Raw genomic sequence first — 72,089 nt, 5'->3', positions numbered from 1 at the left:
CCTTTGAAATCTCATATATGAGCTATCATCCCTGTTTTTAGATGGGAATAAAACAAACACTGTCCAGTATCAAAGACTCATTTAACTCCATGGTGATAGCAGGACACCCCATCTAGTCACTGAGAAAAAATCAGGACATTCTGATGTACAGTTTCAAAATAAAATACCTTTGAAGTCTCATATATGAGCTATCATCCTTGTTTTTAGATGAGAATAAAACAATAACTGTCCAATATCAAAGACTCATCAAACTCCAGGGTGATAACAGGACACCCCACCTAGTCACTCAGAAAAAATCAGGACATTCTGATGTAGAGTTTCAAAATAAAAGACCTTTGAAAATCTCTATTGTATGAGCTATCATCCCTGTGTTTAGATGAGAATAAAACAAAAACTGTCCAGTATCAAAGACTCATCTCACTCCAGGGTGATAGCAGCACACCCCATCTAGTCACTCAGAAAAAATCAGGACATTCTGATGTAGAGTTTCAAAATAAAATACCTTTGAAATCTCATATATGAGCTATAATCCCTCTCTGTTTAGATGAGAATAAAACAAAAACTCTCAAGTATCAAAGACTGATCTCACTCCAGGGTGATAGCAGGACACGCCACATAGTCACTCAGAAAAAATCAGGACATTCTGATGTAGAGTTTCAAAATAAAATACCTTTGAAATCTCTATTGTATGAGCTATCATCCCTATTTTTAGATGATAATAAAACAAAGACTGTCCAGTATCAAAGACGCATCTCACTCCAGGGTGATAGCAGGACACCCCACCTAGTCACTCAGGGAGAATCAGGACATTCTGATGTAGAGTTTCAAAATAAAAGACCTTTGAAATATCATATATGAGCTATAATCCCTCTCTGTTTAGATGAGAATAAAACAAAAACTCTCAAGTATCAAAGACTGATCCCACTCCAGGGTTATAGCAGGACACGCCACATAGTCACTCAGAAAAAATCAGGACATTCTGATGTACAGTTTCAAAATAAAAGACCTTTGAAATCTCATATATGAGCTATCATCCCTCTCTGTTTAGATGAGAATAAAACAAAACTGTCCAGTATCAAAGACTCATCTCACTCCAGGGTGATAGCAGGACACCCCACCTAGTCACTCAGAAAAAATCAGGACATTCTGATGTAGAGTTTCAAAATAAAAATACCTTTGAAATCTCTATTGTATGAGCTATCATCCCTATTTTTAGATGAGAATAAAACAAAGACTGTCCAGTATCAAAGACAAATCTCACTCCAGGGTGATAGCAGGTAACCCCACCTAGTTACTCAGAAAAAATTAGGACATTCTGATTTAGAGTTTCAAAATAAAATACCTTTGAAATCTCATATATGAGCTATCATCCCTGTTTTTAGATGGGAATAAAACAAACACTGTCCAGTATCAAAGACTCATCTAACTCCATGGTGATAGCAGGACACCCCATCAAGTCACTCAGAAAAAATCAGGACATTGTGATGTAGATTTTCAAAATAAAAGACCTTTGAAATCTCATATATGAGCTATCATCCCTCTCTGTTTAGATGAGAATAAAACAAAATCTCTCCAGTATCAAAGACTCATCTCACTCCAGGGTGATAGCAGGACACCCCATCTAGTCACTGAGAAAAAATCAGGACATTCTGATGTAGAGTTTCAAAATAAAATATTTTTGAAATCTCTATTGTATGAGCTATCATCCCTGTTTTTAGATGAGAATAAAACAAAAACTGTCCAGTATCAAAGACTCATCTCACTCCAGGGTGATAGCAGCACACCCCATCTAGTCACTCAGGGAGAATCAGGACATTCTGATGTAGAGTTTAAAAATAAAAGACCTTTGAAATCTCTATTGCATGAGCTATCATCCCTGTTTTTAGATGAGAATAAAACAAAAACTGTCCAGTATCAAAGACTCATCTCACTCCAGGGTGATAGCAGGACACCCCACCTAGTCACTCAGGGAGAATCAGGACATTCTGATGTAGAGTTTCAAAATAAAAGACCTTTGAAATATCATATATGAGCTATAATCCCTCTCTGTTTAGATGAGAATAAAACAAAAACTCTCAAGTATCAAAGACTGATCCCACTCCAGGGTTATAGCAGGACACGCCACATAGTCACTCAGAAAAAATCAGGACATTCTGATGTACAGTTTCAAAATAAAAGACCTTTGAAATCTCATATATGAGCTATCATCCCTCTCTGTTTAGATGAGAATAAAACAAAACTGTCCAGTATCAAAGACTCATCTCACTCCAGGGTGATAGCAGGACACCCCACCTAGTCACTCAGAAAAACTCAGGACATTCTGATGTAGAGTTTCAAAATAAAAGACCTTTGAAATCTCATATATGAGCTATCATCCCTCTCTGTTTAGATGAGAATAAAACAAAATCTCTCCAGTATCAAAGACTCATCTCACTCCAGGGTGATAGCAGGACACCCCATCTAGTCACTGAGAAAAAATCAGGACATTCTGATGTAGAGTTTCAAAATAAAATATTTTTGAAATCTCTATTGTATTAGCTATCATCCCTGTTTTTAGATGAGAATAAAACAAAAACTGTCCAGTATCAAAGACGCATCTCACTCCAGGGTGATTGCAGGACACCCTTTCTAGTCACTCCGAAAAAATCAGGACATTCTGATGTAGAGTTTCAAAATAAAATACCTTTGAAGTCTCATATATGAGCTATCATGCCTGTTTTTAGATGAGAATAAAACAAATACTGTCCAATATCAAAAACTCATCTCACTCCAGGGTGATAGCAGGAAACCCCACCTAGTCACTCAGGGAGAATCAGGACATTCTGATGTACAGTTTCAAAATAAAAGACCTTTGAAATCTCTATTGCATGAGCTATCATCCCTGTTTTTAGATGAGAATAAAACAAAAACTGTCCAGTATCAAAGACTCATCTCACTCCAGGGTGATAGCAGCACACCCCATCTAGTCACTCAGGGAGAATCAGGACATTCTGATGTAGAGTTTCAAAATAAAAGACCTTTGAAATCTCTATTGCATGAGCTATCATCCCTGTTTTTAGATGAGAATAAAACAAAAACTGTCCAGTATCAAAGACTCATCTCACTCCAGGGTGATAGCAGGACACCCCACCTAGTCACTCAGGGAGAATCAGGACATTCTGATGTAGAGTTTCAAAATAAAAGACCTTTGAAATATCATATATGAGCTATAATCCCTCTCTGTTTAGATGAGAATAAAACAAAAACTCTCAAGTATCAAAGACTGATCCCACTCCAGGGTTATAGCAGGACACGCCACATAGTCACTCAGAAAAAATCAGGACATTCTGATGTAGAGTTTCAAAATAAAAATACCTTTGAAATCTCTATTGTATGAGCTATCATCCCTATTTTTAGATGAGAATAAAACAAAGACTGTCCAGTATCAAAGACAAATCTCACTCCAGGGTGATAGCAGGTAACCCCACCTAGTTACTCAGAAAAAATTAGGACATTCTGATTTAGAGTTTCAAAATAAAATACCTTTGAAATCTCATATATGAGCTATCATCCCTGTTTTTAGATGGGAATAAAACAAACACTGTCCAGTATCAAAGACTCATCTAACTCCATGGTGATAGCAGGACACCCCATCAAGTCACTCAGAAAAAATCAGGACATTGTGATGTAGAGTTTCAAAATAAAAGACCTTTGAAATCTCATATATGAGCTATCATCCCTCTCTGTTTAGATGAGAATAAAACAAAATCTCTCCAGTATCAAAGACTCATCTCACTCCAGGGTGATAGCAGGACACCCCACCTAGTCACTGAGAAAAAATCAGGACATTCTGATGTAGAGTTTCAAAATAAAATATTTTTGAAATCTCTATTGTATTAGCTATCATCCCTGTTTTTAGATGAGAATACAACAAAAACTGTCCAGTATCAAAGACGCATCTCACTCCAGGGTGATACCAGGACACCCCACCTAGTCACTCAGGGAGAATCAGGACATTCTGATGTAGAGTTTCAAAATAAAAGACCTTTGAAATCTCATATATGAGCTATAATCCCTCTCTGTTTAGATTAGAATAAAACAAAAACTCTCAAGTATCAAAGACTGATCTCACCCCAGGGTGATAGCAGGACACGCCACATAGTCACTCAGAAAAAATCAGGACATTCTGATGTACTGTTTCAAAATAAAAGACCTTTGAAATCTCTATTGTATGAGCTATCATCCCTATTTTTAGATGAGAATAAAACAAAGACTGTCCAGTATCAAAGACACATCTCACTCCAGGGTGATAGCAGGACACCCCACCTAGTCACTCAGAAAAAATCAGGACATTCTGATGTAGAGTTTCAAAATAAAATACCTTTGAAATCTCTATTGTATGAGCTATCATCCCTGTTTTTAGATGAGAATAAAACAAAAACTGTCCAGTATCAAAGACTCATCTAATTCCATGGTGATAGCAGGACACGCCACATAGTCACTCAGAAAAAATCAGGACATTCTGATGTACAGTTTCAAAATAAAATACCTTTGAAATCTCATATATGAGCTATCATCCCTGTTTTTAGATGGGAATAAAACAAACACTGTCCAGTATCAAAGACTCATCTAACTCCATGGTGATAGCAGGACACCCCATCAAGTCACTCAGAAAAAATCAGGACATTGTGATGTAGAGTTTCAAAATAAAATACCTTTGAAATCTCATATATGAGCTATCATCCCTGTTTTTAGATGGGAATAAAACAAACACTGTCCAGTATAAAAGACTCATTTAACTCCATGGTGATAGCAGGAAACCCCATCTAGTCACTGAGAAAAAATCAGGACATTCTGATGTACAGTTTCAAAATAAAATACCTTTGAAGTCTCATATATGAGCTATCATCCTTGTTTTTAGATGAGAATAAAACAATAACTGTCCAATATCAAAGACTCATCAAACTCCAGGGTGATAACAGGACACCCCACCTAGTCACTCAGAAAAAATCAGGACATTCTGATGTAGAGTTTCAAAATAAAAGACCTTTGAAAATCTCTATTGTATGAGCTATCATCCCTGTTTTTAGATGAGAATAAAACAAAAACTGTCCAGTATCAAAGACTCATCTCACTCCAGGGTGATAGCAGGACACCCCACCTAGTCACTCAGGGAGAATCAGGACATTCTGATGTACAGTTTCAAAATAAAAGACCTTTGAAATCTCTATTACATGAGCTATCATCCCTGTGTTTAGATGAGAATAAAACAAAAACTGTCCAGTATCAAAGACTCATCTCACTCCAGGGTGATAGCAGCACACCCCATCTAGTCACTCAGAAAAAATCAGGACATTCTGATGTAGAGTTTCAAAATAAAATACCTTTGAAATCTCTATTGTATGAGCTATCATCCCTGTTTGTAGATGAGAATAAAACAAAAACTGTCCAGTATCAAAGACGCATCTCACTCCAGGGTGATAGCAGGACACCCCACCTAGTCACTCAGGGAGAATCAGGACATTCTGATGTAGAGTTTCAAAATAAAATACCTTTGAAATCTCATATATGAGCTATAATCCCTCTCTGTTTAGATGAGAATAAAACAAAAACTCTCAAGTATCAAAGACTGATCTCACTCCAGGGTGATAGCAGGACACGCCACATAGTCACTCAGAAAAAATCAGGACATTCTGATGTAGAGTTTCAAAATAAAATACCTTTGAAATCTCTATTGTATGAGCTATCATCCCTATTTTTAGATGATAATAAAACAAAGACTGTCCAGTATCAAAGACGCATCTCACTCCAGGGTGATAGCAGGTAACCCCAGCTAGTTACTCAGAAAAATTTAGGACATTCTGATTTAGAGTTTCAAAATAAAATACCTTTGAAATCTCATATATGAGCTATCATCCCTGTTTTTAGATGGGAATAAAACAAACACTGTCCAGTATCAAAGACTCATCTAACTCCATGGTGATAGCAGGACACCCCATCAAGTCACTCAGAAAAAATCAGGACATTGTGATGTAGAGTTTCAAAATAAAAGACCTTTGAAATCTCATATATGAGCTATCATCCCTCTCTGTTTAGATGAGAATAAAACAAAATCTCTCCAGTATCAAAGACTCATCTCACTCCAGGGTGATAGCAGGACACCCCATCTAGTCACTGAGAAAAAATCAGGACATTCTGATGTAGAGTTTCAAAATAAAATATTTTTGAAATCTCTATTGTATTTGCTATCATCCCTGTATTTAGATGAGAATAAAACAAAAACTGTCCAGTATCAAAGACTCATCTCACTCCAGGGTGATAACAGGACACCCCATCTAGTCACTGAGAAAAAATCAGGACATTCTGATGTTGAGTTTCAAAATAAAATACCTTTGAAGTCTCATATATGAGCTATCATCCCTGTTTTTAGATGAGAATAAAACAAATACTGTCCAATATCAAAAACTCATCTCACTCCAGGGTGATAGCAGGAAACCCCACCTAGTCACTCAGGGAGAATCAGGACATTCTAATGTAACGTTTCAAAATAAAAGACCTTTGAAATCTCTATTGCATGAGCTATCATCCCTGTTTTTAGATGAGAATAAAACAAAAACTGTCCATTATCAAAGACTCATCTCACTCCAGGGTGATAGCAGGACACCCATCTAGTCACTCAGGGAGAATCAGGACATTCTGATGTAGAATTTCAAAATAAAAGACCTTTGAAATCTCTATTGTATGAGCTATCATCCCTATTTTTAGATGAGAATAAAACAAAGACTGTCCAGTATCAAAGACGCATCTCACTCCAGGGTGATAGCAGGACACCCCACCTAGTCACTCAGAAAAAATCAGGACATTCTGATTTAGAGTTTCAAAATAAAATACCTTTGAAATCTCATATATGAGCTATCATCCCTGTTTTTGGATGGGAATAAAACAAACACTGTCCAGTATCAAAGACTCATCTAACTCCATGGTGATAGCAGGACACCCCATCAAGTCACGCAGGGAGAATCAGGACATTCTGATGTACAGTTTCAAAATAAAAGACCTTTGAAATCTCATATATGAGCTATCATCCCTCTCTGTTTAGATGAGAATAAAACAAAACTGTCTAGTATCAAATACTCATTTCCCTTCAGGGTTATAACAGGACACCCCACCTAGTCACTCAGGGAGAATCAGGACTTTCTGATGTAGAGTTTCAAAATAAAAGACCTTTGAAATCTCTATTGTATGAGCTATCATCCCTGTTTTTAGATGAGAATAAAACAAAGACTGTCCAGTATCAAAGACTCATCTCACTCCATGGTGATAGCAGGACACCCTTTCTAGTCACTCCGAAAAAATCAGGACATTCTGATGTAGAGTTTCAAAATAAAATACCTTTGAAGTCTCATATATGAGCTATCATGCCTGTTTTTAGATGAGAATAAAACAAATACTGTCCAATATCAAAAACTCATCTCACTCCAGGTTGATAGCAGGAAACCCCACCTAGTCACTCAGGTAGAATCAGGACATTCTGATGTACAGTTTCAAAATAAAAGACCTTTGAAATCTCTATTGCATTAGCTATCATCCCTGTTTTTAGATGAGAATAAAAGAAAAACTGTCCAGTATCAAAGACTCATCTCACTCCAGGGTGATAGCAGGAAACCCCATCTAGTCACTCAGAAAAAATCAGGACATTCTGATGTACAGTTTCAAAATAAAATACCTTTGAAATCTCTATTGTATGAGCTATCATCCCTGTTTTTAGATGAGAATAAAACAAAAACTGTCCAGTATCAAATACTCATTTCCCTTCAGGGTGATAACAGGACACCCCACCTAGTCACTCAGGGAGAATCAGGACTTTCTGATGTAGAGTTTCAAAATAAAAGACCTTTGAAATCTCTATTGCATGAGCTATCATCCCTCTCTGTTTAGATGAGAATAAAACAAAATCTCTCCAGTATCAAAGACTCATCTCACTCCAGGGTGATAGCAGGACACCCCATCTAGTCACTCAGAAAAAATCAGGACATTCTGATGTACAGTTTCAAAATAAAATACCTTTGAAATCTCTATTGCATGAGCTATCATCCCTGTTTTTATATGAGAATAAAACAAAAACTGTCCATTATCAAAGACTCATCTCACTCCAGGGTGATAGTAGGACACCCATCTAGTCACTCAGGGAGAATCAGGACATTCTGATGTAGAATTTCAAAATAAAAGACCTTTGAAATCTCTATTGCATGAGCTATCATTCCTTTATTTAGATGAGAATAAAACAAAAACTGTCCAGTATCAAAGACGCATCTCACTCCAGGGTGATAACAGGACACCCCACCTAGTCACTCAGGGAGAATCAGGACATTCTGATGTAGAGTTTCAAAATAAAAGACCTTTGAAATTTCATATATGAGCTATAATCCCTCTCTGTTTAGATGAGAATAAAACAAAAACTCTCAAGTATCAAAGACTGATCTAACTCCAGGGTGATAGCAGGACACGCCACATAGTCACTCAGAAAAAATCAGGACATTCTGATGTACAGTTTCAAAATAAAAGACCTTTGAAATCTCATATATGAGCTATCATCCCTCTCTGTTTAGATGAGAATAAAACAAAACTGTCCAGTATCAAAGACTCATCTCACTCCAGGGTGATAGCAGGACACCCCACCTAGTCACTCAGAAAAAATCAGGACATTCTGATGTAGAGTTTCAAAATAAAATACCTTTGAAATCTCTATTGTATGAGCTATCATCCCTATTTTTAGATGAGAATAAAACAAAGACTGTCCAGTATCAAAGACGCATCTCACTCCAGGGTGATAGCAGGTAACCCCACCTAGTTACTCAGAAAAAATTAGGACATTCTGATTTAGAGTTTCAAAATAAAATACCTTTGAAATCTCATATATGAGCTATCATCCCTGTTTTTAGATGGGAATAAAACAAACACTGTCCAGTATCAAAGACTCATCTAACTCCATGGTGATAGCAGGACACCCCATCAAGTCACTCAGAAAAAATCAGGACATTGTGATGTAGATTTTCAAAATAAAAGACCTTTGAAATCTCATATATGAGCTATCATCCCTCTCTGTTTAGATGAGAATAAAACAAAATCTCTCCAGTATCAAAGACTCATCTCACTCCAGGGTGATAGCAGGACACCCCATCTAGTCACTGAGAAAAAATCAGGACATTCTGATGTAGAGTTTCAAAATAAAATATTTTTGAAATCTCTATTGTATGAGCTATCATCCCTGTTTTTAGATGAGAATAAAACAAAAACTGTCCAGTATCAAAGACTCATCTCACTCCAGGGTGATAGCAGCACACCCCATCTAGTCACTCAGGGAGAATCAGGACATTCTGATGTAGAGTTTCAAAATAAAAGACCTTTGAAATATCATATATGAGCTATAATCCCTCTCTGTTTAGATGAGAATAAAACAAAAACTCTCAAGTATCAAAGACTGATCCCACTCCAGGGTTATAGCAGGACACGCCACATAGTCACTCAGAAAAAATCAGGACATTCTGATGTACAGTTTCAAAATAAAAGACCTTTGAAATCTCATATATGAGCTATCATCCCTCTCTGTTTAGATGAGAATAAAACAAAACTGTCCAGTATCAAAGACTCATCTCACTCCAGGGTGATAGCAGGACACCCCACCTAGTCACTCAGAAAAAATCAGGACATTCTGATGTAGAGTTTCAAAATAAAAATACCTTTGAAATCTCTATTGTATGAGCTATCATCCCTATTTTTAGATGAGAATAAAACAAAGACTGTCCAGTATCAAAGACAAATCTCACTCCAGGGTGATAGCAGGTAACCCCACCTAGTTACTCAGAAAAAATTAGGACATTCTGATTTAGAGTTTCAAAATAAAATACCTTTGAAATCTCATATATGAGCTATCATCCCTGTTTTTAGATGGGAATAAAACAAACACTGTCCAGTATCAAAGACTCATCTAACTCCATGGTGATAGCAGGACACCCCATCAAGTCACTCAGAAAAAATCAGGACATTGTGATGTAGAGTTTCAAAATAAAAGACCTTTGAAATCTCATATATGAGCTATCATCCCTCTCTGTTTAGATGAGAATAAAACAAAATCTCTCCAGTATCAAAGACTCATCTCACTCCAGGGTGATAGCAGGACACCCCACCTAGTCACTGAGAAAAAATCAGGACATTCTGATGTAGAGTTTCAAAATAAAATATTTTTGAAATCTCTATTGTATTAGCTATCATCCCTGTTTTTAGATGAGAATACAACAAAAACTGTCCAGTATCAAAGACGCATCTCACTCCAGGGTGATACCAGGACACCCCACCTAGTCACTCAGGGAGAATCAGGACATTCTGATGTAGAGTTTCAAAATAAAAGACCTTTGAAATCTCATATATGAGCTATAATCCCTCTCTGTTTAGATTAGAATAAAACAAAAACTCTCAAGTATCAAAGACTGATCTCACCCCAGGGTGATAGCAGGACACGCCACATAGTCACTCAGAAAAAATCAGGACATTCTGATGTACTGTTTCAAAATAAAAGACCTTTGAAATCTCTATTGTATGAGCTATCATCCCTATTTTTAGATGAGAATAAAACAAAGACTGTCCAGTATCAAAGACACATCTCACTCCAGGGTGATAGCAGGACACCCCACCTAGTCACTCAGAAAAAATCAGGACATTCTGATGTAGAGTTTCAAAATAAAATACCTTTGAAATCTCTATTGTATGAGCTATCATCCCTGTTTTTAGATGAGAATAAAACAAAAGCTGTCCAGTATCAAAGACTCATCTAATTCCATGGTGATAGCAGGACACGCCACATAGTCACTCAGAAAAAATCAGGACATTCTGATGTACAGTTTCAAAATAAAAGACCTTTGAAATCTCATATATGAGCTATCATCCCTCTCTGTTTAGATGAGAATAAAAAAAAACTGTCCAGTATCAAAGACTCATCTCACTCCAGGGTGATAGCAGGACACCCCACCTAGTCACTCAGAAAAAATCAGGACATTCTGATGTAGAGTTTCAAAATAAAATACCTTTGAAATCTCTATTGTATGAGCTATCATCCCTATTTTTAGATGAGAATAAAACAAAGACTGTCCAGTATCAAAGACTTATCTAACTCCAGGGTGATAGCAGGTAACCCCACCTAGTTACTCAGAAAAAATTAGGACATTCTGATTTAGAGTTTCAAAATAAAATACCTTTGAAATCTCATATATGAGCTATCATCCCTGTTTTTAGATGGGAATAAAACAAACACTGTCCAGTATCAAAGACTCATCTAACTCCATGGTGATAGCAGGACACCCCATCAAGTCACTCAGAAAAAATCAGGACATTGTGATGTAGAGTTTCAAAATAAAATACCTTTGAAATCTCATATATGAGCTATCATCCCTGTTTTTAGATGGGAATAAAACAAACACTGTCCAGTATCAAAGACTCATTTAACTCCATGGTGATAGCAGGACACCCCATCTAGTCACTGAGAAAAAATCAGGACATTCTGATGTACAGTTTCAAAATAAAATACCTTTGAAGTCTCATATATGAGCTATCATCCTTGTTTTTAGATGAGAATAAAACAATAACTGTCCAATATCAAAGACTCATCAAACTCCAGGGTGATAACAGGACACCCCACCTAGTCACTCAGAAAAAATCAGGACATTCTGATGTAGAGTTTCAAAATAAAAGACCTTTGAAAATCTCTATTGTATGAGCTATCATCCCTGTTTTTAGATGAGAATAAAACAAAAACTGTCCAGTATCAAAGACTCATCTCACTCCAGGGTGATAGCAGGACACCCCACCTAGTCACTCAGGGAGAATCAGGACATTCTGATGTACAGTTTCAAAATAAAAGACCTTTGAAATCTCTATTGCATGAGCTATCATCCCTGTGTTTAGATGAGAATAAAACAAAAACTGTCCAGTATCAAAGACTCATCTCACTCCAGGGTGATAGCAGGAAACCCCATCTAGTCACTCAGAAAAAATCAGGACATTCTGATGTACAGTTTCAAAATAAAAGACCTTTGAAATCTCTATTGCATTAGCTATCATCCCTGTTTTTAGATGAGAATAAAAGAAAAACTGTCCAGTATCAAAGACTCATCTCACTCCAGGGTGATAGCAGGAAACCCCATCTAGTCACTCAGAAAAAATCAGGACATTCTGATGTACAGTTTCAAAATAAAATACCTTTGAAGTCTCATATATGAGCTATCATCCCTGTTTTTAGATGAGAATAAAACAAAAACTGTCCAGTATCAAAGACGCATCTCACTCCAGGGTGATAACAGGACACCCCACCTAGTCACTCAGGGAGAATCAGGACATTCTGATGTACAGTTTCAAAATAAAAGACCTTTGAAATCTCTATTGCATGAGCTATCATCCCTGTGTTTAGATGAGAATAAAACAAAAACTGTCCAGTATCAAAGACTCATCTCACTCCAGGGTGATAGCAGCACACCCCATCTAGTCACTCAGAAAAAATCAGGACATTCTGATGTAGAGTTTCAAAATAAAATACCTTTGAAATCTCATATATGAGCTATAATCCCTCTCTGTTTAGATGAGAATAAAACAAAAACTCTCAAGTATCAAAGACTGATCTCACTCCAGGGTGATAGCAGGACACGCCACATAGTCACTCAGAAAAAATCAGGACATTCTGATGTAGAGTTTCAAAATAAAATACCTTTGAAATCTCTATTGTATGAGCTATCATCCCTATTTTTAGATGATAATAAAACAAAGACTGTCCAGTATCAAAGACGCATCTCACTCCAGGGTGATAGCAGGTAACCCCACCTAGTTACTCAGAAAAAATTAGGACATTCTGATTTAGAGTTTCAAAATAAAATACCTTTGAAATCTCATATATGAGCTATCATCCCTGTTTTTAGATGGGAATAAAACAAACACTGTCCAGTATCAAAGACTCATCTAACTCCATGGTGATAGCAGGACACCCCATCAAGTCACGCAGGGAGAATCAGGACATTCTGATGTACAGTTTCAAAATAAAAGACCTTTGAAATCTCATATATGAGCTATCATCCCTCTCTGTTTAGATGAGAATAAAACAAAACTGTCTAGTATCAAATTCTCATTTCCCTTCAGGGTTATAACAGGACACCCCACCTAGTCACTCAGGGAGAATCAGGACATTCTGATGTACAGTTTCAAAATAAAAGACCTTTGAAATCTCTATTGCATTAGCTATCATCCCTGTTTTTAGATGAGAATAAAAGAAAAACTGTCCAGTATCAAAGACTCATCTCACTCCAGGGTGATAGCAGGAAACCCCATCTAGTCACTCAGAAAAAATCAGGACATTCTGATGTACAGTTTCAAAATAAAATACCTTTGAAGTCTCATATATGAGCTATCATCCCTGTTTTTAGATGAGAATAAAACAAAAACTGTCCAGTATCAAAGACGCATCTCACTCCAGGGTGATAACAGGACACCCCACCTAGTCACTCAGGGAGAATCAGGACATTCTGATGTAGAGTTTCAAAATAAAAGACCTTTGAAATTTCATATATGAGCTATAATCCCTCTCTGTTTAGATGAGAATAAAACAAAAACTCTCAAGTATCAAAGACTGATCTAACTCCAGGGTGATAGCAGGACACGCCACATAGTCACTCAGAAAAAATCAGGACATTCTGATGTACAGTTTCAAAATAAAAGACCTTTGAAATCTCATATATGAGCTATCATCCCTCTCTGTTTAGATGAGAATAAAACAAAACTGTCCAGTATCAAAGACTCATCTCACTCCAGGGTGATAGCAGGACACCCCACCTAGTCACTCAGAAAAAATCAGGACATTCTGATGTAGAGTTTCAAAATAAAATACCTTTGAAATCTCTATTGTATGAGCTATCATCCCTATTTTTAGATGAGAATAAAACAAAGACTGTCCAGTATCAAAGACGCATCTCACTCCAGGGTGATAGCAGGTAACCCCACCTAGTTACTCAGAAAAAATTAGGACATTCTGATTTAGAGTTTCAAAATAAAATACCTTTGAAATCTCATATATGAGCTATCATCCCTGTTTTTAGATGGGAATAAAACAAACACTGTCCAGTATCAAAGACTCATCTAACTCCATGGTGATAGCAGGACACCCCATCAAGTCACTCAGAAAAAATCAGGACATTGTGATGTAGATTTTCAAAATAAAAGACCTTTGAAGTCTCATATATGAGCTATCATCCCTGTTTTTAGATGAGAATAAAACAATAACTGTCCAATATCAAAGACTCATCAAACTCCAGGGTGATAGCAGGACTCCCCATCTAGTCACTCAGAAAAAATCAGGACATTCTGATGTAGAGTTTCAAAATAAAATACCTTTGAAATCTCTATTGTATGAGCTATCATCCCTGTTTTTAGATGAGAATAAAACAAAAACTGTCCAGTATCAAAGACACATCTCACTCCAGGGTGATAGCAGGACACCCCACCTAGTCACTCAGGGAGAATCAGGACATTCTGATATAGAGTTCAAAATAAAATACCTTTGAAGTCTCATATATGAGCTATCATCCCTGTTTTTAGATGGGAATAAAACAAACACTGTCCAGTATCAAAGACTCATCTAACTCCATGGTGATAGCAGGACACCCCATCTAGTCACTCAGAAAAAATCAGGACATTCTGATGTAGAGTTTCAAAATAAAAGACCTTTGAAATCTCATATATGAGCTATCATCCCTCTCTGTTTAGATGATAATTAAACAAAAACTCTCCAGTATTAAAGACTCATCTCACTCCAGGGTGATAGCAGGACTCCCCATCTAGTCACTCAGAAAAAATCAGGACATTCTGAAGTAGAGTTTCAAAATAAAATACCTTTGAATTCTCATATATGAGATATCATCCGATTTTTTAGATGAGAATAAAAAAATAACTGTCGAGTATCAAAAACTCATCTCACTCCAGGGTGATAGCATGACACCCCACCTACTCACTCCGGGAGAATCAGGACATTCTGATGTAGGGATTCAAAATAAAAGACCTTTGAAATCTCTATTGCATGAGCTATCATCCCTCTCTGTTTAGATGAGAATAAAACAAAATCTCTCCAGTATCAAAGACTCATCTCACTCCAGGGTGATAGCAGGACACCCCATCTAGTCACTCAGAAAAAATCAGGACATTCTGATGTACAGTTTCAAAATAAAATACCTTGGAAATCTCTATTGCATGAGCTATCGTCCCTGTTTTTATATGAGAATAAAACAAAAACCGTCCATTATCAAAGACTCATCTCACTCCAGGGTGATAGCAGGACACCCCACCTAGTCACTCAGAAAAAATCAGGACATTCTGATTTAGAGTTTCAAAATAAAATGCCTTTGAAATCTCATATATGAGCTATCATCCCTGTTTTTAGATGGGAATAAAACAAACACTGTCCAGTCTCAAAGACTCATCTAACTCCATGGTGATAGCAGGACACCCCATCAAGTCACTCAGGGAGAATCAGGACATTCTGATGTACAGTTTCAAAATGAAAGACCTTTGAAATCTCATATATGAGCTATCATCCCTCTCTGTTTAGATGAGAATAAAACAAAACTGTCCAGTATCAAATACTCATTTCCCTTCAGGGTTATAACAGGACACCCCACCTAGTCACTCAGGGAGAATCAGGACTTTCTGATGTAGAGTTTCAAAATAAAAGACCTTTGAAATCTCTATTGTATGAGCTATCATCCCTGTTTTTAGATGAGAATAAAACAAAACTGTCCAGTATCAAAGACTCATCTCACTCCATGGTGATAGCAGGACACCCTTTCTAGTCACTCCGAAAAAATCAGGACATTCTGATGTAGAGTTTCAAAATAAAATACCTTTGAAGTCTCATATATGAGCTATCATGCCTGTTTTTAGATGAGAATAAAACAAACACTGTCCAGTATCAAAGACGCATCTCACTCCAGGGTGATAGCAGGTAACCCCACCTAGTTACTCAGAAAAAATTAGGACATTCTGATTTAGAGTTTCAAAATAAAATACCTTTGAAATCTCATATATGAGCTATCATCCCTGTTTTTAGATGGGAATAAAACAAACACTGTCCAGTATCAAAGACTCATCTAACTCCATGGTGATAGCAGGACACCCCATCAAGTCACTCAGAAAAAATCAGGACATTGTGATGTAGAGTTTCAAAATAAAAGACCTTTGAAATCTCATATATGAGCTATCATCCCTCTATGTTTAGATGAGAATAAAACAAAATCTCTCCAGTATCAAAGACTCATCTCACTCCAGGGTGATAGCAGGACACCCCATCTAGTCACTGAGAAAAAATCAGGACATTCTGATGTAGAGTTTCAAAATAAAATATTTTTGAAATCTCTATTGTATTAGCTATCATCCCTGTATTTAGATGAGAATAAAACAAAATCTCTCCAGTATCAAAGACTCATCTCACTCCAGGGTGATAGCAGGACACCCCATCTAGTCACTGAGAAAAAATCAGGACATTCTGATTTACAGTTTCAAAATAAAATACCTTTGAAGTCTCATATATGAGCTATCATCCCTGTTTTTAGATGAGAATAAAACAATAACTGTCCAATATCAAAGACTCATCAAACTCCAGGGTGATAACAGGACACCCCACCTAGTCACTCAGGGAGAATCAGGACATTCTGATGTAGAGTTTCAAAATAAAAGACCTTTGAAAATCTCTATTGTATGAGCTATCATCCCTGTTTTTAGATGAGAATAAAACAAAAACTGTACAGTATCAAAGACTCATCTCACTGCAGGGTGATATCAGGACACCCCACCTAGTCACTCAGGGAGAATCAGGACATTCTGATGTACAGTTTCAAAATAAAATACCTTTGAATTCTCATATATGAGCTATCATCCCATTTTTTAGATGAGATTAAAAAAATAACTGTCCAGTATCAAAGACTCATCAAACTCCAGGGTGATAACAGGACACCCCACCTAGTCACTCAGAAAAAATCAGGACATTCTGATGTAGAGTTTCAAAATAAAAGACCTTTGAAATCTCTATTGTATGAGCTATCATCCCTGTTTTTAGATGAGAATAAAACAAAAACTGTCCAGTATTAAAGACTCATCTCACTCCAGGGTGATAGCAGGACACCCCATCTAGTCACTCAGAAAAAATCAGGACATTCTGATGTAGAGTTTCAAAATAAAATACCCTTGAAGTCTCATATATGAGCTATCATCCCTGTTTTTAGATGAGAATAAAACAATAACTGTCCAATATCAAAGACTCATCAAACTCCAGGGTGATAACAGGACACCCCACCTAGTCACTCAGAAAAAATCAGGACATTCTGATGTAGAGTTTCAAAATAAAATACCTTTGAAATCTCTATTGTATGAGCTATCATCCCTGTTTTTAGATGAGAATAAAACAAAAACTGTCCAGTATCAAAGACACATCTCACTCCAGGGTGATAGCAGGACACCCCACCTAGTTACTCAGAAAAAATCAGGACATTCTGATGTAGAGTTTCAAAATAAAATACCTTTGAAGTCTCATATATGAGCTATCATCCCTGTTTTTAGATGGGAATAAAACAAACACTGTCCAGTATCAAAGACTCATCTAACTCCATGGTGATAGCAGGACACCCCATCTAGTCACTCAGAAAAAATCAGGACATTCTGATGTAGAGTTTCAAAATAAAAGACCTTTGAAATCTCATATATGAGCTATCATCCCTCTCTGTTTAGATGATAATTAAACAAAAACTCTCCAGTATTAAAGACTCATCTCACTCCAGGGTGATAGCAGGACTCCCCATCTAGTCACTCAGAAAAAATCAGGACATTCTGATGTAGAGTTTCAAAATAAAATACCTTTGAATTCTCATATATGAGATATCATCCGATTTTTTAGATGAGAATAAAAAAATAACTGTCGAGTATCAAAAACTCATCTCACTCCAGGGTGATAGCATGACACCCCACCTACTCACTCCGGGAGAATCAGGACATTCTGATGTAGGGATTCAAAATAAAAGACCTTTGAAATCTCATATATGAGCTATCATCCCTCTGTATTTAGATACGAATAAAACAAACACTGTCCAGTATCAAATACTCATTTCCCTTCAGGGTGATAACAGGACACCCCACCTAGTCACTCAGGGAGAATCAGGACTTTCTGATGTAGAGTTTCAAAATAAAAGACCTTTGAAATCTCTATTGCATGAGCTATCATCCCTCTCTGTTTAGATGAGAATAAAACAAAATCTCTCCAGTATCAAAGACTCATCTCACTCCAGGGTGATAGCAGGACACCCCATCTAGTCACTCAGAAAAAATCAGGACATTCTGATGTACAGTTTCAAAATAAAATACCTTGGAAATCTCTATTGCATGAGCTATCGTCCCTGTTTTTATATGAGAATAAAACAAAAACTGTCCATTATCAAAGACTCATCTCACTCCAGGGTGATAGCAGGACACCCATCTAGTCACTCAGGGAGAATCAGGACATTCTGATGTAGAATTTCAAAATAAAAGACCTTTGAAATCTCTATTGTATGAGCTATCATCCCTATTTTTAGATGAGAATAAAACAAAGACTGTCCAGTATCAAAGACGCATCTCACTCCAGGGTGATAGCAGGACACGCCACATAGTCACTCAGAAAAAATCAGGACATTCTGATGTACAGTTTCAAAATAAAAGACCTTTGAAATCTCATATATGAGCTATCATCCCTCTCTGTTTAGATGAGAATAAAACAAAACTGTCCAGTATCAAAGACTCATCTCACTCCAGGGTGATAGCAGGACACCCCACCTAGTCACTCAGAAAAAATCAGGACATTCTGATGTAGAGTTTCAAAATAAAATACCTTTGAAATCTCTATTGTATGAGCTATCATCCCTATTTTTAGATGAGAATAAAACAAAGACTGTCCAGTATCAAAGACGCATCTCACTCCAGGGTGATAGCAGGTAACCCCACCTAGTTACTCAGAAAAAATTAGGACATTCTGATTTAGAGTTTCAAAATAAAATACCTTTGAAATCTCATATATGAGCTATCATCCCTGTTTTTAGATGGGAATAAAACAAAATCTCTCCAGTATCAAAGACTCATCTCACTCCAGGGTGATAGCAGGACACCCCATCTAGTCACTGAGAAAAAATCAGGACATTCTGATGTAGAGTTTCAAAATAAAATATTTTTGAAATCTCTATTGTATGAGCTATCATCCCTGTTTTTAGATGAGAATAAAACAAAAACTGTCCAGTATCAAAGACTCATCTCACTCCAGGGTGATAGCAGGACACCCCATCTAGTCACTCAGAAAAAATCAGGACATTCTGATGTAGAGTTTCAAAATAAAATACCTTTGAAGTCTCATATATGAGCTATCATCCCTGTTTTTAGATGAGAATAAAACAAAAACTGTCCAGTATCAAAGACACATCTCACTCCAGGGTGATAGCAGGACACCCCACCTAGTCACTCAGGGAGAATCAGGACATTCTGATGTAGAGATTCAAAATAAAAGACCTTTGAAATCTCTATTGTATGAGCTATCATCCCTGTTTTTAGATGAGAATAAAACAAAAACTGTCCAGTATCAAAGACACATCTCACTCCAGGGTGATAGCAGGACACCCCACCTAGTCACTCAGGGAGAATCAGGACATTCTGATGTAGAGATTCAAAATAAAAGAGCTTTGAAATCTCATATATGAGCTATCATCCCTCTGTATTTAGATACGAATAAAACAAACACTGTCCAGTATCAAATACTCATTTCCCTTCAGGGTGATAACAGGACACCCCACCTAGTCACTCAGGGAGAATCAGGACTTTCTGATGTAGAGTTTCAAAATAAAAGACCTTTGAAATCTCTATTGCATGAGCTATCATCCCTCTCTGTTTAGATGAGAATAAAACAAAATCTCTCCAGTATCAAAGACTCATCTCACTCCAGGGTGATAGCAGGACACCCCACCTAGTCACTCAGGGAGAATCAGGACATTCTGATGTAGAGTTTCAAAATAAAAGACCTTTGAAATCTCATATATGAGCTATAATCCCTCTCTGTTTAGATGAGAATAAAACAAAAACTATCAAGTATCAAAGACTGATCTCACTCCAGGGTGATAGCAGGACACGCCACATAGTCACTCAGAAAAAATCAGGACATTCTGATGTACAGTTTCAAAATAAAAGACCTTTGAAATCTCATATATGAGCTATCATCCCTCTCTGTTTAGATGAGAATAAAACAAAGACTGTCCAGTATCAAAGACAAATCTCACTCCAGGGTGATAGCAGGTAACCCCACCTAGTTACTCAGAAAAAATTAGGACATTCTGATTTAGAGTTTCAAAATAAAATATTTTTGAAATTTCTATTGTATTAGCTATCATCCCTGTTTTTAGATGAGAATAAAACAAAAACTGTCCAGTATCAAAGACTCATCTCACTCCAGGGTGATAGCAGGACACCCCATCTAGTGACTGAGAAAAAATCAGGACATTCTGATGTAGAGTTTCAAAATAAAATATTTTTGAAATCTCTATTGTATTAGCTATCATCCCTGTTTTTAGATGAGAATAAAACAAAAACTGTCTAGTATCAAAGACTCATCTCACTGCAGGGTGATAGCATGAAACCCCACCTAGTCACTCAGGGAGAATCAGGACATTCTGATTTACAGTTTCAAAATAAAATACCTTTGAAATCTCATATATGAGCTATCATCCCTCTGTATTTAGATAAGAATAAAACAAAAACTGTCCAGTATCAAATACTCATTTCCCTTCAGGGTTATAACAGGACACCCCACCTAGTCACTCAGGGAGAATCAGGACTTTCTGATGTAGAGTTTCAAAATAAAAGACCTTTGAAATCTCTATTGTATGAGCTATCATCCCTGTTTTTAGATGAGAATAAAACAAAGACTGTCCAGTATCAAAGACTCATCTCACTCCATGGTGATAACAGGACACCCTTTCTAGTCACTCCGAAAAAATCAGGACATTCTGATGTAGAGTTTCAAAATAAAATACCTTTGAAGTCTCATATATGAGCTATCATCCCTGTTTTTAGATGAGAATAAAACAAATACTGTCCAATATCAAAAACTCATCTCACTCCAGGGTGATAGCAGGAAACCCCACCTAGTCACTCAGGGAGAATCAGGACATTCTTTTGTACAGTTTCAAAATAAAAGACCTTTGAAATCTCTATTGCATGAGCTATCATCCCTGTTTTTAGATGAGAATAAAACAAATACTGTCCAGTATCAAAGACTCATCAAACTCCAGTGTGATAGCAGGACACCCCATCTAGTCACTCAGAAAAAATCAGGACATTCTGATGTAGAGTTTCAAAATAAAATACCTTTGAATTCTCATATATGAGCTATCATCCCATTTTTTAGATGAGAATAAAACAATAACTGTCCAGTATCAACAACTCATCTCACTCCAGGGTGATAGCATGACACCCCACCTAGTCACTCAGGGAGAATCAGGACATTCTGATGTAGAGTTTCAAAATAAAAGACCTTTGAAATCTCATATATGAGCTATCATCCCTCTGTATTTAGATACGAATAAAACAAACACTGTCCAGTATGAAATACTCATTTCCCTTCAGGGTGATAACAGGAAACCCCACCTAGTCACTCAGGGAGAATCAGGACTTTCTGATGTAGAGTTTCAAAATAAAAGACCTTTGAAATCTCTATTGCATGAGCTATCATCCCTGTTTTTAGATGAGAATAAAACAAATACTGTCCAATATCAAAGACTCATCTCACTCCAGGGTGATAGCAGGACACCCCACCTAGTCACTCAGGGAGAATCAGGACATTCTGATTTACAGTTTCAAAATAAAAGACCTTTGAAATCTCTATTGCATGAGCTATCATCCCTCTCTGTTTAGATGAGAATACAACAAAATATCTCCAGTATCAAAGACTCATCTCACTCCAGGGTGATAGCAGGACACCCCATCTAGTCACTCAGAAAAAATCAGGACATTCTGATGTACAGTTTCAAAATAAAATACCTTTGAAATCTCTATTGCATGAGCTATCATCCCTGTTTTTATATGAGAATAAAACAAAAACTGTCCATTATCAAATACTCATTTCCCTTCAGGGTTATAACAGGACACCCCACCTAGTCACTCAGGGAGAATCAGGACTTTCTGATGTAGAGTTTCAAAATAAAATACCTTTGAAATCTCTATTGTATGAGCTATCATCCCTGTTTTTAGATGAGAATAAAACAAAGACTGTCCAGTATCAAAGACTCATCTCACTCCATGGTGATAGCAGGACACCCTTTCTAGTCACTCCGAAAAAATCAGGACATTCTGATGTAGAGTTTCAAAATAAAATACCTTTGAAGTCTCATATATGAGCTATAATCCCTGTTTTTAGATGAGAATAAAACAAATACTGTCCAATATCAAAAACTCATCTCACTCCAGGGTGATAGCAGGAAACCCCGCCTAGTCACTCAGGGAGAATCAGGACATTCTGATGTACAGTTTCAAAATAAAAGACCTTTGAAATCTCTATTGCATGAGCTATCATCCCTGTTTTTAGATGAGAATAAAAGAAAAACTGTCCAGTATCAAAGACTCATCTCACTCCAGGGTGATAGCAGGAAACCCCATCTAGTCACTCAGAAAAAATCAGGACATTCTGATGTACAGTTTCAAAATAAAATACCTTTGAAGTCTCATATATGAGCTATCATCCCTGTTTTTAGATGAGAATAAAACAGGAACTGTCCAATATCAAAGACTCATCAAACTCCAGGGTGATAACAGGACACCCAACCTAGTCACTCAGAAAAAATCAGGACATTCTGACGTAGAGTTTCAAAATAAAAGACCTTTGAAATCTCTATTGTATGAGCTATCATCCCTGTTTTTAGATGAGAATAAAACAAAAACTGTCCAGTATTAAAGACTCATCTCACTCCAGGTTGATAGCAGGACACCCCACCTAGTCACTCAGGGAGAATCAGGACATTCTGATGTACAGTTTCAAAATAAAAGACCTTTGAAAATCTCTATTGTATGAGCTATCATCCCTGTTTTTAGATGAGAATAAAACAAAAACTGTCCAGTATCAAAGACTCATCTCAATCCAGGGTGATATCAGGACACCCCACCTAGTCACTCAGGGAGAATCAGGACATTCTGATGTACAGTTTCAAAATAAAAGACCTTTGAAATCTCTATTGCATGAGCTATCATCCCTGTTTTTAGATGAGAATAAAACAAAAACTATCCAGTATCAAAGACTCATCTCACTCCAGGGTGATAGCAGCACACCCCATCTAGTCACTCAGAAAAAATCAGGACATTCTGATGTAGAGTTTCAAAATAAAATACCTTTGAATTCTCATATATGAGCTATCATCCCATTTTTTAGATGAGAATAAAAGAATAACTGTCCAGTATCAAAAACTCATCTCACTCCAGGGTGATTGCATGACACCCCACCTAGTCACTCAGGGAGAATCAGGACATTCTGATGTAGAGTTTCAAAATAAAAGACCTTTGAAATCTCATATATGAGCTATCATCCTTCTGTATTTAGATAAGAATAAAACAAACACTGTCCAGTATCAAATACTAATTTCCCTTCAGGGTGATAACAGGACACCCCACCTAATCACTCAGGGAGAATCAGGACTTTCTGATGTAGAGTTTCAAAATAAAATACCTTTGAAATCTCTATTGTATGAGCTATCATCCCTGTATTTAGATGAGAATAAAACAAAAACTGTCCAGTATCAAAGACTCATCTCACTCCAGGGTGATAGCAGTACACCCCACCTAGTCACTCAGGGAGAATCAGGACATTCTGATGTAGAGTTTCAAAATAAAAGACCTTTGAAATCTCATATATGAGCTATAATCCCTCTCTGTTTAGATGAGAATAAAACAAAAACTCTCAAGTATCAAAGACTGATCTCACTCCAGGGTGATAGCAGGACACGCCACATAGTCACTCAGAACAAATCAGGACATTCTGATGTACAGTTTCAAAATAAAAGACCTTTGAAATCTCATATATGAGCTATCATCCCTCTCTGTTTAGATGAGAATAAAACAAAACTGTCCAGTATCAAAGACTCATCTCACTCCAGGGTGATAGCAGGACACGCCACCTAGTCACTCAGAAAAAATCAGGACATTCTGATGTAGAGTTTCAAAATAAAATACCTTTGAAATCTCTATTGTATGAGCTATCATCCCTATTTTTAGATGAGAATAAAACAAAGACTGTCCAGTATAAAAGACTCATCTCACTCCAGGGTGATAGCAGGACACCCCACCTAGTTACTCAGGGAGAATCAGGACATTCTGATGTACAGTTTCAAAATAAAAGACCTTTGAAATCTCTATTGCATGAGCTATCATCCCTGTTTTTAGATGAGAATAAAACAAAAACTGTCCAGTATCAAAGACTCATCTCACTGCAGGGTGATAGCAGGACACCCCATCTAGTCACTCAGAAAAAATCAGGATATTCTGATGTAGAGTTTCAAAATAAAATACATTTGAAATCTCTATTGTATGAGCTATCATCCCTGTTTTTAGATGAGAATAACACAAAAACTGTCCAGTTTCAAAGACGCATCTCACTCCAGGGTGATAGCAGGACACCCCACCTAGTCACTCAGGGAGAATCAGGACATTCTGATGTAGAGTTTCAAAATAAAAGACCTTTGAAATCTCATATATGAGCTATAATCCCTCTCTGTTTAGATGAGAATAAAACAAAAACTCTCAAGTATCAAAGACTGATCTAACTCCAGGTTGATAGCAGGACACGCCACATAGTCACTCAGAAAAATCAGGACATTCTGATGTAGAGTTTCAAAATAAAAGACCTTTGAAATCTCATATATGAGCTATCATCCCTCTCTGTTTAGATTAGAATAAAACAAAACTGTCCAGTATCAAAGACTCATCTCACTCCAGGGTGATAGCAGGACACCCAACCTAGTCACTCAGAAAAAATCAGGACATTCTGATGTAGAGTTTCAAAATAAAATACCTTTGAAATCTCTATTGTATGAGCTATCATCCCTATTTTTAGATGAGAATAAAACAAAGACTGTCCAGTATCAAAGACGCATCTCACTCCAGGGTGATAGCAGGACACCCCACCTAGTCACTCAGAAAAAATCAGGACATTCTGATTTAGAGTTTCAAAATAAAATACCTTTGAAATCTCATATATGAGCTATCATCCCTGTTTTTAGATAGGAATAAAACAAACACTGTCCAGTATCAAAGACTCATCTAATTCCATGGTGATAGCAGGACACCCCATCTAGTCACTCAGAAAAAATCAGGACATTCTGATGTACAGTTTCAAAATAAAATACCTTTGACATCTCATATATGAGCTATCATCCCTCTCTGTTTAGATGAGAATAAAACAAAATCTCTCCAGTATCAAAAACTCATCTCACTCCAGGGTGATAGCAGGAAACCCCACCTAGTCACTCAGGGAGAATCAGGACATTCTGATGTACAGTTTCAAGATAAAAGACCTTTGAAATCTCTATTGCATGAGCTATCATCCCTGTTTTTAGATGAGAATAAAACAAACACTGTCCAGTATCAAAGACTCATCTAACTCCATGGTGATAGCAGGACAGCCCATCTAGTCACTCAGAAAAAATCAGGACATTCTGATGTAGAGTTTCAAAATAAAATACCTTTGAATTCTCATATATGAGCTATCATCCCATTTTTTAGATGAGAGTAAAACAATAACTGTCCAGTATCAAAAACTCATCTCACTCCAGGGTGATAGCATGACACCCCACCTAGTCACTCAGGGAGAATCAGGACATTCTGATGTAGAGTTTCAAAATAAAAGACCTTTGAAATCTCATATATGAGCTATCATCCTTCTGTATTTAGATACGAATAAAACAAACACTGTCCAGTATCAAATACTAATTTCCCTTCAGGGTGATAACAGGACACCCCATCTAGTCACTCCGAAAAAATCAGGACATTCTGATGTAGAGTTTCAAAATAAAATACCTTTGAAGTCTCATATATGAGCTATCATCCCTGTTTTTAGATGAGAATAAAACAAATACTGTCCAATATCAAAAACTCATCTCACTCCAGGGTGATAGCAGGAAACCCCACCTAGTCACTCAGGGAGAATCAGGACATTCTAATGTACAGTTTCAAAATAAAAGACCTTTGAAATCTCTATTGCATGAGCTATCATCCCTGTTTTTAGATGAGAATAAAACAAAAACTGTCCAGTATCAAAGACTTATCTCACTCCAGGGTGATAGCAGGACACCCCATCTAGTCACTCAGAAAAAATCAGGACATTCTGATGTCCAGTTTCAAAATAAAATACCTTTGAAGTCTCATATATGAGCTATCATCCCTGTTTTTAGATGAGAATAAAACAATAACTGTCCAATATCAAAGACTCATCAAACTCCAGGGCGATAACAGGACTCCCCACCCAGTCACTCAGGGAGAATCAGGACATTCTGATGTAGAATTTCAAAATAAAAGACCTTTGAAATCTCTATTGCATGAGCTATCATCCCTGTTTTTAGATGAGAATAAAACAAAAACTGTCCAGTATCAAAGACTCATCTCACTCCAGGGTGATAGCAGGACACCCCATCTAGTCACTCAGAAAAAATCAGGACATTCTGATGTACAGTTTCAAAATAAAATACCTTTGAAATCTCTATTGTATGAGCTATCATCCCTGTTTTTAGATGAGAATAAAACAAAAACTGTCCAGTATCAAAGACGCATCTCACTCCAGGGTGATAACAGGACACCCCACCTAGTCACTCAGGGAGAATCAGGACATTCTGATGTAGAGTTTCAAAATAAAAGACCTTTGAAATCTCATATATGAGCTATAATCCCTCTCTGTTTAGATGAGAATAAAACAAAACTGTCCAGTATCAAAGACTCATCTCACTCCAGGGTGATAGCAGGACACCCCACCTAGTCACTCAGAAAAAATCAGGACATTCTGATGTAGAGTTTCAAAATAAAATACCTTTGAAATCTCTATTGTATGAGCTATCATCCCTATTTTTAGATGAGAATAAAACAAAGACTGTCCAGTATCAAAGACGCATCTCACTCCAGGTTGATAGCAGGACACCCCACCTAGTCACTTTGAAAAAATCAGGACATTCTGATTTAGAGTTTCAAAATAAAATACCTTTGAAATCTCATATATGAGCTATCATCCCTTTTTTAGATGGGAATAAAACAAACACTGTCCAGTATCAGAGACTCATCTAACTCCATGGTGATAGCAGGACACCCCATCAAGTCACTCAGAAAAAATCAGGACATTCTGATGTAGAGTTTCAAAATAAAAGACCTTTGAAATCTCATATATGAGCTATCATCCCTCTCTGTTTAGATGAGAATAAAACAAAATCTCTCCAGTATCAGAGACTCATCTAACTCCATGGTGATAGCAGGACACCCCATCAAGTCACTCAGAAAAAATCAGGACATTCTGATGTAGAGTTTCAAAATAAAAGACCTTTGAAATCTCATATATGAGCTATCATCCCTCTCTGTTTAGATGAGAATAAAACAAAAACTGTCCAGTATCAAAGACGACACCCCACCTAGTCACTCAGAAAAAATCAGGACATTCTGATGTAGAGTTTCAAAATAAAATATTTTTGAAGTCTCTATTGTATTAGCTATCATCCCTGTTTTTTGATGAGAATAAAACAAAAACTGTCCAGTATCAAAGACTCATCTCACTCCAGGGTGATAGCAGGACACCCCACCTAGTCACTCAGGGAGAATCAGGACTTTCTGATGTACAGTTTCAAAATAAAAGACCTTTGAAATCTCTATTGCATGAGCTATCATCCCTGTTTTTACATGAGAATAAAACAAAAACTCTCCAGTATCAAAGACTCATCTCACTCCAGGGTGATAGCAGGACACCCCATCTAGTCACTCAGAAAAAATCAGGACATTCTGATGTACAGTTTCAAAATAAAATACCTTTGAAGTCTCATATATGAGCTATCATCCCTGTTTTTAGATGAGAATAAAACAATAACTGTCCAATTTCAAAGACTCATCAAACTCCAGGGTGATATCAGGACACCCCACCTAGTCACTCAGAAAAAATCAGGACATTCTGATGTAGAGTTTCAAAATAAAATACCTTTGACATCTCATATATGAGCTATCATCCCTCTCTGTTTAGATGAGAATAAAACAAAATCTCTCAAGTATCAAAGACTGATCTAACTCCAGGGTGATAGCAGGACACGCCACATAGTCACTCAGAAAAAATCAGGACATTCTGATGTACTGTTTCAAAATAAAAGACCTTTGAAATCTCATATATGAGCTATCATCCCTCTCTGTTTAGATGAGAATAAAACAAAACTGTCCAGTATCAAAGACTCATCTCACTCCAGGGTGATAGCAGGACACCCCACCTAGTCACTCAGAAAAAATCAGGACATTCTGATGTAGAGTTTCAAAATAAAATACCTTTGAAATCTCTATTGTATGAGCTATCATTCCTATTTTTAGATGAGAATAAAACAAAGACTGTCCAGTATCAAAGACGCATCTCACTCCAGGGTGATAGCAGGACACCCCACCTAGTCACTCAGAAAAAATCAGGACATTCTGATTTAGAGTTTCAAAATAAAATACCTTTGAAATCTCATATATGAGCTATCATCCCTGTTTTTAGATGGGAATAAAACAAACACTGTCCAGTATCAAAGACTCATCTAACTCCATGGTGATAGCAGGACACCCCATCAAGTCACTCAGGGAGAATCAGGACATTCTGATGTACAGTTTCAAAATAAAAGACCTTTGAAATCTCATATATGAGCTATCATCCCTCTCTGTTTAGATGAGAATAAAACAAAACTGTCCAGTATCAAATACTCATTTCCCTTCAGGGTTATAACAGGACACCCCACCTAGTCACTCAGGGAGAATCAGGACTTTCTGATGTAGAGTTTCAAAATAAAAGACCTTTGAAATCTCTATTGTATGAGCTATCATCCCTGTTTTTATATGAGAATAAAACAAAGACTGTCCAGTATCAAAGACTCATCTCACTCCAGGGTGATAGCAGGAAACCCCATCTAGTCACTCAGAAAAAATCAGGACATTCTGATGTACAGTTTCAAAATAAAATACCTTTGAAGTCTCATATATGAGCTATCATCCCTGTTTTTAGATGAGAATAAAACAATAACTGTCCAATATCAAAGACTCATCAAACTCCAGGGTGATAACAGGACACCCCACCTAGTCACTCAGGGAGAATCAGGACATTCTGATGTACAGTTTCAAAATAAAATACCTTTGAAATCTCTATTGCATGAGCTATCATCCCTGTTTTTAGATGAGAATAAAACAAAAACTGTCCAGTATCAAAGACTCATCTCACTCCAGGGTGATAGCAGCACACCCCATCTAGTCACTCAGGGAGAATCAGGACATTCTGATGTACAGTTTCAAAATAAAAGACCTTTGAAATCTCATATATGAGCTATCATCCCTCTCTGTTTAGATGAGAATAAAACAAAACTGTCCAGTATCAAAGACTCATCTCACTCCAGGGTGATAGCAGGACACCCCACCTAGTCACTCAGAAAAAATCAGGACATTCTGATGTAGAGTTTCAAAATAAAATGCCTTTGAAATCTCATATATGAGCTATCATCCCTGTTTTTAGATGGGAATAAAACAAACACTGTCCAGTATCAAAGACTCATCTAACTCCATGGTGATAGCAGGACACCCCATCAAGTCACTCAGAAAAAATCAGGACATTGTGATGTAGAGTTTCAAAATAAAAGACCTTTGAAATCTCATATATGAGCTATCATCCCTCTGTATTTAGATAAGAATAAAACAAACACTGTCCAGTATCAAATACTCATTTCCCTTCAGGGTGATAACAGGACACCCCACCTAGTCACTCAGGGAGAATCAGGACTTTCTGATTTAGAGTTTCAAAATAAAAGACCTTTGAAATCTCTATTGCATGAGCTATCATCCCTGTTTTTAGATGAGAATAAAACAAATACTGTCCAATATCAAAGACTCATCTCACTCCAGGGTGATAGCAGGACTCCCCACCTAGTCACTCAGGGAGAATCAGGACATTCTGATGTAGAGTTTCAAAATAAAAGACCTTTGAAAATCTCTATTGTATGAGCTATCATCCCTGTGTTTAGATGAGAATAAAACAAAAACTGTCCAGTATCAAAGACTCATCTCACTCCAGGGTGATAGCAGGACACCCCACCTAGTCACTCAGGGAGAATCAGGACTTTCTGATGTACAGTTTCAAAATAAAAGACCTTTGAAATCTCTATTGCATGAGCTATCATCCCTGTTTTTACATGAGAATAAAACAAAAACTCTCCAGTATCAAAGACTCATCTCACTCCAGGGTGATAGCAGGACACCCCATCTAGTCACTCAGAAAAAATCAGGACATTCTGATGTACAGTTTCAAAATAAAATACCTTTGAAGTCTCATATATGAGCTATCATCCCTGTTTTTAGATGAGAATAAAACAATAACTGTCCAATTTCAAAGACTCATCAAACTCCAGGGTGATATCAGGACACCCCACCTAGTCACTCAGAAAAAATCAGGACATTCTGATGTAGAGTTTCAAAATAAAATACCTTTGACATCTCATATATGAGCTATCATCCCTCTCTGTTTAGATGAGAATAAAACAAAATCTCTCCAGTATCAAAGACTCATCTCACTCCAGGGTGATAGCAGGACACCCCATCTAGTCACTCAGAAAAAATCAGGACATTCTGATGTACAGTTTCAAAATAAAATACCTTTGAAATCTCTATTGCATGAGCTATCATCCCTGTTTTTAGATGAGAATAAAACAAAAACTGTCCATTATCAAAGACTCATCTCACTCCAGGGTGATAGCAGGACACCCATCTAGTCACTCAGAGAGAATCAGGATATTCTGATGTAGAATTTCAAAATAAAAGACCTTTGAAATCTCTATTGCATGAGCTATCATCCCTGTTTTTAGATGAGAATAAAACAAAAACTGTCCAGTATCAAAGACTCATCTCACTCCAGGGTGATAGCAGGACACCCCATCTAGTCACTCAGAAAAAATCAGGACATTCTGATGTAGAGTTTCAAAATAAAATACCTTTGAAATCTCTATTGTATGAGCTATCATCCCTGTTTTTAGATGAGAATAAAACAAAAACTGTCCAGTATCAAAGACGCATCTCACTCCAGGGTGATAACAGGACACCCCACCTAGTCACTCAGGGAGAATCAGGACATTCTGATGTAGAGTTTCAAAATAAAAGACCTTTGAAATCTCATATATGAGCTATAATCCCTCTCTGTTTAGATGAGAATAAAACAAAAACTCTCAAGTATCAAAGACTGATCTAACTCCAGGGTGATAGCAGGACACGCCACATAGTCACTCAGAAAAAATCAGGACATTCTGATGTACTGTTTCAAAATAAAAGACCTTTGAAATCTCATATATGAGCTATCATCCCTCTCTGTTTAGATGAGAATAAAACAAAGACTGTCCAGTATCAAAGACGCATCTCACTCCAGGGTGATAGCAGGACACCCCACCTAGTCACTCAGAAAAAATCAGGACATTCTGATTTAGAGTTTCAAAATAAAATACCTTTGAAAATCTCTATTGTATGAGCTATCATCCCTGTGTTTAGATGAGAATAAAACAAAAACTGTCCAGTATCAAAGACTCATCTCACTCCAGGGTGATAGCAGGACACCCCACCTAGTCACTCAGGGAGAATCAGGACTTTCTGATGTACAGTTTCAAAATAAAAGACCTTTGAAATCTCTATTGCATGAGCTATCATCCCTGTTTTTACATGAGAATAAAACAAAAACTCTCCAGTATCAAAGACTCATCTCACTCCAGGGTGATAGCAGGACACCCCATCTAGTCACTCAGAAAAAATCAGGACATTCTGATGTACAGTTTCAAAATAAAATACCTTTGAAGTCTCATATATGAGCTATCATCCCTGTTTTTAGATGAGAATAAAACAATAACTGTCCAATTTCAAAGACTCATCAAACTCCAGGGTGATATCAGGACACCCCACCTAGTCACTCAGAAAAAATCAGGACATTCTGATGTAGAGTTTCAAAATAAAATACCTTTGACATCTCATATATGAGCTATCATCCCTCTCTGTTTAGATGAGAATAAAACAAAATCTCTCCAGTATCAAAGACTCATCTCACTCCAGGGTGATAGCAGGACACCCCATCTAGTCACTCAGAAAAAATCAGGACATTCTGATGTACAGTTTCAAAATAAAATACCTTTGAAATCTCTATTGCATGAGCTATCATCCCTGTTTTTAGATGAGAATAAAACAAAAACTGTCCATTATCAAAGACTCATCTCACTCCAGGGTGATAGCAGGACACCCATCTAGTCACTCAGAGAGAATCAGGATATTCTGATGTAGAATTTCAAAATAAAAGACCTTTGAAATCTCTATTGCATGAGCTATCATCCCTGTTTTTAGATGAGAATAAAACAAAAACTGTCCAGTATCAAAGACTCATCTCACTCCAGGGTGATAGCAGGACACCCCATCTAGTCACTCAGAAAAAATCAGGACATTCTGATGTAGAGTTTCAAAATAAAATACCTTTGAAATCTCTATTGTATGAGCTATCATCCCTGTTTTTAGATGAGAATAAAACAAAAACTGTCCAGTATCAAAGACGCATCTCACTCCAGGGTGATAACAGGACACCCCACCTAGTCACTCAGGGAGAATCAGGACATTCTGATGTAGAGTTTCAAAATAAAAGACCTTTGAAATCTCATATATGAGCTATAATCCCTCTCTGTTTAGATGAGAATAAAACAAAAACTCTCAAGTATCAAAGACTGATCTAACTCCAGGGTGATAGCAGGACACGCCACATAGTCACTCAGAAAAAATCAGGACATTCTGATGTACTGTTTCAAAATAAAAGACCTTTGAAATCTCATATATGAGCTATCATCCCTCTCTGTTTAGATGAGAATAAAACAAAGACTGTCCAGTATCAAAGACGCATCTCACTCCAGGGTGATAGCAGGACACCCCACCTAGTCACTCAGAAAAAATCAGGACATTCTGATTTAGAGTTTCAAAATAAAATACCTTTGAAATCTCATATATGAGCTATCATCCCTGTTTTTAGATGGGAATAAAACAAACACTGTCCAGTATCAAAGACTCATCTAACTCCATGGTGATAGCAGGACACCCCATCAAGTCACTCAGGGAGAATCAGGACATTCTGATGTACAGTTTCAAAATAAAAGACCTTTGAAATCTCATATATGAGCTATCATCCCTCTCTGTTTAGATGAGAATAAAACAAAACTGTCCAGTATCAAATACTCATTTCCCTTCAGGGTTATAACAGGACACCCCACCTAGTCACTCAGGGAGAATCAGGACTTTCTGATGTAGAGTTTCAAAATAAAAGACCTTTGAAATCTCTATTGTATGAGCTATCATCCCTGTTTTTATATGAGAATAAAACAAAGACTGTCCAGTATCAAAGACTCATCTCACTCCAGGGTGATAGCAGGAAACCCCATCTAGTCACTCAGAAAAAATCAGGACATTCTGATGTACAGTTTCAAAATAAAATACCTTTGAAGTCTCATATATGAGCTATCATCCCTGTTTTTAGATGAGAATAAAACAATAACTGTCCAATATTAAAGACTCATCAAACTCCAGGGTGATAACAGGACACCCCACCTAGTCACTCAGGGAGAATCAGGACATTCTGATGTACAGTTTCAAAATAAAATACCTTTGAAATCTCTATTGCATGAGCTATCATCCCTGTTTTTAGATGAGAATAAAACAAAAACTGTCCAGTATCAAAGACACATCTCACTCCAGGGTGATAGCAGGACACCCCACCTAGTTACTCAGAAAAAATCAGGACATTCTGATGTAGAGTTTCAAAATAAAATACCTTTGAAGTCTCATATATGAGCTATCATCCCTGTTTTTAGATGGGAATAAAACAAACACTGTCCAGTATCAAAGACTCATCTAACTCCATGGTGATAGCAGGACACCCCATCTAGTCACTCAGAAAAAATCAGGACATTCTGATGTAGAGTTTCAAAATAAAAGACCTTTGAAATCTCATATATGAGCTATCATCCCTCTCTGTTTAGATGATAATTAAACAAAAACTCTCCAGTATTAAAGACTCATCTCACTCCAGGGTGATAGCAGGACTCCCCATCTAGTCACTCAGAAAAAATCAGGACATTCTGATGTAGAGTTTCAAAATAAAATACCTTTGAATTCTCATATATGAGATATCATCCGATTTTTTAGATGAGAATAAAAAAATAACTGTCGAGTATCAAAAACTCATCTCACTCCAGGGTGATAGCATGACACCCCACCTACTCACTCCGGGAGAATCAGGACATTCTGATGTAGGGATTCAAAATAAAAGACCTTTGAAATCTCATATATGAGCTATCATCCCTCTGTATTTAGATACGAATAAAACAAACACTGTCCAGTATCAAATACTCATTTCCCTTCAGGGTGATAACAGGACACCCCACCTAGTCACTCAGGGAGAATCAGGACTTTCTGATGTAGAGTTTCAAAATAAAAGACCTTTGAAATCTCTATTGCATGAGCTATCATCCCTCTCTGTTTAGATGAGAATAAAACAAAATCTCTCCAGTATCAAAGACTCATCTCACTCCAGGGTGATAGCAGGACACCCCATCTAGTCACTCAGAAAAAATCAGGACATTCTGATGTACAGTTTCAAAATAAAATACCTTGGAAATCTCTATTGCATGAGCTATCGTCCCTGTTTTTATATGAGAATAAAACAAAAACCGTCCATTATCAAAGACTCATCTCACTCCAGGGTGATAGCAGGACACCCATCTAGTCACTCAGGGAGAATCAGGACATTCTGATGCAGAATTTCAAAATAAAAGACCTTTGAAATCTCTATTGTATGAGCTATCATCCCTATTTTTAGATGAGAATAAAACAAAGACTGTCCAGTATCAAAGACGCATCTCACTCCAGGGTGATAGCAGGACACGCCACATAGTCACTCAGAAAAAATCAGGACATTCTGATGTACAGTTTCAAAATAAAATACCTTTGAAATCTCTATTGTATGAGCTATCATCCCTATTTTTAGATGAGAATAAAACAAAGACTGTCCAGTATCAAAGACGCATCTCACTCCAGGGTGATAGCAGGTAACCCCACCTAGTTACTCAGAAAAAATTAGGACATTCTGATTTAGAGTTTCAAAATAAAATACCTTTGAAATCTCATATATGAGCTATCATCCCTGTTTTTAGATGGGAATAAAACAAAATCTCTCCAGTATCAAAGACTCATCTCACTCCAGGGTGATAGCAGGACACCCCATCTAGTCACTGAGAAAAAATCAGGACATTCTGATGTAGAGTTTCAAAATAAAATATTTTTGAAATCTCTATTGTATGAGCTATCATCCCTGTTTTTAGATGAGAATAAAACAAAAACTGTCCAGTATCAAAGACTCATCTCACTCCAGGGTGATAGCAGGACACCCCATCTAGTCACTCAGAAAAAATCAGGACATTCTGATGTAGAGATTCAAAATAAAAGACCTTTGAAATCTCTATTGTATGAGCTATCATCCCTGTTTTTAGATGAGAATAAAACAAAAACTGTCCAGTATCAAAGACACATCTCACTCCAGGGTGATAGCAGGACACCCCACCTAGTCACTCAGGGAGAATCAGGACATTCTGATGTAGAGATTCAAAATAAAAGACCTTTGAAATCTCTATTGTATGAGCTATCATCCCTGTTTTTAGATGAGAATAAAACAAAAACTGTCCAGTATCAAAGACACATCTCACTCCAGGGTGATAGCAGGACACCCCACCTAGTCACTCAGGGAGAATCAGGACATTCTGATGTAGAGATTCAAAATAAAAGAGCTTTGAAATCTCATATATGAGCTATCATCCCTCTGTATTTAGATACGAATAAAACAAACACTGTCCAGTATCAAATACTCATTTCCCTTCAGGGTGATAACAGGACACCCCACCTAGTCACTCAGGGAGAATCAGGACTTTCTGATGTAGAGTTTCAAAATAAAAGACCTTTGAAATCTCTATTGCATGAGCTATCATCCCTCTCTGTTTAGATGAGAATAAAACAAAATCTCTCCAGTATCAAAGACTCATCTCACTCCAGGGTGATAGCAGGACACCCCACCTAGTCACTCAGGGAGAATCAGGACATTCTGATGTAGAGTTTCAAAATAAAAGACCTTTGAAATCTCATATATGAGCTATAATCCCTCTCTGTTTAGATGAGAATAAAACAAAAACTATCAAGTATCAAAGACTGATCTCACTCCAGGGTGATAGCAGGACACGCCACATAGTCACTCAGAAAAAATCAGGACATTCTGATGTACAGTTTCAAAATAAAAGACCTTTGAAATCTCATATATGAGCTATCATCCCTCTCTGTTTAGATGAGAATAAAACAAAGACTGTCCAGTATCAAAGACAAATCTCACTCCAGGGTGATAGCAGGTAACCCCACCTAGTTACTCAGAAAAAATTAGGACATTCTGATTTAGAGTTTCAAAATAAAATACCTTTGAAATCTCATATATGAGCTATCATCCCTGTTTTTAGATGGGAATAAAACAAACACTGTCCAGTATCAAAGACTCATCTAACTCCATGGTGATAGCAGGACACCCCATCAAGTCACTCAGAAAAAATCAGGACATTGTGATGTAGAGTTTCAAAATAAAAGACCTTTGAAATCTCATATATGAGCTATCATCCCTCTCTGTTTAGATGAGAATAAAACAAAATCTCTCCAGTATCAAAGACTCATCTCACTCCAGGGTGATAGCAGGACACCCCATCTAGTCACTGAGAAAAAATCAGGACATTCTGATGTAGAGTTTCAAAATAAAATATTTTTGAAATCTCTATTGTATTAGCTATCATCCCTGTTTTTAGATGAGAATAAAACAAAAACTGTCCAGTATCAAAGACTCATCTCACTCCAGGGTGATAGCAGGACACCCCATCTAGTGACTGAGAAAAAATCAGGACATTCTGATGTAGAGTTTCAAAATAAAATATTTTTGAAATCTCTATTGTATTAGCTATCATCCCTGTTTTTAGATGAGAATAAAACAAAAACTGTGTAGTATCAAAGACTCATCTCACTGCAGGGTGATAGCATGAAACCCCACCTAGTCACTCAGGGAGAATCAGGACATTCTGATGTACAGTTTCAAAATAAAAGACCTTTGAAATCTCATATATGAGCTATCATCCCTCTGTATTTAGATAAGAATAAAACAAAAACTGTCCAGTATCAAATACTCATTTCCCTTCAGGGTTATAACAGGACACCCCACCTAGTCACTCAGGGAGAATCAGGACTTTCTGATGTAGAGTTTCAAAATAAAAGACCTTTGAAATCTCTATTGTATGAGCTATCATCCCTGTTTTTAGATGAGAATAAAACAAAGACTGTCCAGTATCAAAGACTCATCTCACTCCATGGTGATAACAGGACACCCTTTCTAGTCACTCCGAAAAAATCAGGACATTCTGATGTAGAGTTTCAAAATAAAATACCTTTGAAGTCTCATATGAGCTATCATCCCTGTTTTTAGATGAGAATAAAACAAATACTGTCCAATATCAAAAACTCATCTCACTCCAGGGTGATAGCAGGAAACCCCACCTAGTCACTCAGGGAGAATCAGGACATTCTGATGTACAGTTTCAAAATAAAAGACCTTTGAAATCTCTATTGCATGAGCTATCATCCCTGTTTTTAGATGAGAATAAAACAAATACTGTCCAGTATCAAAGACTCATCAAACTCCAGTGTGATAGCAGGACACCCCATCTAGTCACTCAGAAAAAATCAGGACATTCTGATGTAGAGTTTCAAAATAAAATACCTTTGAATTCTCATATATGAGCTATCATCCCATTTTTTAGATGAGAATAAAACAATAACTGTCCAGTATCAACAACTCATCTCACTCCAGGGTGATAGCATGACACCCCACCTAGTCACTCAGGGAGAATCAGGACATTCTGATGTAGAGTTTCAAAATAAAAGACCTTTGAAATCTCATATATGAGCTATCATCCCTCTGTATTTAGATACGAATAAAACAAACACTGTCCATTATGAAATACTCATTTCCCTTCAGGGTGATAACAGGAAACCCCACCTAGTCACTCAGGGAGAATCAGGACTTTCTGATGTAGAGTTTCAAAATAAAAGACCTTTGAAATCTCTATTGCATGAGCTATCATCCCTGTTTTTAGATGAGAATAAAACAAATACTGTCCAATATCAAAGACTCATCTCACTCCAGGGTGATAGCAGGACACCCCACCTAGTCACTCAGGGAGAATCAGGACATTCTGATGTACAGTTTCAAAATAAAAGACCTTTGAAATCTCTATTGCATGAGCTATCATCCCTGTTTTTTATATGAGAATAAAACAAAAACCGTCCATTATCAAAGACTCATCTCACTCCAGGGTGATAGCAGGACACCCATCTAGTCACTCAGGGAGAATCAGGACATTCTGATGTAGAATTTCAAAATAAAAGACCTTTGAAATCTCTATTGTATGAGCTATCATCCCTATTTTTAGATGAGAATAAAACAAAGACTGTCCAGTATCAAAGACGCATCTCACTCCAGGGTGATAGCAGGACACGCCACATAGTCACTCAGAAAAAATCAGGACATTCTGATGTACAGTTTCAAAATAAAAGACCTTTGAAATCTCATATATGAGCTATCATCCCTCTCTGTTTAGATGAGAATAAAACAAAACTGTCCAGTATCAAAGACTCATCTCACTCCAGGGTGATAGCAGGACACCCCACCTAGTCACTCAGAAAAAATCAGGACATTCTGATGTAGAGTTTCAAAATAAAATACCTTTGAAATCTCTATTGTATGAGCTATCATCCCTATTTTTAGATGAGAATAAAACAAAGACTGTCCAGTATCAAAGACGCATCTCACTCCAGGGTGATAGCAGGTAACCCCACCTAGTTACTCAGAAAAAATTAGGACATTCTGATTTAGAGTTTCAAAATAAAATACCTTTGAAATCTCATATATGAGCTATCATCCCTGTTTTTAGATGGGAATAAAACAAAATCTCTCCAGTATCAAAGACTCATCTCACTCCAGGGTGATAGCAGGACACCCCATCTAGTCACTGAGAAAAAATCAGGACATTCTGATGTAGAGTTTCAAAATAAAATATTTTTGAAATCTCTATTGTATGAGCTATCATCCCTGTTTTTAGATGAGAATAAAACAAAAACTGTCCAGTATCAAAGACTCATCTCACTCCAGGGTGATAGCAGGACACCCCATCTAGTCACTGAGAAAAAATCAGGACATTCTGATGTAGAGTTTCAAAATAAAATATTTTTGAAATCTCTATTGTATTAGCTATCATCCCTGTTTTTAGATGAGAATAAAACAAAAACTGTCCAGTATCAAAGACTCATCTCACTCCAGGGTGATAGCAGGACACCCCATCTAGTGACTGAGAAAAAATCAGGACATTCTGATGTAGAGTTTCAAAATAAAATATTTTTGAAATCTCTATTGTATTAGCTATCATCCCTGTTTTTAGATGAGAATAAAACAAAAACTGTCTAGTATCAAAGACTCATCTCACTGCAGGGTGATAGCATGAAACCCCACCTAGTCACTCAGGGAGAATCAGGACATTCTGATGTACAGTTTCAAAATAAAAGACCTTTGAAATCTCATATATGAGCTATCATCCCTCTCTGTTTAGATGAGAATAAAACAAAACTGTCCAGTATCAAATACTCATTTCCCTTCAGGGTTATAACAGGACACCCCACCTAGTCACTCAGGGAGAATCAGGACTTTCTGATGTAGAGTTTCAAAATAAAAGACCTTTGAAATCTCTATTGTATGAGCTATCATCCCTGTTTTTATATGAGAATAAAACAAAGACTGTCCAGTATGAAAGACTCATCTCACTCCAGGGTGATAGCAGGAAACCCCATCTAGTCACTCAGAAAAAATCAGGACATTCTGATGTACAGTTTCAAAATAAAATACCTTTGAAGTCTCATATATGAGCTATCATCCCTGTTTTTAGATGAGAATAAAACAATAACTGTCCAATATCAAAGACTCATCAAACTCCAGGGTGATAACAGGACACCCCACCTAGTCACTCAGGGAGAATCAGGACATTCTGATGTACAGTTTCAAAATAAAATACCTTTGAAATCTCTATTGCATGAGCTATCATCCCTGTTTTTAGATGAGAATAAAACAAATACTGTCCAATATCAAAGACTCATCTCACTCCAGGGTGATAGCAGGACACCCCACCTAGTCACTCAGGGAGAATCAGGACATTCTGATGTACAGTTTCAAAATAAAAGACCTTTGAAATCTCTATTGCATGAGCTATCATCCCTGTTTTTATATGAGAATAAAACAAAAACTGTCCATTATCAAAGACTCATCTCACTCCAGGGTGATAGCAGGACAACCCACCTAGTCACTCAGAAAAAATCAGGACATTCTGATTTAGAGTTTCAAAATAAAATACCTTTGAAATCTCATATATGAGCTATCATCCCTCTCTGTTTAGATGAGAATAAAACAAAAATGTCCAGTATCAAATACTCATTTCCCTTCAGGGTTATAACAGGACACCCCACCTAGTCACTCAGGGAGAATCAGGACTTTCTGATGTAGAGTTTCAAAATAAAATACCTTTGAAGTCTCATATATGAGCTATCATCCCTGTTTTTAGATGAGAATAAAACAGGAACTGTCCAATATCAAAGACTCATCAAACTCCAGGGTGATAACAGGACACCCAACCTAGTCACTCAGAAAAAATCAGGACATTCTGACGTAGAGTTTCAAAATAAAAGACCTTTGAAATCTCTATTGTATGAGCTATCATCCCTGTTTTTAGATGAGAATAAAACAAAAACTGTCCAGTATTAAAGACTCATCTCACTGCAGGGTGATAGCAGGACACCCCACCTAGTCACTCAGGGAGAATTAGGACATTCTGATGTACAGTTTCAAAATAAAAGACCTTTGAAATCTCTATTGCATGAGCTATCATCCCTGTTTTTAGATGAGAATAAAACAAAAACTATCCAGTATCAAAGACTCATCTCACTCCAGGGTGATAGCAGTACACCCCACCTAGTCGCTCAGGGAGAATCAGGACATTCTGATGTAGAGTTTCAAAATAAAAGACCTTTGAAATCTCATATATGAGCTATCATCCTTCTGTATTTAGATAAGAATAAAACAAACACTGTCCAGTATCAAATACTAATTTCCCTTCAGGGTGATAACAGGACACCCCACCTAATCACTCAGGGAGAATCAGGACTTTCTGATGTAGAGTTTCAAAATAAAATACCTTTGAAATCTCTATTGTATGAGCTATCATCCCTGTATTTAGATGAGAATAAAACAAAAACTGTCCAGTATCAAAGACTCATCTCACTCCAGGGTGATAGCAGTACACCCCACCTAGTCGCTCAGGGAGAATCAGGACATTCTGATGTACAGTTTCAAAATAAAAGACCTTTGAAATCTCTATTGCATGAGCTATCATCCCTGTTTTTAGATGAGAATAAAACAAAAACTGTCCAGTATCAAAGACGCATCTCACTCCAGGGTGATAGCAGGACACCCCACCTAGTCACTCAGGGAGAATCAGGACATTCTGATGTAGAGTTTCAAAATAAAAGACCTTTGAAATCTCATATATGAGCTATAATCCCTCTCTGTTTAGATGAGAATAAAACAAAAACTCTCAAGTATCAAAGACTGATCTCACTCCAGGGTGATAGCAGGACACGCCACATAGTCACTCAGAACAAATCAGGACATTCTGATGTACAGTTTCAAAATAAAAGACCTTTGAAATCTCATATATGAGCCATCATCCCTCTCTGTTTAGATGAGAATAAAACAAAACTGTCCAGTATCAAAGACTCATCTCACTCCAGGGTGATAGCAGGACACGCCACCTAGTCACTCAGAAAAAATCAGGACATTCTGATGTAGAGTTTCAAAATAAAATACCTTTGAAATCTCTATTGTATGAGCTATCATCCCTATTTTTAGATGAGAATAAAACAAAGACTGTCCAGTATCAAAGACTCATCTCACTCCAGGGTGATAGCAGGACACCCCACCTAGTTACTCAGGGAGAATCAGGACATTCTGATGTACAGTTTCAAAATAAAAGACCTTTGAAATCTCTATTGCATGAGCTATCATCCCTGTTTTTAGATGATAATAAAACAAAAACTGTCCAGTATCAAAGACTCATCTCACTGCAGGGTGATAGCAGGACACCCCATCTAGTCACTCAGAAAAAATCAGGATATTCTGATGTAGAGTTTCAAAATAAAATACATTTGAAATCTCTATTGTATGAGCTATCATCCCTGTTTTTAGATGAGAATAACACAAAAACTGTCCAGTATCAAAGACGCATCTCACTCCAGGGTGATAGCAGGACACCCCACCTAGTCACTCAGGGAGAATCAGGACATTCTGATGTAGAGTTTCAAAATAAAAGACCTTTGAAATCTCATATATGAGCTATCATCCCTCTCTGTTTAGATTAGAATAAAACAAAACTGTCCAGTATCAAAGACTCATCTCACTCCAGGGTGATAGCAGGACACCCCACCTAGTCACTCAGAAAAAATCAGGACATTCTGATTTAGAGTTTCAAAATAAAATACCTTTGAAATCTCATATATGAGCTATCATCCCTGTTTTTAGATGAGAATAAAACAAACACTGTCCAGTATCAAAGACTCATCTAACTCCATGGTGATAGCAAGACACCCCATCTAGTCACTCAGAAAAAATCAGGACATTCTGATGTAGAGTTTCAAAATAAAATACCTTTGAATTCTCATATATGAGCTATCATCCCATTTTTTAGATGAGAGTAAAACAATAACTGTCCAGTATCAAAAACTCATCTCACTCCAGGGTGATAGCAAGACAGCCCACCTAGTCACTCAGGGAGAATCAGGACATTCTGATGTAGAGTTTCAAAATAAAAGACCTTTGAAATCTCATATATGAGCTATCATCCTTCTGTATTTAGATAAGAATAAAACAAACACTGTCCAGTATCAAATACTAATTTCCCTTCAGGGTGATAACAGGACACCCCACCTAGTCACTCAGGGAGAATCAGGACATTCTGATGTACAGTTTCAAAATGAAAGACCTTTGAAATCTCTATTGCATGAGCTATCATCCCTGTTTTTAGATGAGAATAAAACAAAAACTGTCCAGTATCAAAGACTCATCTCACTCCAGGGTGATAGCAGCTCACCCCATCTAGTCACTCAGAAAAAATCAGGACATTCTGATGTAGAGTTTCAAAATAAAATACCTTTGAATTCTCATATATGAGCTATCATCCCATTTTTTAGATGAGAATAAAAAAATAACTGTCCAGTATCAAAAACTCATCTCACTCCAGGGTGATAGCATGACACCCCACCTAGTCACTCAGGGAGAATCAGGACATTCTGATATAGAGATTCAAAATAAAAGACCTTTGAAATCTCATATATGAGCTATCATCCCTCTGTATTTAGATACGAATAAAACAAACACTGTCCAGTATCAAATACTAATTTCCCTTCAGGGTGATAACAGGACACCCCATCTAGTCACTCCGAAAAAATCAGGACATTCTGATGTAGAGTTTCAAAATAAAATACCTTTGAAGTCTCATATATGAGCTATCATCCCTGTTTTTAGATGAGAATAAAACAAATACTGTCCAATATCAAAAACTCATCTCACTCCAGGGTGATAGCAGGAAACCCCACCTAGTCACTCAGGGAGAATCAGGACATTCTAATGTACAGTTTCAAAATAAAAGACCTTTGAAATCTCTATTGCATGAGCTATCATCCCTGTTTTTAGATGAGAATAAAACAAAAACTGTCCAGTATCAAATACTCATCTCACTCCAGGGTGATAGCAGGACACCCCATCTAGTCACTCAAAAAAAATCAGGACATTCTGATGTACAGTTTCAAAATAAAATACCTTTGAAGTCTCATATATGAGCTATCATCCCTGTTTTTAGATGAGAATAAAACAATAACTGTCCAATATCAAAGACTCATCAAACTCCAGGGCGATAACAGGACTCCCCACCCAGTCACTCAGGGAGAATCAGGACATTCTGATGTAGAATTTCAAAATAAAAGACCTTTGAAATCTCTATTGCATGAGCTATCATCCCTGTTTTTAGATGAGAATAAAACAAAAACTGTCCAGTATCAAAGACTCATCTCACTCCAGGGTGATAGCAGGACACCCCATCTAGTCACTCAGAAAAAATCAGGACATTCTGATGTAGAGTTTCAAAATAAAAGACCTTTGAAATCTCATATATGAGCTATAATCCCTCTCTGTTTAGATGAGAATAAAACAAAACTGTCCAGTATCAAAGACTCATCTCACTCCAGGGTGATAGCAGGACACCCCACCTAGTCACTCAGAAAAAATCAGGACATTCTGATGTAGAGTTTCAAAATAAAATACCTTTGAAATCTCTATTGTATGAGCTATCATCCCTATTTTTAGATGAGAATAAAACAAAGACTGTCCAGTATCAAAGACGCATCTCACTCCAGGTTGATAGCAGGACACCCCACCTAGTCACTTTGAAAAAATCAGGACATTCTGATTTAGAGTTTCAAAATAAAATACCTTTGAAATCTCATATATGAGCTATCATCCCTTTTTTAGATGGGAATAAAACAAACACTGTCCAGTATCAAAGACTCATCTAACTCCATGGTGATAGCAGGACACCCCATCAAGTCACTCAGAAAAAATCAGGACATTCTGATGTAGAGTTTCAAAATAAAAGACCTTTGAAATCTCATATATGAGCTATCATCCCTCTCTGTTTAGATGAGAATAAAACAAAATCTCTCCAGTATCAAAGACTCATCTCACTCCAGGGTGATAGCAGGACACCCCATCTAGTCACTGAGAAAAAATCAGGACATTCTGATGTAGAGTTTCAAAATAAAATATTTTTGAAATCTCTATTGTATTAGCTATCATCCCTGTTTTTAGATGAGAATAAAACAAATACTGTCCAATATCAAAAACTCATCTCACTCCAGGGTGATAGCAGGAAACCCCACCTAGTCACTCAGGGAGAATCAGGACATTCTGATGTACAGTTTCAAAATAAAAGACCTTTGAAATCTCTATTGCATGAGCTATCATCCCTGTTTTTAGATGAGAATAAAACAAACACTGTCCAGTATCAAAGACGCATCTCACTCCAGGGTGATAACAGGACACCCCACCTAGTCACTCAGGGAGAATCAGGACATTCTGATGTAGAGTTTCAAAATAAAAGACCTTTGAAATCTCATATATGAGCTATAATCCCTCTCTGTTTAGATGAGAATAAAACAAAAACTCTCAAGTATCAAAGACTGATCTAACTCCAGGGTGATAGCAGGACACGCCACATAGTCACTCAGAAAAAATCAGGACATTCTGATGTACAGTTTCAAAATAAAAGACCTTTGAAATCTCATATATGAGCTATCATCCCTCTCTGTTTAGATGAGAATAAAACAAAACTGTCCAGTATCAAAGACTCATCTCACTCCAGGGTGATAGCAGGACACCCCACCTAGTCACTCAGAAAAAATCAGGACATTCTGATTTAGAGTTTCAAAATAAAATACCTTTGAAATCTCTATTGTATGAGCTATCATCCCTATTTTTAGATGAGAATAAAACAAAGACTGTCCAGTATCAAAGACGCATCTCACTCCAGGGTGATAGCAGGACACCCCACCTAGTCACTTTGAAAAAATCAGGACATTCTGATTTAGAGTTTCAAAATAAAATACCTTTGAAATCTCATATATGAGCTATCATCCCTTTTTTAGATGGGAATAAAACAAACACTGTCCAGTATCAAAGACTCATCTAACTCCATGGTGATAGCAGGACACCCCATCAAGTCACTCAGAAAAAATCAGGACATTCTGATGTAGAGTTTCAAAATAAAAGACCTTTGAAATTTCATATATGAGCTATAATCCCTCTCTGTTTAGATGAGAATAAAACAAAAAGGGTCCAGTATCAAAGACTCATCTCACTCCAGGGTGATAGCAGGACACCCCACCTAGTCACTCAGAAAAAATCAGGACATTCTGAAGTAGAGTTTCAAAATAAAATACCTTTGAAATCTCTATTGTATGAGCTATCATCCCTATTTTTAGATGAGAATAAAACAAAGACTGTCCAGTATCAAAGACGCATCTCACTCCAGGGTGATAGCAGGACACCCCACCTAGTCACTCAGAAAAAATCAGGACATTCTGATTTAGAGTTTCAAAATAAAATACCTTTGAAATCTCATATATGAGCTATCATCCCTGTTTTTAGATGAGAATAACACAATAACACCCCACCTAGTCACTCAGGGAGAATCAGGACATTCTGAAGTACAGTTTCAAAATAAAAGACCTTTGAAATCTATATTGCATGAGCTATCATCTCTGTTTTTAGATGAGAATAAAACAAAAACTGTCCCGTATCAAAGACTCATATCACTCCAGGGTGATTGCAGGACACCCCATCTAGTCACTCAGAAAAAATCAGGACATTCTGATGTAGAGTTTCAAAATAAAATACCTTTGAAATCTCTATTGCATGAGCTATCATCCCTGTTTTTAGATGAGAATAAAACAAACACTGTCCAGTATCAAAGACGCATCTCACTCCAGGGTGATAACAGGACACCCCACCTAGTCACTCAGGGAGAATCAGGACATTCTGATGTAGAGTTTCAAAATAAAAGACCTTTGAAATCTCATATATGAGCTATAATCCCTCTCTGTTTAGATGAGAATAAAACAAAAACTCTCAAGTATCAAAGACTGATCTAACTCCAGGGTGATAGCAGGACACGCCACATAGTCACTCAGAAAAAATCAGGACATTCTGATGTACAGTTTCAAAATAAAAGACCTTTGAAATCTCATATATGAGCTATCATCCCTGTTTTTAGATGAGAATAACACAATAACACCCCACCTAGTCACTCAGGGAGAATCAGGACATTCTGAAGTACAGTTTCAAAATAAAAGACCTTTGAAATCTATATTGCATGAGCTATCATCTCTGTTTTTAGATGAGAATAAAACAAAAACTGTCCCGTATCAAAGACTCATATCACTCCAGGGTGATTGCAGGACACCCCATCTAGTCACTCAGAAAAAATCAGGACATTCTGATGTACAGTTTCAAAATAAAAGACCTTTGAAATCTCTATTGCATGAGCTATCATCCCTGTTTTTAGATGAGAATAAAACAAACACTGTCCAGTATCAAAGACGCATCTCACTCCAGGGTGATAACAGGACACCCCACCTAGTCACTCAGGGAGAATCAGGACATTCTGATGTAGAGTTTCAAAATAAAAGACCTTTGAAATCTCATATATGAGCTATAATCCCTCTCTGTTTAGATGAGAATAAAACAAAAACTCTCAAGTATCAAAGACTGATCTAACTCCAGGGTGATAGCAGGACACGCCACATAGTCACTCAGAAAAAATCAGGACATTCTGATGTACAGTTTCAAAATAAAAGACCTTTGAAATCTCATATATGAGCTATCATCCCTCTCTGTTTAGATGAGAATAAAACAAAACTGTCCAGTATCAAAGACTCATCTCACTCCAGGGTGATAGCAGGACACCCCACCTAGTCACTCAGAAAAAATCAGGACATTCTGATTTAGAGTTTCAAAATAAAATACCTTTGAAATCTCTATTGTATGAGCTATCATCCCTATTTTTAGATGAGAATAAAACAAAGACTGTCCAGTATCAAAGACGCATCTCACTCCAGGGTGATAGCAGGACACCCCACCTAGTCACTTTGAAAAAATCAGGACATTCTGATTTAGAGTTTCAAAATAAAATACCTTTGAAATCTCATATATGAGCTATCATCCCTTTTTTAGATGGGAATAAAACAAACACTGTCCAGTATCAAAGACTCATCTAACTCCATGGTGATAGCAGGACACCCCATCAAGTCACTCAGAAAAAATCAGGACATTCTGATGTAGAGTTTCAAAATAAAAGACCTTTGAAATTTCATATATGAGCTATAATCCCTCTCTGTTTAGATGAGAATAAAACAAAAAGGGTCCAGTATCAAAGACTCATCTCACTCCAGGGTGATAGCAGGACACCCCACCTAGTCACTCAGAAAAAATCAGGACATTCTGAAGTAGAGTTTCAAAATAAAATACCTTTGAAATCTCTATTGTATGAGCTATCATCCCTATTTTTAGATGAGAATAAAACAAAGACTGTCCAGTATCAAAGACGCATCTCACTCCAGGGTGATAGCAGGACACCCCACCTAGTCACTCAGAAAAAATCAGGACATTCTGATTTAGAGTTTCAAAATAAAATACCTTTGAAATCTCATATATGAGCTATCATCCCTGTTTTTAGATGAGAATAACACAATAACACCCCACCTAGTCACTCAGGGAGAATCAGGACATTCTGAAGTACAGTTTCAAAATAAAAGACCTTTGAAATCTATATTGCATGAGCTATCATCTCTGTTTTTAGATGAGAATAAAACAAAAACTGTCCCGTATCAAAGACTCATATCACTCCAGGGTGATTGCAGGACACCCCATCTAGTCACTCAGAAAAAATCAGGACATTCTGATGTAGAGTTTCAAAATAAAATACCTTTGAAATCTCTATTGTATGAGCTATAATCCCTGTTTTTAGATGAGAATAAAACAAAAACTGTCCAGTATCAAAGACGCATCTCACTCCAGGGTGATAGCAGGACACCCCACCTAGTCACTCAGGGAGAATCAGGACATTCTGATGTAGAGTTTCAAAATAAAAGACCTTTGAAATCTCATATATGAGCTATAATCCCTCTCTGTTTAGATGAGAATAAAACAAAAACTCTCAAGTATCAAAGACTGATCTCACTCCAGGTTGATAGCAGGACACGCCACCTAGTCACTCAGAAAAAATCAGGACATTCTGATGTACAGTTTCAAAATAAAAGACCTTTGAAATCTCATATATGAGCTATCATCCCTCTCTGTTTAGATGAGAATAAAACAAAAACTGTCCAGTATCAAAGACGACACCCCACCTAGTCACTCAGAAAAAATCAGGACATTCTGATGTAGAGTTTCAAAATAAAATATTTTTGAAGTCTCTATTGTATTAGCTATCATCCCTGTTTTTTGATGAGAATAAAACAAAAACTGTCCAGTATCAAAGACTCATCTCACTCCAGGGTGATAGCAGGACACCCCACCTAGTCACTCAGGGAGAATCAGGACTTTCTGATGTACAGTTTCAAAATAAAAGACCTTTGAAATCTCTATTGCATGAGCTATCATCCCTGTTTTTACATGAGAATAAAACAAAAACTCTCCAGTATCAAAGACTCATCTCACTCCAGGGTGATAGCAGGACACCCCACCTAGTCACTCAGAAAAAATCAGGACATTCTGATGTAGAGTTTCAAAATAAAATACCTTTGACATCTCATATATGAGCTATCATCCCTCTCTGTTTAGATGAGAATAAAACAAAATCTCTCCAGTATCAAAGACTCATCTCACTCCAGGGTGATAGCAGGACACCCCATCTAGTCACTCAGAAAAAATCAGGACATTCTGATGTACAGTTTCAAAATAAAATACCTTTGAAATCTCTATTGCATGAGCTATCATCCCTGTTTTTAGATGAGAATAAAACAAAAACTGTCCATTATCAAAGACTCATCTCACTCCAGGGTGATAGCAGGACACCCATCTAGTCACTCAGAGAGAATCAGGACATTCTGATGTAGAATTTCAAAATAAAAGACCTTTGAAATCTCTATTGCATGAGCTATCATCCCTGTTTTTAGATGAGAATAAAACAAAAACTGTCCAGTATCAAAGACTCATCTCACTCCAGGGTGATAGCAGGACACCCCATCTAGTCACTCAGAAAAAATCAGGACATTCTGATGTAGAGTTTCAAAATAAAATACCTTTGAAATCTCTATTGTATGAGCTATCATCCCTGTTTTTAGATGAGAATAAAACAAAAACTCTCCAGTATCAAAGACGCATCTCACTCCAGGGTGATAACAGGACACCCCACCTAGTCACTCAGGGAGAATCAGGACATTCTGATGTAGAGTTTCAAAATAAAAGACCTTTGAAATCTCATATATGAGCTATAATCCCTCTCTGTTTAGATGAGAATAAAACAAAAACTCTCAAGTATCAAAGACTGATCTAACTCCAGGGTGATAGCAGGACACGCCACATAGTCACTCAGAAAAAATCAGGACATTCTGATGTACTGTTTCAAAATAAAAGACCTTTGAAATCTCATATATGAGCTATCATCCCTCTCTGTTTAGATGAGAATAAAACAAAACTGTCCAGTATCAAAGACTCATCTCACTCCAGGGTGATAGCAGGACACCCCACCTAGTCACTCAGAAAAAATCAGGACATTCTGATGTAGAGTTTCAAAATAAAATACCTTTGAAATCTCTATTGTATGAGCTATCATCCCTATTTTTAGATGAGAATAAAACAAAGACTGTCCAGTATCAAAGACGCATCTCACTCCAGGGTGATAGCAGGACACCCCACCTAGTCACTCAGAAAAAATCAGGACATTCTGATTTAGAGTTTCAAAATAAAATACCTTTGAAATCTCATATATGAGCTATCATCCCTGTTTTTAGATGGGAATAAAACAAACACTGTCCAGTATCAAAGACTCATCTAACTCCAGGGTGATAGCAGGAAACCCCATCTAGTCACTCAGAAAAAATCAGGACATTCTGATGTACAGTTTCGAAATAAAATACCTTTGAAGTCTCATATATGAGCTATCATCCCTGTTTTTAGATGAGAATAAAACAATAACTGTCCAGTATCAAATACTCATTTCCCTTCAGGGTGATAACAGGACACCCCACCTAGTCACTCAGGGAGAATCAGGACTTTCTGATTTAGAGTTTCAAAATAAAAGACCTTTGAAATCTCTATTGCATGAGCTATCATCCCTGTTTTTAGATGAGAATAAAACAAATACTGTCCAATATCAAAGACTCATCTCACTCCAGGGTCATAGCAGGACTCCCCACCTAGTCACTCAGGGAGAATCAGGACATTCTGATGTAGAGTTTCAAAATAAAAGACCTTTGAAATCTCATATATGAGCTATCATCCCTCTGTATTTAGATAAGAATAAAACAAACACTGTCCAGTATCAAATACTCATTTCCCTTCAGGGTGATAACAGGACTCCCCACCTAGTCACTCAGGGAGAATCAGGACTTTCTGATGTAGAGTTTCAAAATAAAAGAACTTTGAAATCTCTATTGCATGAGCTATCATCCCTGTTTTTAGATGAGAATAAAACAAATACTGTCCAATATCAAAGACTCATCTCACTCCAGGGTGATAGCAGCACACCCCATCTAGTCACTCAGGGAGAATCAGGACATTCTGATGTACAGTTTCAAAATAAAAGACCTTTGAAATCTCATATATGAGCTATCATCCCTCTCTGTTTAGATGATAATAAAACAAAACTGTCCAGTATCAAAGACTCATCTCACTCCAGGGTGATAGCAGGACACTCCACCTAGTCACTCAGAAAAAATCAGGACATTCTGATGTAGAGTTTCAAAATAAAATACCTTTGAAATCTCATATATGAGCTATCATCCCTGTTTTTAGATGGGAATAAAACAAACACTGTCCAGTATCAAAGACTCATCTAACTCCATGGTGATAGCAGGACACCCCATCAAGTCACTCAGAAAAAATCAGGACATTGTGATGTAGAGTTTCAAAATAAAAGACCTTTGAAATCTCATATATGAGCTATCATCCCTCTGTATTTAGATAAGAATAAAACAAACACTGTCCAGTATCAAATACTCATTTCCCTTCAGGGTGATAACAGGACACCCCACCTAGTCACTCAGGGAGAATCAGGACTTTCTGATTTAGAGTTTCAAAATAAAAGACCTTTGAAATCTCTATTGCATGAGCTATCATCCCTGTTTTTAGATGAGAATAAAACAAATACTGTCCAATATCAAAGACTCATCTCACTCCAGGGTCATAGCAGGACTCCCCACCTAGTCACTCAGGGAGAATCAGGACATTCTGATGTAGAGTTTCAAAATAAAAGACCTTTGAAATCTCATATATGAGCTATCATCCCTCTGTATTTAGATAAGAATAAAACAAACACTGTCCAGTATCAAATACTCATTTCCCTTCAGGGTGATAACAGGACTCCCCACCTAGTCACTCAGGGAGAATCAGGACTTTCTGATGTAGAGTTTCAAAATAAAAGACCTTTGAAATCTCTATTGCATGAGCTATCATCCCTGTTTTTAGATGAGAATAAAACAAATACTGTCCAATATCAAAGACTCATCTCACTCCAGGGTGATAGCAGCACACCCCATCTAGTCACTCAGGGAGAATCAGGACATTCTGATGTACAGTTTCAAAATAAAAGACCTTTGAAATCTCATATATGAGCTATCATCCCTCTCTGTTTAGATGAGAATAAAACAAAACTGTCCAGTATCAAAGACTCATCTCACTCCAGGGTGATAGCAGGACACCCCACCTAGTCACTCAGAAAAAATCAGGACATTCTGATGTAGAGTTTCAAAATAAAATACCTTTGAAATCTCATATATGAGCTATCATCCCTGTTTTTAGATGGGAATAAAACAAACACTGTCCAGTATCAAAGACTCATCTAACTCCATGGTGATAGCAGGACACCCCATCAAGTCACTCAGAAAAAATCAGGACATTGTGATGTAGAGTTTCAAAATAAAAGACCTTTGAAATCTCATATATGAGCTATCATCCCTCTGTATTTAGATAAGAATAAAACAAACACTGTCCAGTATCAAATACTCATTTCCCTTCAGGGTGATAACAGGACACCCCACCTAGTCACTCAGGGAGAATCAGGACTTTCTGATTTAGAGTTTCAAAATAAAAGACCTTTGAAATCTCTATTGCATGAGCTATCATCCCTGTTTTTAGATGAGAATAAAACAAATACTGTCCAATATCAAAGACTCATCTCACTCCAGGGTGATAGCAGGACTCCCCACCTAGTCACTCAGGGAGAATCAGGACATTCTGAAGTACAGTTTCAAAATAAAAGACCTTTGAAATATCTATTGCATGAGCTATCATCCCTGTTTTTAGATGAGAATAAAACAAAACCTGGACAGTATCAAAGACTCATCTCACTCCAGGGTGATAGCAGGACACCCCATCTAGTCACTCAGAAAAAATCAGGACATTCTGATGTAGAGTTTCAAAATAAAATACCTTTGAAATCTCTATTGGTTGAGCTATCATCCCTGTTTTTAGATGAGAATAAAACAAAAACTGTCCAGTATCAAAGACGCATCTCACTCCAGGGTGATAGCAGGACACCCCACCTAGTCACTCAGAAAAAAATCAGGAAATTCTGATGTAGAGTTTCAAAATAAAATACCTTTGAAATCTCTATTGTATGAGCTATCATCCCTGTTTTTAGATGAGAATAAAACAAAAACTGTCCAGTATCAAAGACGCATCTCACTCCAGGGTGATAGCAGGACACCCCACCTAGTCACTCAGGAAGAATCAGGACATTCTGATGTACAGTTTCAAAATAAAAGACCTTTGAAATCTCATATATGAGCTATAATCCCTCTCTGTTTAGATGAGAATAAAACAAAAATTATCAAGTATCAAAGACTGATCTCACTCCAGGGTGATAGCAGGACACGCCACCTAGTCACTCAGAAAAAATCAGGACATTCTGATGTACAGTTTCAAAATAAAATATTTTTGAAGTCTCTATTGTATTAGCTATCATCCCTGTTTTTAGATGAGAATAAAACAAAAACTGTCCAGTATCAAAGACTCATCTCACTCCAGGGTGATAGCAGGACACCCCATCTAGTCACTCAGGGAGAATCAGGACATTCTGATGTACAGTTTCAAAATAAAAGACCTTTGAAATCTCTATTGCATGAGCTATCATCCCTGTTTTTAGATGAGAATAAAACAAACACTGTCCAGTATCAAAGACTCATCTCACTCCAGGGTGATAGCAGGACACCCCATCTAGTCACTCAGAAAAAATCAGGACATTCTGGTGTACAGTTTCAAAATAAAATACCTTTGAAGTCTCATATATGAGCTATCATCCCTGTTTTTAGATGAGAATAAAACAATAACTGTCCAATATCAAAGACGCATCTCACTCCAGGGTGATAACAGGACACCCCACCTAGTCACTCAGGGAGAATCAGGACATTCTGATGTAGAGTTTCAAAATAAAAGACCTTTGAAATCTCTATTGTATGAGCTATCATCCCTATTTTTAGATGAGAATAAAACAAAGACTGTCCAGTATCAAAGACGCATCTCACTCCAGGTTGATAGCAGGACACCCCACCTAGTCACTTTGAAAAAATCAGGACATTCTGATTTAGAGTTTCAAAATAAAATACCTTTGAAATCTCATATATGAGCTATCATCCCTTTTTTAGATGGGAATAAAACAAACACTGTCCAGTATCAAAGACTCATCTAACTCCATGGTGATAGCAGGACACCCCATCAAGTCACTCAGAAAAAATCAGGACATTCTGATGTAGAGTTTCAAAATAAAAGACCTTTGAAATCTCATATATGAGCTATCATCCCTCTCTGTTTAGATGAGAATAAAACAAAATCTCTCCAGTATCAAAGACTCATCTCACTCCAGGGTGATAGCAGGACACCCCATCTAGTCACTGAGAAAAAATCAGGACATTCTGATGTAGAGTTTCAAAATAAAATATTTTTGAAATCTCTATTGTATTAGCTATCATCCCTGTTTTTAGATGAGAATAAAACAAATACTGTCCAATATCAAAAACTCATCTCACTCCAGGGTGATAGCAGGAAACCCCACCTAGTCACTCAGGGAGAATCAGGACATTCTGATGTAGAGTTTCAAAATAAAAGACCTTTGAAATCTCATATATGAGCTATAATCCCTCTCTGTTTAGATGAGAATAAAACAAAAACTCTCAAGTATCAAAGACTGATCTAACTCCAGGGTGATAGCAGGACACGCCACATAGTCACTCAGAAAAAATCAGGACATTCTGATGTACAGTTTCAAAATAAAAGACCTTTGAAATCTCATATATGAGCTATCATCCCTCTCTGTTTAGATGAGAATAAAACAAAACTGTCCAGTATCAAAGACTCATCTCACTCCAGGGTGATAGCAGGACACCCCACCTAGTCACTCAGAAAAAATCAGGACATTCTGATTTAGAGTTTCAAAATAAAATACCTTTGAAATCTCTATTGTATGAGCTATCATCCCTATTTTTAGATGAGAATAAAACAAAGACTGTCCAGTATCAAAGACGCATCTCACTCCAGGGTGATAGCAGGACACCCCACCTAGTCACTTTGAAAAAATCAGGACATTCTGATTTAGAGTTTCAAAATAAAATACCTTTGAAATCTCATATATGAGCTATCATCCCTTTTTTAGATGGGAATAAAACAAACACTGTCCAGTATCAAAGACTCATCTAACTCCATGGTGATAGCAGGACACCCCATCAAGTCACTCAGAAAAAATCAGGACATTCTGATGTAGAGTTTCAAAATAAAAGACCTTTGAAATTTCATATATGAGCTATAATCCCTCTCTGTTTAGATGAGAATAAAACAAAAAGGGTCCAGTATCAAAGACTCATCTCACTCCAGGGTGATAGCAGGACACCCCACCTAGTCACTCAGAAAAAATCAGGACATTCTGAAGTAGAGTTTCAAAATAAAATACCTTTGAAATCTCATATATGAGCTATCATCCCTGTTTTTAGATGAGAATAACACAATAACACCCCACCTCGTCACTCAGGGAGAATCAGGACATTCTGAAGTACAGTTTCAAAATAAAAGACCTTTGAAATCTATATTGCATGAGCTATCATCTCTGTTTTTAGATGAGAATAAAACAAAAACTGTCCCGTATCAAAGACGCATCTCACTCCAGGGTGATAGCAGGACACCCCACCTAGTCACTCAGGGAGAATCAGGACATTCTGATGTAGAGTTTCAAAATAAAAGACCTTTGAAATCTCATATATGAGCTATAATCCCTCTCTGTTTAGATGAGAATAAAACAAAAACTGTCCCGTATCAAAGACTGATCTCACTCCAGGTTGATAGCAGGACACGCCACCTAGTCACTCAGAAAAAATCAGGACATTCTGATGTACAGTTTCAAAATAAAAGACCTTTGAAATCTCATATATGAGCTATCATCCCTCTCTGTTTAGATGAGAATAAAACAAAAACTGTCCAGTATCAAAGACGACACCCCACCTAGTCACTCAGAAAAAATCAGGACATTCTGATGTAGAGTTTCAAAATAAAATATTTTTGAAGTCTCTATTGTATTAGCTATCATCCCTGTTTTTTGATGAGAATAAAACAAAAACTGTCCAGTATCAAAGACTCATCTCACTCCAGGGTGATAGCAGGACACCCCACCTAGTCACTCAGGGAGAATCAGGACTTTCTGATGTACAGTTTCAAAATAAAAGACCTTTGAAATCTCTATTGCATGAGCTATCATCCCTGTTTTTACATGAGAATAAAACAAAAACTCTCCAGTATCAAAGACTCATCTCACTCCAGGGTGATAGCAGGACACCCCATCTAGTCACTCAGAAAAAATCAGGACATTCTGATGTACAGTTTCAAAATAAAATACCTTTGAAGTCTCATATATGAGCTATCATCCCTGTTTTTAGATGAGAATAAAACAATAACTGTCCAATTTCAAAGACTCATCAAACTCCAGGGTGATATCAGGACACCCCACCTAGTCACTCAGAAAAAATCAGGACATTCTGATGTAGAGTTTCAAAATAAAATACCTTTGACATCTCATATATGAGCTATCATCCCTCTCTGTTTAGATGAGAATAAAACAAAATCTCTCCAGTATCAAAGACTCATCTCACTCCAGGGTGATAGCAGGACACCCCATCTAGTCACTCAGAAAAAATCAGGACATTCTGATGTACAGTTTCAAAATAAAATACCTTTGAAATCTCTATTGCATGAGCTATCATCCCTGTTTTTAGATGAGAATAAAACAAAAACTGTCCATTATCAAAGACTCATCTCACTCCAGGGTGATAGCAGGACACCCATCTAGTCACTCAGAGAGAATCAGGACATTCTGATGTAGAATTTCAAAATAAAAGACCTTTGAAATCTCTATTGCATGAGCTATCATCCCTGTTTTTAGATGAGAATAAAACAAAAACTGTCCAGCATCAAAGACTCATCTCACTCCAGGGTGATAGCAGGACACCACATCTAGTCACTCAGAAAAAATCAGGACATTCTGATGTAGAGTTTCAAAATAAAATACCTTTGAAATCTCTATTGTATGAGCTATCATCCCTGTATTTAGATGAGAATAAAACAAAAACTGTCCAGTATCAAAGACGCATCTCACTCCAGGGTGATAACAGGACACCCCACCTAGTCACTCAGGGAGAATCAGGACATTCTGATGTAGAGTTTCAAAATAAAAGACCTTTGAAATCTCATATATGAGCTATAATCCCTCTCTGTTTAGATGAGAATAAAACAAAAACTCTCAAGTATCAAAGACTGATCTAACTCCAGGGTGATAGCAGGACACGCCACATAGTCACTCAGAAAAAATCAGGACATTCTGATGTACTGTTTCAAAATAAAAGACCTTTGAAATCTCATATATGAGCTATCATCCCTCTCTGTTTAGATGAGAATAAAACAAAACTGTCCAGTATCAAAGACTCATCTCACTCCAGGGTGATAGCAGGACACCCCACCTAGTCACTCAGAAAAAATCAGGACATTCTGATGTAGAGTTTCAAAATAAAATACCTTTGAAATCTCTATTGTATGAGCTATCATCCCTATTTTTAGATGAGAATAAAACAAAGACTGTCCAGTATCAAAGACGCATCTCACTCCAGGGTGATAGCAGGACACCCCACCTAGTCACTCAGAAAAAATCAGGACATTCTGATTTAGAGTTTCAAAATAAAAGACCTTTGAAATCTCATATATGAGCTATCATCCCTCTCTGTTTAGATGAGAATAAAACAAAACTGTCCAGTATCAAATACTCATTTCCCTTCAGGGTTATAACAGGACACCCCACCTAGTCACTCAGGGAGAATCAGGACTTTCTGATGTAGAGTTTCAAAATAAAAGACCTTTGAAATCTCTATTGTATGAGCTATCATCCCTGTTTTTATATGAGAATAAAACAAAGACTGTCCAGTATCAAAGACTCATCTCACTCCAGGGTGATAGCAGGAAACCCCATCTAGTCACTCAGAAAAAATCAGGACATTCTGATGTACAGTTTCAAAATAAAATACCTTTGAAGTCTCATATATGAGCTATCATCCCTGTTTTTAGATGAGAATAAAACAATAACTGTCCAATATCAAAGACTCATCAAACTCCAGGGTGATAACAGGACACCCCACCTAGTCACTCAGGGAGAATCAGGACTTTCTGATTTAGAGTTTCAAAATAAAAGACCTTTGAAATCTCTATTGCATGAGCTATCATCCCTGTTTTTAGATGAGAATAAAACAAATACTGTCCAATATCAAAGACTCATCTCACTCCAGGGTCATAGCAGGACTCCCCACCTAGTCACTCAGGGAGAATCAGGACATTCTGATGTAGAGTTTCAAAATAAAAGACCTTTGAAATCTCATATATGAGCTATCATCCCTCTGTATTTAGATAAGAATAAAACAAACACTGTCCAGTATCAAATACTCATTTCCCTTCAGGGTGATAACAGGACTCCCCACCTAGTCACTCAGGGAGAATCAGGACTTTCTGATGTAGAGTTTCAAAATAAAAGACCTTTGAAATCTCTATTGCATGAGCTATCATCCCTGTTTTTAGATGAGAATAAAACAAATACTGTCCAATATCAAAGACTCATCTCACTCCAGGGTGATAGCAGCACACCCCATCTAGTCACTCAGGGAGAATCAGGACATTCTGATGTACAGTTTCAAAATAAAAGACCTTTGAAATCTCATATATGAGCTATCATCCCTCTCTGTTTAGATGATAATAAAACAAAACTGTCCAGTATCAAAGACTCATCTCACTCCAGGGTGATAGCAGGACACCCCACCTAGTCACTCAGAAAAAATCAGGACATTCTGATGTAGAGTTTCAAAATAAAATACCTTTGAAATCTCATATATGAGCTATCATCCCTGTTTTTAGATGGGAATAAAACAAACACTGTCCAGTATCAAAGACTCATCTAACTCCATGGTGATAGCAGGACACCCCATCAAGTCACTCAGAAAAAATCAGGACATTGTGATGTAGAGTTTCAAAATAAAAGACCTTTGAAATCTCATATATGAGCTATCATCCCTCTGTATTTAGATAAGAATAAAACAAACACTGTCCAGTATCAAATACTCATTTCCCTTCAGGGTGATAACAGGACACCCCACCTAGTCACTCAGGGAGAATCAGGACTTTCTGATTTAGAGTTTCAAAATAAAAGACCTTTGAAATCTCTATTGCATGAGCTATCATCCCTGTTTTTAGATGAGAATAAAACAAATACTGTCCAATATCAAAGACTCATCTCACTCCAGGGTCATAGCAGGACTCCCCACCTAGTCACTCAGGGAGAATCAGGACATTCTGATGTAGAGTTTCAAAATAAAAGACCTTTGAAATCTCATATATGAGCTATCATCCCTCTGTATTTAGATAAGAATAAAACAAACACTGTCCAGTATCAAATACTCATTTCCCTTCAGGGTGATAACAGGACTCCCCACCTAGTCACTCAGGGAGAATCAGGACTTTCTGATGTAGAGTTTCAAAATAAAAGACCTTTGAAATCTCTATTGCATGAGCTATCATCCCTGTTTTTAGATGAGAATAAAACAAATACTGTCCAATATCAAAGACTCATCTCACTCCAGGGTGATAGCAGCACACCCCATCTAGTCACTCAGGGAGAATCAGGACATTCTGATGTACAGTTTCAAAATAAAAGACCTTTGAAATCTCATATATGAGCTATCATCCCTCTCTGTTTAGATGAGAATAAAACAAAACTGTCCAGTATCAAAGACTCATCTCACTCCAGGGTGATAGCAGGACACCCCACCTAGTCACTCAGAAAAAATCAGGACATTCTGATGTAGAGTTTCAAAATAAAATACCTTTGAAATCTCATATATGAGCTATCATCCCTGTTTTTAGATGGGAATAAAACAAACACTGTCCAGTATCAAAGACTCATCTAACTCCATGGTGATAGCAGGACACCCCATCAAGTCACTCAGAAAAAATCAGGACATTGTGATGTAGAGTTTCAAAATAAAAGACCTTTGAAATCTCATATATGAGCTATCATCCCTCTGTATTTAGATAAGAATAAAACAAACACTGTCCAGTATCAAATACTCATTTCCCTTCAGGGTGATAACAGGACACCCCACCTAGTCACTCAGGGAGAATCAGGACTTTCTGATTTAGAGTTTCAAAATAAAAGACCTTTGAAATCTCTATTGCATGAGCTATCATCCCTGTTTTTAGATGAGAATAAAACAAATACTGTCCAATATCAAAGACTCATCTCACTCCAGGGTGATAGCAGGACTCCCCACCTAGTCACTCAGGGAGAATCAGGACATTCTGAAGTACAGTTTCAAAATAAAAGACCTTTGAAATATCTATTGCATGAGCTATCATCCCTGTTTTTAGATGAGAATAAAACAAAACCTGGACAGTATCAAAGACTCATCTCACTCCAGGGTGATAGCAGGACACCCCATCTAGTCACTCAGAAAAAATCAGGACATTCTGATGTAGAGTTTCAAAATAAAATACCTTTGAAATCTCTATTGGTTGAGCTATCATCCCTGTTTTTAGATGAGAATAAAACAAAAACTGTCCAGTATCAAAGACGCATCTCACTCCAGGGTGATAGCAGGACACCCCACCTAGTCACTCAGAAAAAAATCAGGAAATTCTGATGTAGAGTTTCAAAATAAAATACCTTTGAAATCTCTATTGTATGAGCTATCATCCCTGTTTTTAGATGAGAATAAAACAAAAACTGTCCAGTATCAAAGACGCATCTCACTCCAGGGTGATAGCAGGACACCCCACCTAGTCACTCAGGGAGAATCAGGACATTCTGATGTACAGTTTCAAAATAAAAGACCTTTGAAATCTCATATATGAGCTATAATCCCTCTCTGTTTAGATGAGAATAAAACAAAAATTCTCAAGTATCAAAGACTGATCTCACTCCAGGGTGATAGCAGGACACGCCACCTAGTCACTCAGAAAAAATCAGGACATTCTGATGTACAGTTTCAAAATAAAATATTTTTGAAGTCTCTATTGTATTAGCTATCATCCCTGTTTTTAGATGAGAATAAAACAAAAACTGTCCAGTATCAAAGACTCATCTCACTCCAGGGTGATAGCAGGACACCCCATCTAGTCACTCAGGGAGAATCAGGACATTCTGATGTACAGTTTGAAAATAAAAGACCTTTGAAATCTCTATTGCATGAGCTATCATCCCTGTTTTTAGATGAGAATAAAACAAACACTGTCCAGTATCAAAGACTCATCTCACTCCAGGGTGATAGCAGGACACCCCATCTAGTCACTCAGAAAAAATCAGGACATTCTGGTGTACAGTTTCAAAATAAAATACCTTTGAAGTCTCATATATGAGCTATCATCCCTGTTTTTAGATGAGAATAAAACAATAACTGTCCAATATCAAAGACGCATCTCACTCCAGGGTGATAACAGGACACCCCACCTAGTCACTCAGGGAGAATCAGGACATTCTGATGTAGAGTTTCAAAATAAAAGACCTTTGAAATCTCTATTGTATGAGCTATCATCCCTATTTTTAGATGAGAATAAAACAAAGACTGTCCAGTATCAAAGACGCATCTCACTCCAGGTTGATAGCAGGACACCCCACCTAGTCACTTTGAAAAAATCAGGACATTCTGATTTAGAGTTTCAAAATAAAATACCTTTGAAATCTCATATATGAGCTATCATCCCTTTTTTAGATGGGAATAAAACAAACACTGTCCAGTATCAAAGACTCATCTAACTCCATGGTGATAGCAGGACACCCCATCAAGTCACTCAGAAAAAATCAGGACATTCTGATGTAGAGTTTCAAAATAAAAGACCTTTGAAATCTCATATATGAGCTATCATCCCTCTCTGTTTAGATGAGAATAAAACAAAATCTCTCCAGTATCAAAGACTCATCTCACTCCAGGGTGATAGCAGGACACCCCATCTAGTCACTGAGAAAAAATCAGGACATTCTGATGTAGAGTTTCAAAATAAAATATTTTTGAAATCTCTATTGTATTAGCTATCATCCCTGTTTTTAGATGAGAATAAAACAAATACTGTCCAATATCAAAAACTCATCTCACTCCAGGGTGATAGCAGGAAACCCCACCTAGTCACTCAGGGAGAATCAGGACATTCTGATGTAGAGTTTCAAAATAAAAGACCTTTGAAATCTCATATATGAGCTATAATCCCTCTCTGTTTAGATGAGAATAAAACAAAAACTCTCAAGTATCAAAGACTGATCTAACTCCAGGGTGATAGCAGGACACGCCACATAGTCACTCAGAAAAAATCAGGACATTCTGATGTACAGTTTCAAAATAAAAGACCTTTGAAATCTCATATATGAGCTATCATCCCTCTCTGTTTAGATGAGAATAAAACAAAACTGTCCAGTATCAAAGACTCATCTCACTCCAGGGTGATAGCAGGACACCCCACCTAGTCACTCAGAAAAAATCAGGACATTCTGATTTAGAGTTTCAAAATAAAATACCTTTGAAATCTCTATTGTATGAGCTATCATCCCTATTTTTAGATGAGAATAAAACAAAGACTGTCCAGTATCAAAGACGCATCTCACTCCAGGGTGATAGCAGGACACCCCACCTAGTCACTTTGAAAAAATCAGGACATTCTGATTTAGAGTTTCAAAATAAAATACCTTTGAAATCTCATATATGAGCTATCATCCCTTTTTTAGATGGGAATAAAACAAACACTGTCCAGTATCAAAGACTCATCTAACTCCATGGTGATAGCAGGACACCCCATCAAGTCACTCAGAAAAAATCAGGACATTCTGATGTAGAGTTTCAAAATAAAAGACCTTTGAAATTTCATATATGAGCTATAATCCCTCTCTGTTTAGATGAGAATAAAACAAAAAGGGTCCAGTATCAAAGACTCATCTCACTCCAGGGTGATAGCAGGACACCCCACCTAGTCACTCAGAAAAAATCAGGACATTCTGAAGTAGAGTTTCAAAATAAAATACCTTTGAAATCTCATATATGAGCTATCATCCCTGTTTTTAGATGAGAATAACACAATAACACCCCACCTCGTCACTCAGGGAGAATCAGGACATTCTGAAGTACAGTTTCAAAATAAAAGACCTTTGAAATCTATATTGCATGAGCTATCATCTCTGTTTTTAGATGAGAATAAAACAAAAACTGTCCCGTATCAAAGACGCATCTCACTCCAGGGTGATAGCAGGACACCCCACCTAGTCACTCAGGGAGAATCAGGACATTCTGATGTAGAGTTTCAAAATAAAAGACCTTTGAAATCTCATATATGAGCTATAATCCCTCTCTGTTTAGATGAGAATAAAACAAAAACTGTCCCGTATCAAAGACTGATCTCACTCCAGGTTGATAGCAGGACACGCCACCTAGTCACTCAGAAAAAATCAGGACATTCTGATGTACAGTTTCAAAATAAAAGACCTTTGAAATCTCATATATGAGCTATCATCCCTCTCTGTTTAGATGAGAATAAAACAAAAACTGTCCAGTATCAAAGACGACACCCCACCTAGTCACTCAGAAAAAATCAGGACATTCTGATGTAGAGTTTCAAAATAAAATATTTTTGAAGTCTCTATTGTATTAGCTATCATCCCTGTTTTTTGATGAGAATAAAACAAAAACTGTCCAGTATCAAAGACTCATCTCACTCCAGGGTGATAGCAGGACACCCCACCTAGTCACTCAGGGAGAATCAGGACTTTCTGATGTACAGTTTCAAAATAAAAGACCTTTGAAATCTCTATTGCATGAGCTATCATCCCTGTTTTTACATGAGAATAAAACAAAAACTCTCCAGTATCAAAGACTCATCTCACTCCAGGGTGATAGCAGGACACCCCATCTAGTCACTCAGAAAAAATCAGGACATTCTGATGTACAGTTTCAAAATAAAATACCTTTGAAGTCTCATATATGAGCTATCATCCCTGTTTTTAGATGAGAATAAAACAATAACTGTCCAATTTCAAAGACTCATCAAACTCCAGGGTGATATCAGGACACCCCACCTAGTCACTCAGAAAAAATCAGGACATTCTGATGTAGAGTTTCAAAATAAAATACCTTTGACATCTCATATATGAGCTATCATCCCTCTCTGTTTAGATGAGAATAAAACAAAATCTCTCCAGTATCAAAGACTCATCTCACTCCAGGGTGATAGCAGGACACCCCATCTAGTCACTCAGAAAAAATCAGGACATTCTGATGTACAGTTTCAAAATAAAATACCTTTGAAATCTCTATTGCATGAGCTATCATCCCTGTTTTTAGATGAGAATAAAACAAAAACTGTCCATTATCAAAGACTCATCTCACTCCAGGGTGATAGCAGGACACCCATCTAGTCACTCAGAGAGAATCAGGACATTCTGATGTAGAATTTCAAAATAAAAGACCTTTGAAATCTCTATTGCATGAGCTATCATCCCTGTTTTTAGATGAGAATAAAACAAAAACTGTCCAGCATCAAAGACTCATCTCACTCCAGGGTGATAGCAGGACACCCCATCTAGTCACTCAGAAAAAATCAGGACATTCTGATTTAGAGTTTCAAAATAAAATACCTTTGAAATCTCTATTGTATGAGCTATCATCCCTGTTTTTAGATGAGAATAAAACAAAAACTGTCCAGTATCAAAGACGCATCTCACTCCAGGGTGATAACAGGACACCCCACCTAGTCACTCAGGGAGAATCAGGACATTCTGATGTAGAGTTTCAAAATAAAAGACCTTTGAAATCTCATATATGAGCTATAATCCCTCTCTGTTTAGATGAGAATAAAACAAAAACTCTCAAGTATCAAAGACTGATCTAACTCCAGGGTGATAGCAGGACACGCCACATAGTCACTCAGAAAAAATCAGGACATTCTGATGTACTGTTTCAAAATAAAAGACCTTTGAAATCTCATATATGAGCTATCATCCCTCTCTGTTTAGATGAGAATAAAACAAAACTGTCCAGTATCAAAGACTCATCTCACTCCAGGGTGATAGCAGGACACCCCACCTAGTCACTCAGAAAAAATCAGGACATTCTGATGTAGAGTTTCAAAATAAAATACCTTTGAAATCTCTATTGTATGAGCTATCATCCCTATTTTTAGATGAGAATAAAACAAAGACTGTCCAGTATCAAAGACGCATCTCACTCCAGGGTGATAGCAGGACACCCCACCTAGTCACTCAGAAAAAATCAGGACATTCTGATTTAGAGTTTCAAAATAAAATACCTTTGAAATCTCATATATGAGCTATCATCCCTGTTTTTAGATGGGAATAAAACAAACACTGTCCAGTATCAAAGACTCATCTAACTCCATGGTGATAGCAGGACACCCCATCAAGTCACTCAGGGAGAATCAGGACATTCTGATGTACAGTTTCAAAATAAAAGACCTTTGAAATCTCATATATGAGCTATCATCCCTCTCTGTTTAGATGAGAATAAAACAAAACTGTCCAGTATCAAATACTCATTTCCCTTCAGGGTTATAACAGGACACCCCACCTAGTCACTCAGGGAGAATCAGGACTTTCTGATGTAGAGTTTCAAAATAAAAGACCTTTGAAATCTCTATTGTATGAGCTATCATCCCTGTTTTTATATGAGAATAAAACAAAGACTGTCCAGTATCAAAGACTCATCTCACTCCAGGGTGATAGCAGGAAACCCCATCTAGTCACTCAGAAAAAATCAGGACATTCTGATGTACAGTTTCAAAATAAAATACCTTTGAAGTCTCATATATGAGCTATCATCCCTGTTTTTAGATGAGAATAAAACAATAACTGTCCAATATCAAAGACTCATCAAACTCCAGGGTGATAACAGGACACCCCACCTAGTCACTCAGGGAGAATCAGGACATTCTGATGTACAGTTTCAAAATAAAATACCTTTGAAATCTCTATTGCATGAGCTATCATCCCTGTTTTTAGATGAGAATAAAACAAAAACTGTCCAGTATCAAAGACTCATCTCACTCCAGGGTGATAGCAGCACACCCCATCTAGTCACTCAGGGAGAATCAGGACATTCTGATGTACAGTTTCAAAATAAAAGACCTTTGAAATCTCATATATGAGCTATCATCCCTCTCTGTTTAGATGAGAATAAAACAAAACTGTCCAGTATCAAAGACTCATCTCAATCCAGGGTGATAGCAGGACACCCCACCTAGTCACTCAGAAAAAATCAGGACATTCTGATGTAGAGTTTCAAAATAAAATACCTTTGAAATCTCATATATGAGCTATCATCCCTGTTTTTAGATGGGAATAAAACAAACACTGTCCAGTATCAAAGACTCATCTAACTCCATGGTGATAGCAGGACACCCCATCAAGTCACTCAGAAAAAATCAGGACATTGTGATGTAGAGTTTCAAAATAAAAGACCTTTGAAATCTCATATATGAGCTATCATCCCTCTGTATTTAGATAAGAATAAAACAAACACTGTCCAGTATCAAATACTCATTTCCCTTCAGGGTGATAACAGGACACCCCACCTAGTCACTCAGGGAGAATCAGGACTTTCTGATTTAGAGTTTCAAAATAAAAGACCTTTGAAATCTCTATTGCATGAGCTATCATCCCTGTTTTTAGATGAGAATAAAACAAATACTGTCCAATATCAAAGACTCATCTCACTCCAGGGTCATAGCAGGACTCCCCACCTAGTCACTCAGGGAGAATCAGGACATTCTGATGTAGAGTTTCAAAATAAAAGACCTTTGAAATCTCATATATGAGCTATCATCCCTCTGTATTTAGATAAGAATAAAACAAACACTGTCCAGTATCAAATACTCATTTCCCTTCAGGGTGATAACAGGACTCCCCACCTAGTCACTCAGGGAGAATCAGGACTTTCTGATGTAGAGTTTCAAAATAAAAGACCTTTGAAATCTCTATTGCATGAGCTATCATCCCTGTTTTTAGATGAGAATAAAACAAATACTGTCCAATATCAAAGACTCATCTCACTCCAGGGTGATAGCAGGACACCCCACCTAGTCACTCAGAAAAAATCAGGACATTCTGATGTAGAGTTTCAAAATAAAATACCTTTGAAATCTCTATTGTATGAGCTATCATCCCTATTTTTAGATGAGAATAAAACAAAGACTGTCCAGTATCAAAGACGCATCTCACTCCAGGGTGATAGCAGGACACCCCACCTAGTCACTCAGAAAAAATCAGGACATTCTGATTTAGAGTTTCAAAATAAAATACCTTTGAAATCTCATATATGAGCTATCATCCCTGTTTTTAGATGGGAATAAAACAAACACTGTCCAGTATCAAAGACTCATCTAACTCCAGGGTGATAGCAGGAAACCCCATCTAGTCACTCAGAAAAAATCAGGACATTCTGATGTACAGTTTCGAAATAAAATACCTTTGAAGTCTCATATATGAGCTATCATCCCTGTTTTTAGATGAGAATAAAACAATAACTGTCCAATATCAAAGACTCATCAAACTCCAGGGTGATAACAGGACACCCCACCTAGTCACTCAGGGAGAATCAGGACATTCTGATGTACAGTTTCAAAATAAAATACCTTTGAAATCTCTATTGCATGAGCTATCATCCCTGTTTTTAGATGAGAATAAAACAAAAACTGTCCAGTATCAAAGACTCATCTCACTCCAGGGTGATAGCAGCACACCCCATCTAGTCACTCAGGGAGAATCAGGACATTCTGATGTACAGTTTCAAAATAAAAGACCTTTGAAATCTCATATATGAGCTATCATCCCTCTCTGTTTAGATGAGAATAAAACAAAACTGTCCAGTATCAAAGACTCATCTCACTCCAGGGTGATAGCAGGACACCCCACCTAGTCACTCAGAAAAAATCAGGACATTCTGATGTAGAGTTTCAAAATAAAATACCTTTGAAATCTCATATATGAGCTATCATCCCTGTTTTTAGATGGGAATAAAACAAACACTGTCCAGTATCAAAGACTCATCTAACTCCATGGTGATAGCAGGACACCCCATCAAGTCACTCAGAAAAAATCAGGACATTGTGATGTAGAGTTTCAAAATAAAAGACCTTTGAAATCTCATATATGAGCTATCATCCCTCTGTATTTAGATAAGAATAAAACAAACACTGTCCAGTATCAAATACTCATTTCCCTTCAGGGTGATAACAGGACACCCCACCTAGTCACTCAGGGAGAATCAGGACTTTCTGATTTAGAGTTTCAAAATAAAAGACCTTTGAAATCTCTATTGCATGAGCTATCATCCCTGTTTTTAGATGAGAATAAAACAAATACTGTCCAATATCAAAGACTCATCTCACTCCAGGGTCATAGCAGGACTCCCCACCTAGTCACTCAGGGAGAATCAGGACATTCTGATGTAGAGTTTCAAAATAAAAGACCTTTGAAATCTCATATATGAGCTATCATCCCTCTGTATTTAGATAAGAATAAAACAAACACTGTCCAGTATCAAATACTCATTTCCCTTCAGGGTGATAACAGGACTCCCCACCTAGTCACTCAGGGAGAATCAGGACTTTCTGATGTAGAGTTTCAAAATAAAAGACCTTTGAAATCTCTATTGCATGAGCTATCATCCCTGTTTTTAGATGAGAATAAAACAAATACTGTCCAATATCAAAGACTCATCTCACTCCAGGGTGATAGCAGCACACCCCATCTAGTCACTCAGGGAGAATCAGGACATTCTGATGTACAGTTTCAAAATAAAAGACCTTTGAAATCTCATATATGAGCTATCATCCCTCTCTGTTTAGATGAGAATAAAACAAAACTGTCCAGTATCAAAGACTCATCTCACTCCAGGGTGATAGCAGGACACCCCACCTAGTCACTCAGAAAAAATCAGGACATTCTGATGTAGAGTTTCAAAATAAAATACCTTTGAAATCTCATATATGAGCTATCATCCCTGTTTTTAGATGGGAATAAAACAAACACTGTCCAGTATCAAAGACTCATCTAACTCCATGGTGATAGCAGGACACCCCATCAAGTCACTCAGAAAAAATCAGGACATTGTGATGTAGAGTTTCAAAATAAAAGACCTTTGAAATCTCATATATGAGCTATCATCCCTCTGTATTTAGATAAGAATAAAACAAACACTGTCCAGTATCAAATACTCATTTCCCTTCAGGGTGATAACAGGACACCCCACCTAGTCACTCAGGGAGAATCAGGACTTTCTGATTTAGAGTTTCAAAATAAAAGACCTTTGAAATCTCTATTGCATGAGCTATCATCCCTGTATTTAGATGAGAATAAAACAAATACTGTCCAATATCAAAGACTCATCTCACTCCAGGGTCATAGCAGGACTCCCCACCTAGTCACTCAGGGAGAATCAGGACATTCTGATGTAGAGTTTCAAAATAAAAGACCTTTGAAATCTCATATATGAGCTATCATCCCTCTGTATTTAGATAAGAATAAAACAAACACTGTCCAGTATCAAATACTCATTTCCCTTCAGGGTGATAACAGGACTCCCCACCTAGTCACTCAGGGAGAATCAGGACTTTCTGATGTAGAGTTTCAAAATAAAAGACCTTTGAAATCTCTATTGCATGAGCTATTATCCCTGTTTTTAGATGAGAATAAAACAAATACTGTCCAATATCAAAGACTCATCTCACTCCAGGGTGATAGCAGGACTCCCCACCTAGTCACTCAGGGAGAATCAGGACATTCTGAAGTACAGTTTCAAAATAAAATACCTTTGAAATATCTATTGCATGAGCTATCATCCCTGTTTTTAGATGAGAATAAAACAAAACCTGGACAGTATCAAAGACTCATCTCACTCCAGGGTGATAGCAGGACACCCCATCTAGTCACTCAGAAAAAATCAGGACATTCTGGTGTACAGTTTCAAAATAAAATACCTTTGAAGTCTCATATATGAGCTATCATCCCTGTTTTTAGATGAGAATAAAACAATAACTGTCCAATATCAAAGACGCATCTCACTCCAGGGTGATAACAGGACACCCCACCTAGTCACTCAGGGAGAATCAGGACATTCTGATGTAGAGTTTCAAAATAAAAGACCTTTGAAATCTCATATATGAGCTATAATCCCTCTCTGTTTAGATGAGAATAAAACAAAACTGTCCAGTATCAAAGACTCATCTCACTCCAGGGTGATAGCAGGACACCCCACCTAGTCACTCAGAAAAAATCAGGACATTCTGATGTAGAGTTTCAAAATAAAATACCTTTGAAATCTCTATTGTATGAGCTATCATCCCTGTTTTTAGATGGGAATAAAACAAACACTGTCCAGTATCAAAGACTCATCTAACTCCATGGTGATAGCAGGACACCCCATCAAGTCACTCAGAAAAAATCAGGACATTGTGATGTAGAGTTTCAAAATAAAAGACCTTTGAAATCTCATATATGAGCTATCATCCCTCTGTATTTAGATAAGAATAAAACAAACACTGTCCAGTATCAAATACTCATTTCCCTTCAGGGTGATAACAGGACACCCCACCTAGTCACTCAGGGAGAATCAGGACTTTCTGATTTAGAGTTTCAAAATAAAAGACCTTTGAAATCTCTATTGCATGAGCTATCATCCCTGTATTTAGATGAGAATAAAACAAATACTGTCCAATATCAAAGACTCATCTCACTCCAGGGTCATAGCAGGACTCCCCACCTAGTCACTCAGGGAGAATCAGGACATTCTGATGTAGAGTTTCAAAATAAAAGACCTTTGAAATCTCATATATGAGCTATCATCCCTCTGTATTTAGATAAGAATAAAACAAACACTGTCCAGTATCAAATACTCATTTCCCTTCAGGGTGATAACAGGACTCCCCACCTAGTCACTCAGGGAGAATCAGGACTTTCTGATGTAGAGTTTCAAAATAAAAGACCTTTGAAATCTCTATTGCATGAGCTATTATCCCTGTTTTTAGATGAGAATAAAACAAATACTGTCCAATATCAAAGACTCATCTCACTCCAGGGTGATAGCAGGACTCCCCACCTAGTCACTCAGGGAGAATCAGGACATTCTGAAGTACAGTTTCAAAATAAAATACCTTTGAAATATCTATTGCATGAGCTATCATCCCTGTTTTTAGATGAGAATAAAACAAAACCTGGACA

Source organism: Notothenia rossii, assembly GCF_949606895.1.
Source record: "Notothenia rossii genome assembly, contig: scaffold_24, whole genome shotgun sequence".
NCBI classification, from domain to species: Eukaryota; Metazoa; Chordata; class Actinopteri; order Perciformes; family Nototheniidae; genus Notothenia; species Notothenia rossii.
This window is presented reverse-complemented; position numbering follows the sequence as displayed.